This window comes from Alnus glutinosa, chromosome 7, assembly GCF_958979055.1.
Source record: "Alnus glutinosa chromosome 7, dhAlnGlut1.1, whole genome shotgun sequence".
Taxonomy (NCBI): domain Eukaryota; kingdom Viridiplantae; phylum Streptophyta; class Magnoliopsida; order Fagales; family Betulaceae; genus Alnus; species Alnus glutinosa.
In genome coordinates, this window is record NC_084892.1 from 9,788,130 (window position 1) to 9,860,218 (window position 72,089).

Genomic DNA, 72,089 nt, shown 5'->3' on the forward strand with positions numbered 1-72,089 from the left:
GGATTTGCTCAGCCCTAGCCCTTGAGGAGAATTACACGTGGGTTGTTACTGATTTACCTCCTCACAAACAACCCATTGGTTGCAAATGGGTGTATAAAATTAAGTATAGAGCTGATGAGAGCATAGAAAGGTACAAAGCCCGTTTGGTTGCCAAGGGTTATACTCAAAATGAAGGGATCGACTATCATGAAACTTTTTCTCTTGTGGCCAAGATGACCACTGTTCGGACCCTACTAGCTGTTACTGCTGCCAAGCATTGGACTTTACATCAAATAGGATAACAGTTGCCAGGATTCGTCTATTCTTGCCCAGTCCGGATGGCCGTAAAAAACTTGTAAATTTCCAAGAGAAGTCAGACCCTTCCAATGTGATAGTGGCGTTAATGTGCTGTAGCGAGTAGTTTTGAATTTCCACCTTCTTTAATTTGCATCCTTCCAGAAAAAAGACTAAACCCCTACTCCTTCCAATAGGATCCACAACCAACGTGCCTTCGAATCCCAATTTATTATGTAAGAACTGTAATTTAAATTGTTGTATTTTTGTTTTCATAGAAACAAAAATTTGGGCTTCTTATCCTTTACCATCTGGCAAAGATCTCGAACTGTCCGAGGGTTCTTAAGCCGACTGAGTAGACTCATGTTGATTGGCGGGACTGTACAAGCCACTACTTGATCAATTTTTTCCCCCTTCGAGACACCCCACCTACCTTTTTTTCTTGTTTTTTGCTTCCAATTCTTCTTTCGCTAGCCCCTCTAATCCCCTCTTGCAAGATAAGAGCGGAAACCCTTCCTCCACCTGTAGCCCTTCTCTCTCCCCCGTGCTCGTCTCCTCTAGCTCCTTAGTTGTCCAACCCTCTTCGAGCCCAACTATTTTGCCGCTAGTATTGATTGCATGTGGACGTTCCTCCAGAAATTCCACATCGTTATTGACCACTACCTCCATGATTCGTATATGGTATTCCTTATATGAGTGAGAGTATTTTATAAATATATATTTAGTAAAATGAATAAAGTCATGATCAATTGAAGTACGTGAAACCATAGAGAAATTCATGTACCATGTGTAGGGATGGATTTCTTTGGGGTGGGGGGCATGCCACCCTCTCAATTCCTAATTAAAAACGAAAGGTTTTTTAAGTAAAAATAAAATAAAAAAATAGACCATTAGCTCCAATAAACTAACAAATTTTTTTTTGGCCTCTAGCCCATGTCTATAAGAGTTTCTGTCTCTGTCTCTGATCATGTGAGCCAAGTGAAAGAATGTACGTAATATATTATCTTTTGTTTTATTTTTTTAATGTAATATATTCTCTAATATTTAAAAGGTGTAGCATATGCCACATGCAATTTAGTATGTTTTATTTAATCACAAATGTTTAAAGGTGTTTTGCAGTTTATTCTAGTAAGGAAACAAACTCTTAATAAAATTCTATTTGTTATTAAGTTGTATTTTTTTATGGGACGAAGAATTAAAGTAAAATTTTAATCGAAAGTCCCTAATTTATCCTATAAATAAAAAGTTAGTGCACTTCATTCATCCATAAATTATTTTACACGTGTTCATGAAAAAACTTTTGAGTTGACATAGCAGGGAATTTTTCCTTGTTATAAATAATAAAATTAAAACTTACAAATTAAGTAGTTCACAGTAGTCCTCATGAAGAACAGTATTTGGTTGCTTTGAAAATTCAAGCTCGATCTGCACACAAAGAGATTGATTAGAACAACAATTGAAAACGTGTTCCAAGAAGACAAAAGAGCATGGCGTCATGACTTATCTCATAATAATGGGTGCCAGCCATAAAAAATAGTCTCACGTGGTAAACCCACGGAATCCAGTAGTCGACCAGTAGGAATATATAGTATTGCCATCCATATCCACACGGACCCCATGCAACATGTCAAACTCATCATCAACCTACTATTCACGCTTCATGTGATATGTAGGTAATTACCGGTTTTCTAATTAATTATTGTTTTTTTAAAAAACAAATAAATAAATAAGTGATTGATGACATGTCGTCATTCAATTTCCTAAAAATATGATTTTTTTTTTCTAAGAGGTACTATCAATGTTACATTTTTTTTATTTTATTAATCATAAAATTGACGTGACAGTCCACGTAGCATCCACACCAATCTCCCACTTTATGTAAACCACGTGACCCTCCGAATGAATTAACCATCGGAGATAGTCGATCAACCAAATGACCGGTCGTAAATCTATGATCCAATGGTTCTATGGTCGTGGATCTTTGTGAGGGCTACTGTGCGAGTCATCTTGGCTTCTACTAGAGGCCGAAGGAGGATAGGAGGTGGTTGGTGTTGTCGGTGTGGGTGCAGAGGTAACGACAAAAGAGGCAGGCCTAGGTGGCAACAATTATACTGTTGGCGATTGGAAAATGTGATCGAGGCTTTAATTTTTCTAGTGAATGACATAGCCGTGGCCGCTGCCGTGATGATGATCGTGATCGTGATCGTGATCGTGGTCGTGGCAGTGGCAATGCTCCGTAGAACGTCAATTGAGTTCATAATGGGTGTTTAGTAGTGTTCCAAATATTTTTCCGAAAAAGTTTATTTGGGTGAGTCAGTATTTTTCAACTAACAAGTACTTTTGACTAGATAACCATAGATTCTAGACGTTCCAGTGCTTTGGTGTAAAACAGGAGCCAGGCGCCAGGCCCAGGAGCCGGTAACAGCGGTTTTGAGAAAGTCCAAATTAAAGGCTGTTGAGTACTTTTTCAGTTTTTCCTTCTCAAATCTCAACTGGGAAAGTCCAGAACCACCAAACTGATTGGTGGTTTCAGCAATACAGCCTACGTATACGTACGTACAGGCGCCAGAGGAGAGACAAAATTGGGATGGAAAATAAAGATAAGAGAAATTAAAGAAAGTATAATGTCACCGCTCACGCTTTTCGGCCAAATTAATACTGACCCTTAATTTCTTTACAAAATATAATATCTAATTAGAGATTTACAACCTTCATTGGAGTGATCAAGATAAATATGATAACGAGTACAGTAATGATATTATAAACTTTTTTTTTAATAAATTAGTGAAAATTAGAGACAATGATGAAAATTAATCTGGAAAACCCGAAAAAAAAAAATGACATATATACCTTCCATGCACAATATATAGTTTTTTGAAAGAAATATTATCATGACTGGAAAATCATAAAATGGCATGTAATCACTTTAAATTAATGAAAATGGAGAAGAAAGATGCATATCATTCTTCTGCGACCGTTGAAATTAAAGCCATACTTCCAAGCACACCGTAGAAATTGAGGAAGGCTCGATCCCAATATCCCTCCAAATTAAAGAAATAATTAGTACGTTTACAGTTTAATTTACCTAATTATCGTCATGTTCAAGGATTTTTTATAATTTCGAAGAAATTTTAGATTATCAAATTATGTGAATTCAAATATTTTTTTTATATCAAACGACATGAAAAATGCTACATATTAAAAATATGACACATGTTACTGAGGAAAAAGAAAAAAATAAAAATAATTCCAAGCGAAAAATGAAAAATAACACATTTGTGATTTGCAAAGATCTAATATTTCATCATTGTTTTGTGGAACTAAATCAATTATGTACACAGAAAAGGGAAATTAAGTCACAAGCAATTCTCTGCCTCTAACTAGATCTCTTTCTTTCAAGATGGATAGGAAGAGAGAGAGCTTTTCGGTATACAAGGAGAACTCTTCCATGCCCTAGCGTGCAGTTTAAGTATCTCTCTTGCCTTTTCTTTAGCCTTGTTCCCACAGTCCACTTGAAGCATCAAACACAGCTTTGCCACCACACCCAACTGCAACATTTCCTGAACAACAGCCGGAGATGCCGAGAACTTCGAAACCGACAACAGAATTCTCACCGCCATGTCGGTCACCACCGAGGAAACCCTGAGAATTTTCTTGGACACAATGGCCAGCCCCGCCCCATGCTCCAACAGCTCCGCCCGCCCCTCGGCGCATCCGCATAGAATGTCCAACGCCATCAACATCATTTCACAAGCCTTTCGCTCCGAAGAATCCAGAAGAAGTCCTATCAAAACAGTCACTGCGCCTGCGTTGACTGCTTTGATTCTGTTTCTTCCCCACGGACAAAGCTGGATTAGTAATTTTAATGCGGCGTTTGAGGCCTGCTGGGATATCTGATCGTGCAACACCTGGACTAATTCGATGAAAAGTTCGGTTTGCAAGCTGATAAGCTGCATCGGTTCAGCCAATTCCAACATGGATTTCAACAACAAAACGGCATAAGCGCGAGGCTCGTAGTTGCCACGTTGTATGACTCGTATCAAGGATTTGATAAATTCGCCGTTTTTCCCAATAAGAGTCTTTAGAGCGGCTTCAGAAACTTGGAGAGTGTAGAGGATGCTTAAGGCTTCGCCGCTTGAAGCTTCTTCTACTGTTGAACTCACAATAGACGCTAAGAACTCAACGGCACCGGCAGCTTCCATACAACGTTTATTTGCTGCGCTCTCTGAAGCGATTGAGCGGAGCTTTGGGAGACACTTTATCTTCAACTCTGGAGATTTGGCGTCGTTGAGGAGCTTGGCAATCTGGATTTTACTGATCGGAGGCTTCGGTGTCGGAATCCTTTCGATGCCGTTCGAAGCATTCATGGTGCACCATGATTGGATCAATCGCCTGAGAGTGTGGTTTGGCGTTAGATCGCAATCAGCTGCAAGTGCTTGTTTTGTGAGTGGGCAGGTGTTGTTCTTTCCAGAAAACAACCACTTTTCGATGCTTTCGCGGTCGTAGGTTATTCCTGTAGGGAGTGTAACGGGGTCTTTCATGAGTTCAAGAGAAATAGGGCAGAGAAAGAAGCGAGGAACATCGATCTCATCCATTGATTTTTAGAAAGGAGCGGCCGATGAAGAATGGTTAGTAAGCAGTGGTTGAAAGGAGAACTGTGTGAATTGGTTTGAAGATATTGGGAGGAGAGGGGTGGGTTTTATATACGCGTGGAGGCCAGGAGTGAGAAAGTCAAAACACGGAAAATACGAGCGTTGAGAGAGAAAGAGAGAAAGATAACTTTTCCAAGCTATTGAAATTTGAAAGGCCCAAGAAGGAGGAACTTTAATTACGACATGGATTGTACATGTCCATCTGTATTATCCCATGCCTCGTCCTTTGAGTTTATGTTTTTCTATCAAACTCGTGTTTTTTTGAAATAGCAGCGTCCACTTGCCGACAAAACCTAGTGGAGGCTACGAATTAAGATTTTATTTTATTTTTTTTTAAAAAAAGGTGGAAAGAATCTCACATTCTCACTCTTTGCTTTTACTTAGCCAAGCTGCACTTTTTCTTGGCTTTTTCAAATGGGGAATTCGGTTGCATAAATTGAATTTGTCCTCTCGATTTAAATATGATTAGGGTTAAGTGGCAAATGATTCAAAGTTGTATTTATCAACCCCATTGCAAGTTGTAGCCGTATGAAGTATTCCACGCAAAAGGACGGGTATGCTCATAGATTTTGAGATCTAAATAAAACAAAAATTAGGAGAGACATTATTTTTAATATTTTTACTATGTTTAATATATATATATATATATATTATTTATTTAAAAGTAGTTATTCTATTATTTAAAATGCAAAATTACTAATTAAGTTTTCATATTTAAATTCTTTTTTTATCACTAATGTGGGTAATCTTTCTTGTGACATTGTCAATTTTAAATAGGATGTTATCAATTTTTATTTTGAAAAACATATATATATATTTTTTTTAAGTTCTCATTGCATGCCAAAAGGCGTCCCTTCATTATTTTTCCTAAGACCTTTTATATTCTTTTATTTTTTTGGTACAAATTTAGTATAAAAAGCTTCATTTCTTTTAGGTATTTATAAAATAGGAGGCCTTTGGGTGAGGGCGTCGCTTGTTACACCATTGAGCCAGCCGGAGGTAGAGGAAAGAAGTTGAGGGAACAGTCGGTTTTATTCAATATTTTATTTCCAGAATTACGACGGCGTCGTTCAGTCATTTTGTTTCTTAAATAAAAATCAAGAATAAAATAAAAAAATTCAAATGCTTCCACAAATTCAACGTGTCATCTCCCGCGGCCCCCTGGCCTTGGCAAAAACAAATGAAAAACTTGTCATCTATCTAACATAAACAATCAGCTACCTAACAAGCTAGTCATGATCTTGCCCGTTCAAAAAAAAAAAAAAAAAAAAAAAAATCCTATTCATCTTGCATGTCATGCATCTACATCTTCCCATGATAAAAAATAAAAAAATTGTTATAAAATTAATTTTTGCATGCATTCGATCCGCTGGTGAATTATATTCAACTGCATTGTATTCATGATTTAGTAGTTTTTTTTTTCTCAACAAAAAATAATATTATAAACTCCCATCCCTAACCAAAAAAGGGAATATATATATATATTGTGCTATCTTTGAATATATCTGTTGTTAACATGACTAGATCTTGAGTGATCTCGATCATATATGCTCACTACAAAAAAAATTACAATTGGCCGCTTCTCTAACAACCATCTATCGAAGTCTTGTGTATAAGACAAAATGTGATGACTTGTGTCATAAATAGTTGTCGGCCATGAATTGAAGTCATCTCACGTGGTAAAACCCAAGTCGTCCCAGTGGGACAGTAGGGGGATAGTAAGGGATATCCACATGCAGAATGTCAAAGCCGCCATCGCCATTTACCAGCCAACTCTTAAGCCAGGCCCAGGGTGACCTGTCCTTATCTTCGATCTACTTGCAGAGTGTACGAGTCGTTCTTTGTGATTAAGAAGCCGTGTGAGAGCAGCATAGCCGTAGATCGCTGGTCGTCCGCGTATCCGTAGATTGCTCGGCCACCCACGATTTTTCACTTTTTATTATTTTCTTGGTAGTCGTTGGATGTTTTGTTTCTACTTTTGTATGGACTGGCTTTCTCATCTGTATTCTGGGCCCGTTTTTTTTTTTTTTTTTTTTTTTTTTTTTTTTTTCTGATTAATGGAAAGTCAACCACCAAGCCGACCATCACGTTCATGCACCCGTGGCAGTAATTTGTGGAATTTACTTTTATACTTTCACTTTCATAATATATATATATATATATAGTTTTATTAATTTAAGCTATAAACTTTAAAAAGTGACATCGAGACTTCTCTTATGACTATAATGTGTCAAATGAGCAACTTTTGTATTTCTCTCCAAAATACTTTTAAAGTTATTAAAAAAAAAAAAAGAACGTGTCAAATTAGGGCTGGCCTTTTTTTATATGACACGAACCCAACACGAAATTAGCGTGTTAGAGTTGAGGTGTCTGACCCGTTTAATTAAATGAGTCAAATTATAGTTAACCTATATGTATAATCTTATAACCATGTCTCGATATAACTTGAATCCGATATCCAACCATGAATCTTTCACTCCTAATTAAAAATAAATAAATAAATAACCATTTGAAAAAAAAAAAAAATCAAGAGGGCTAATATGAAAAAGAAAAAGAAAAAAAAAAAAAAAACCTCTTTTTGGTATTTTCAGTTTTATTGTTTAATTTTTTTAATAATTTTTTTTTTTTTTAATGGCTTGAAGATTATTTTGAAGAGAAAAATGCAAAAATGTCTAATATGACATATGGTAAAAAAAAACTACAATAGAAGTGTTGTGGTTTTCTTAATAGTTAAGATTTAACTTTACTTTTTCTATTTTTTTAATAAAACACTCAAAATTAAATCTTCAACGTTGAAAAATCTTCAATGTTTTTTACAGCACGGCAAAGCTTACTATGGACTCTATGACCAACGTACTTTTTAAAGTTTAGAGAAATAAATAAAAAGTTGGGTTTTTTTTTGTAAAAAAAAAAAAAAAAGAAAAAAAAAAAGGAAGTAAAGAAATACGGCATGGACTCCAACCTAGCTAGCTAGCTCTGTACATTAAAGGGGCCAAGACGTACGCACGACTCTTAGAATTCAACGCAATCACCACCGACGTGCATCGAAAAACTCGGTATGTGTCTCTAATTTTGGGTCAAAGTTAATTATATATCTTTTTCTTTGTGAAATGTATTTGATTGAGGCGTATGATCAGGGGATGAGAGTGCAATATTTGGATATGACTGCCCATATTACGTGAAACATGTCATTCATTGAATCTGTCATAATTTTTTCTGTAATACATTAGGCATGAAAGAGGGAATATTAGGTTGTTGTGAGTAAGTATTTATGAGATTTACTTGACCGGATAAGCAGTTGGGCAGTCCAACTTTTATTTGGTCAGGTGGGTCTCATAAATGCTCACTCACAATTACCTGCCCGAATTGTATCAAATTCGGACAAAGAATTTGAGGGATCTTAATTCGAATATTAGGTCAAATGAATGAAAGACCATCCCCTTTATGGTTCTAGCTTATTGCATTTTATAAATTTAATAGTGTATTTGTTATTATATTATTTAAAATTTTAAATAATGTCACACAATATATATTTTTACTATAAATGTACTGTTAAATATAATTAAATAATGTCACACAATATATATTTTTTATTCCTTCCAATAAGATCCACAACCAACATGCCTTCGAATTCCAATTTATTCTGTAAGAACTATAATTTAAATTGTTGTATTTTTGTTTTCATAGAAATAAAAATTTGAGCTTCTTATCCTTTACCATCTGACAAAGAGTCTGAAGGTTTTCAAGCCCTCGACAGTTTTAACTCAGTAGACTCATGGTGATTGGCGGGGTTGTACGAGCCACTACTTGATCAATTTGTTCTCCCTCCAAGACACCCCCTGCCTTTTTTCTTGTTTTTTGCTTCCAATTCTTCTTTCGCTAGCCCCTCTAATCCCCTCTTGCCAGATCAGAGCAGAAACCCACCCTTCCTCCATCTGTAGCCCTTCTCTCTCCCCCCGTGCTCGTCTCTTCTAGCTCCTTAGTTGTCCAACCCTCGTCGAGCCCAACTATTTTACTGCTAGTATTGATTGCATGTGGACGTTCCTCCAGAAATTTCACATCGTTGTTGACCACTACCTCCATGATTCGTATATGGCATTCCTTATATGAGTGAGAGCTTTTTATAAATATATATTTAGTAAGATAAATAAAGTCATGATCAATTGAAGTACGCAAAACCATAATGAAATTCATAGAATCATATGCATGTGTAGGGACGGATTTTATTGGGGGGGGGGAAATCAACAATTTTTTTTAGCCCATTGCCATGCCTATAAGAGTTTCTATCTCCGTCCCTAATTATGTGGGCCAAGTGGAAGAATGTATATATTCTCTTTTGTTGTTTTTTTTATTATTATTATTTGAATGTAATATATTCTCTAATATTTAATAGGTGTCCCATATATATGCCACATGCAATTTAGTATGGTTTATTTAATCACAAATATTTAAAGGTGTTTTGTAGTTTATTCCAGTAAGGAAACTCTTAATAGAATTCTAATTGGAATTAAGTTCTATTTTTTTTTTTAATATTAGATGAAGAATTAAAGTAAAATTTTAATTGAAGGTCTCTAATTTATCGTATAAATAAAAAGTTGGTGTTCTTAATTCATCCATAAATTATTTTAAATGTACGTGTTCATGAAAAAACTTTTGAGTTAACATAGCAGGGAATTTTTCCTTGTTATAAATAATAAAATTAAAACTTACAAATCAAGTAGTTCACAGTAGTCCTCGTGAAGAACAGTATTTGGTTGCTTTGAAAATTCAAGCTCCGCACACAAAGAGATTAGAACAACAATTGAAAACGTGCTCCAAGAAGATAAAATTAAATAGCATGGCGTCATGACTTATCTCGTAATAAATGGTGACGTCGGCCATCAAAAATACTCTCACGTTGTAATTAAACCCGCGGAGTCCAGTCGGACGGTAGGAATAGTATTTGCCATCCATATCCACATGGACCACTCATCATCCTACTATTCACGTTTTTCATGTGATATGTAGGTAATTACCGGTTTTCTAATTAACTTTTTTTTTTTTTCTTCTTTTTAATAAATAAAATAAAATAAATAAATAAGTGATTGACGACATGTCGTCATTCAATTTCCTAATATGAAAATTTTTTGCTAAGAGGTACTATAAACTTTGTTACATTTTTTTTACTCTATCATATATAAATTAAAATTGACTTGGTAGTCTACGTAGTATTCACATCAATCTCCCACTTTACACATTGGATAGTCGACGGACCAAATGACAGGTTATAAATCTATGACCCAATGATTCTTTGGTCGTGGATCTCTGTGAAGGTTATTGTGCGAGTCACCTTGGCTTCTGCCGGAGGCCAAAAGAAGAGAGGAGGTGATTGGTATTGTGGGTGTGAGTGTGGAGGTAACGACGAAGGAGTTTGGCTAAGGCAGCAACTGTTATATTGCCGATTGAAAAATATGATCGAGACTTTAATTTTTATAATGAATGACAAGGTCGTGACAGTGCTACGTAGAATGTGACAGTATGTTCCAGCTGTGCATGCCTTTGGTGTAAAACAGGACACAGGAGCCGGTAACCGCGGGTTTTTGAGAAAGTCCAAATTAAAGGCTGTTTTGTGCTTTTTCAGTTTTTCTTTCTTAATTGGGAAAGTCCAGAACCACCAAACTGCAGATTGGTGGTTTCAACAATACAGCCTACGTATACGTACGTACAGGCGCCAGTGGAGAGACAAAATTGGGATGGAAAATGAAGATAAGAGAAATTAAAGAAAGTATAATGTCACCGCTCACGCTTTTCGGCCAAATTAATACTGACCCTTAATTTCTTTACAAAATATAATATCTAATTAGAGATTTACAGCTTTCATTGGAGTGAGATAAATATGATAACGAGTACAGTAATGATATTATAAACTTTTTTTTTAATAAATTAGTGAAAATTAGAGACAATGATGAAAATTAATCTGGAAAACCCGAAAAAAAAAAATGACATATATACCTTCCATGCACAATATATAGTTTTTTGAAAGAAATATTATCATGACTGGAAAATCATAAAATGGCATGTAATCACTTTAAATTAATGAAAATGGAGAAGAAAGATGCATATCATTCTTCTGCGACCGTTGACATTAAAGCCATACTTCCAAGCACACCGTAGAAATTGAGGAAGGCTCGATCCCAATATCCTCCAAATTAAAGAAATAATTAGTACGTTTACAGTTTAATTGAGCTAATTACTGTCATGTACAAGGATTATCCTCTATAATTTCAAAGAAATTTTATATATTCAAATTATGTAAATTTAGACATTTTTTACATCGAACGACGTGAAAAATGCTACATATTAAAGATATGACATGTTATTGAGGCAACAAAAAAAAATTATTTCAAAAGGCTTTTTATTCACTTTTGAAGGGACGCTTCATTTTTTACCAAACTAAAAAACATTTTTTTGCTCAAAGATTTTCTATGACATAAAGTGTAACTACCTGATAAAAATATATTCAATTCTCATTGTTAACATGTCACATTTTTAATAGATAGTATTTTTTATACCGTTCCATGCATCAAACGACATAAATTATCATAATTTGAGAATCTATAATCTTAAAGAAACTGTAGGGGATCCTGATCCCATTATTTAAGTATATATGTTTTTGCCCATGCCATATTTCCTTGTTTCAAACAATTTGTATAAGAACCAATTATCCCTAAAATCAAAATGAGGAAATTGGAAAAAAAAAAAAATAATTCCAAGCGATTAATGAAAAATAACACAGCTTGTGATTTGCAAAGATCTTATATTTCATCAATGTTTTGTGGAACAAAATCAATTATGTACACAGAAAAAGGGAAATTAAGTCACAATTCTCTGCCTCTAGCTAGATCTCTTTCTTTCAAGATGGATAGGAAGAGAGAGAGCTTTTTGGTATACAAGGAGAACTCTTCCATGCCCTAGCGTGCAGTTTAAGTATCTCTCTTGCCTTTTCTTTAGCCTTGTTCTCACAGTCCACTTGAAGCATCAAGCAGAGCTTTGCCACCACACCCAACTGCAACATTTCCTGAACAACAGCCGGAGATGCCGAGAACTTCGAAACCGACAACAGAATTCTCACCGCCTTGTCGGTCGCCACCGAGGAAACCCTGAGAATTTTCTTGGACACAATAGCCAGCCCCGCCCCATGCTCCAACAGCTCCGCCCGCCCCTCGGCGCATCCGCATAGAATGTCCAACGCCATCAACATCATTTCACAAGCCTTTCGCTCCGACGAATCGAGAAGAAGTCCTATCAAAACAGGCACTGCGCCTGCGTTGACTGCTTTGATTCTGTTTCTTCCCCACGGACAAAGCTGGATTAGTAATTTTAATGCGGCGTTTGAGGCCTGCTGGGATATCTGATCGTGCAACACCTGGACTAATTCGATGAAAAGTTCGGTTTGCAAGCTGATCAGCTGCATCGGTTCAGCCAATTCCAACATGGATTTCAACAACAAAACGGCATAAGCGCGAGGTTCGTAGTTGCCACGTTGCATGACTCGTATCAAGGATTTGATAAATTCGCCGTTTTTCCCAATAAGAGTCTTTAGAGCGGCTTCAGAAACTTGGAGAGTGTAGAGGATGCTTAAGGCTTCGCCGCTTGAAGCTTCTTCTACTGTTGAACTCACAATAGACGCTAAGAACTCAACGGCACCGGCAGCTTCCATACAACGTTTATTTGCTGCGCTCTCTGAAGCGATTGAGCGGAGCTTTTGGAGACACTTTATCTTCAACTCTGGAGATTTGGCGTCGTTGAGGAGCTTGGCAATCTGGATTTTACTGATCGGAGGCTTCGGTGTCGGAATCCTTTCGATGCCGTTGGAAGCATTCATGGTGCACCATGATTGGATCAATCGCCTGAGAGTGTGGTTTGGCGTTAGATCGCAATCAGCTGCAAGTGCTTGTTTTGTGAGTGGGCAGGTGTTGTTCTTTCCAGAAAACAACCAGTTTTCGATGCTTTCGCGGTCGTAGGTTATTCCTGTAGGGAGTGTAACGGGGTCTTTCATGAGTTCAAGAGAAATAGGGCAGAGAAAGAAGCGAGGAACATCGATCTCATCCATTGATTTTTAGAAAGGTGCGGTCGATGAAGAATGGTTAGGAAGCAGTGGTTGAAAGGAGAACTGTGTGAATTGGTTTGAAGATGTTGGGAGGAGAGGGGTGGGTTTTATATACGCGTGGAGTCCAGGAGTGAGAAAGTCAAAACACGGAAAATACGAGCGTTGAGAAAGAGAGAGAACGATGACTTTTCCAAGCTATTGAAATTTGAAAGGCCAAAGAAGGAGGAACTTTAATTAGAACATGGATTGTACGTGTACATCTGTATTATCCCATGCCTCGTCCTTTGACTTTTTTTTTTTCTTTTTTTTTTATCTCTATCAAACTCGTGCTTTTTTTTAAAAAGCTCCTTTTATCATGTCATGGTATAAAACCCGAATTTTCTACCTACCAGTAAACACATCATCTCAAAACAAAAAAATAAAGTGTTGTTGAAACACAAAATAGCAGCGTCCACTTGCCGGCAAAACCTAGTAGAGGCTACGAAATATGATTTTTTTTATTTAAAAAAAAAATCATTAGTGGAAAAGATCTCACATTCTCACTCCTTGGCTTTTATTACTTAGCCAATTAAGCTGCACTTTTTCTTGGCTTTTTCAAATGGGGAATTCGGTTGCATAAATTGAATTTGTCTTCTTGATTTAAATATGATTAGGGTTAAGTGGCAATGATTCAACGTTGTATTTGTCAACCCCATTGCAAGTTGTAGCCGTATGAAGTATTCCACTATTTTTTTTTTTATTTTTTGGTACGTACGAAGTATTCCACGCAAATGGACGGCTACGCTCATAGATTTTGAGATCTAAAAATAATAATAATAATAATATTAAGTGAAACATTAATTTATTTCCAGAATTACGTCGGCGCCGACCAGTCATTTTATTTCTTAAATAAAAATCAAGAATAAAAAAAATTCAAAAAAATCAAAATGGTTCTACATATTCAACTTGTCATCTCCCCCTGGCCTTGGCAAAAAGAAATGGAAAACTTGTCATCCAATTAAAATAAACAATCAGATACCTAACAAGCTAGTCATCTTGCATGTCATCGATCTATATCTTCCCATGATTAAAAAAAAAAAAAAAATTGTTATAAAATTAATTTTTGCATGCATTCGATCTGCTGGTAATTTATATTCAACTGCATTGTCACTATAAAAAAAATTACAATTTGCCACATGCACTTCACCACGTGTACGGACACAGTACACATGGCGAACAGTTTGCTACGTATAATTGGACACGTGTGCGGCGCGTGTTAGATCTGGTCGTAACTAAATGTACATTTTGCCGCGTGTATTGAAATACACGCGGCCACTGTGCCATGTGTATTACAGTATACGCGGCTGACAGTTAGCCGCGTATATTTAGTACACACGGCTAACAGTCTGCCACGTGTACTCAATACACGTGGCCACTTGGCCACGTGTATTTAGTACACGTGGCAATTTATTTTTTAAAAAAAAATAAAAAAAATTATTTAATTTAAAAAATTATTTAATTCTTTTTTAAATTATTGATTGTATTTTTAATTTAGTTCTTTTTTTTTAGAGGAAAAAAAATTAATAACTGAAAAAGAAAAAAAATAAAAGGAAAACCACTCGTGTGGTTACCTGAACAAGCAAGTCCAGTAGAGAGTGAGAGAGAGAGAGAGCGAGCGAGAGACGTTGGGAAGGCCGGCCACGCGGTGGTCGAGGAGCTGGCTAGTGGTGCAGTACTGACGGAGAGAGAGAGAGAGAGAGAGCGAGCAAGCGAGAGAGCGAGTGTGAGTCGGGAAGGCCGGCCACGCAGTGGTCGGGGAGCTGGCCGATGGTGCAGTAGTGACAGAGAGAGAGAGAGAGAGAGAGAGAGAACACGTGCAGTATTTAACGAAATTTTTTTTGAAAGTAATGGTTAGGTGGCGCGCGAGACAATTTCCGCTCGCCTACCTACACAAATTCTGGCCACGTGGCCAATTCTCTTATACATATACATATACATATATATATTTTTTTATCAATAGTGTACAAAATCTTAATAAAATTTGTTTTTATTAATATATATTTGATAAAAACAATTGGCCACGTGTATTTAATACATGTGGCCACTTGGACGCATGTAAAAAATACACGCGGCCATATACAAAACCTTAATAAAATTTGTTTTTATTAATATATATTTGATAAAAACAATTGGCCACGTGTATTAAATACACACGGCCAATTGGCCGTGTGTAAAATGGACGCGTGTAAAAAATACACACGGCCAATTGGACGCGTGTAAAAAATACACGCGGCCAATTATACACGTGGCTAATTGGACGCGTGTAAAAAATACACGCGGCCATATACAAAACCTTAATAAAATTTGTTTTTATTAATATATATTTGATAAAAACAATTGGCCATGTGTATTAAATAGACACGGCCAATTGGCCGCGTGTAAATAAATACACGCGGCCACTTGTTTTTCTTATACCACCAGGCACATGTCTCCATTACATGTGGCCAATTGGCCGCGTGTCTACAGTAACCACTATAGTAGACACGCGGTCAGTTGCACATTTTTTTGTAGTGTGTATTCATGATTTAGTAGTTTATATATATATAAAATATTTTGTGCTATCTTTGAATATATCTTTTGTTAACATGACTAGATCTTGAGTGATCTCAATCATATATGCTATTCAAACAAACACTAAATGTCATGAACTTATCTAATAAATTGGCATCATCTACAAAGATTATTCAGCTAGAACTCAATTAGTATTTTTCAGACTTAATTAATTAATGAACGTTGAACTTGTTCAGCAGTTTCACCTTGCTTGTAAATAACTTAACATAACAAATTTTACCCTCACCCAATTTCACAACCTTTAGGGATGTAAATGAAGCAAAGTTACCTGTAAGCTCGCTCGGGCTCCGCTCACGCGCGACTCGGTTATTAAATGAGCTATTCATGAACATGAAACTATACTTAGTTATTAAACGATACATACTTACAAACATACTCGTAAAAAGACTCTGCTCGCTTATTAGCACGGCTCGTATATATATATATATAATGCTATAACTTTAAATTATAGTCATATAATATCACTTAATTCATAAATTCTAACTCATAAGTATACAATTCATAATAATGTAAATTATAAAGATTAGGAACTAGTGTAACTGGATCACTTCAACACAAAAGATCGGTATTTCTTTTTTCGAGCCGAGTTGAGCTTAATTTGTAAAATTCGTCATGGTGATAAATGAGCTCGAGCTCGACTCGAACTCTTGATAAAACAGCTCAAGCCAAAATCTTGGTTCGAGCTTGAACTCGTGATAAATTTAAATGAACTAAACTTAGACACACACTACCCACTCAAACTTAGCTCATTTAAATCCCTACACAAGTTTGATAGAAAAAAATAAACAAACACCATCCATCTAACTATTTTACATCCCTCCATAAACAATTACCATCCATCTAACTTGTGTTATATATATTTATATATAAGACAAAATGTGATGACTTGTGTCATAAATACTTGTCGGCCATGAATTGAAGTCATCTCACGTGATAAAACCCAAGTCGTCCCAGTGGGACAGTAGGGGAATGGTAAGGGATATCCACATGCAGAATATGTCAAAGCCGCCATCGCCATTCGCCAGCCAACTCTTAAGCCAGGGCCAGGCTGACCTGTCCTTATCTTCTACTTGCAGAGTGTGCGAGTCATTCGTTGTGATTAAGAAGCCGTGTGAGAGCAGCTAGCGTAGGCGTAGATCGCTGGTCGTCCGCGCGCCTATCCGTAGATAATAGATTGCTCGGCCACCCATGGTTTTTAACTTTTTATTATTTTCTTGGTAGTTGGATGTTTTGTTTCTACTTTTGTATGAACTAGCTTTCTCATCTATAATCCGTTTAATTAAGGTGTTAGGGTTGAGGTGTCTAACCCGTTTAATTAAATGAGTAAAATTATAATTGACCTATATATATAATCTTATAATCATGCCTCGATATAATCCGAATCCGATATCCAACCACGAATCTTCCACCACTAATTAAAAAAATAAAAATAAATAATCATTTGAAAAAAATAAAAACAAAAGGGCTAATATGAAAAAGAAAAAAAAAAAACCACCTCTTTTTGGTATTTTCAGTTTTATTGTTTAATTTTTTTAATGGCTTAAGGGTTATTTTGAAGAGAAAATACAAAAATGTCTAATATGACCTATGGTATAAAAAACTACGATGCAAGTGTTGTAGACTTGTAGTTTTCTCAATAATTAAGATTTGACATTACTTTTTCTATTTTTTAATAAGACACTCAAAATTAAATCTTCGATGTTGAAAAAACTGTACCACGTACATATGATCCCGTTTAATAACTCCTTTTTTTATTTTTACCTTTTTTAAAAAACATCAACTCAAAATATTCTTAACATTTTTTATTTTTTATATCACATCAATAATTTTTTATTATTATTTAAATAAAAAAAATTTACTACAATACAAAATTTTTATACTTTTTCATATAAATTATTTATACTTTATATCACATCAATCACCTTTTACTTTCATTTCAAAAAGAAATTCTCTTAAAAAAAAAAAAAAAAAGGGAAGGAAAGGAGGAGAGATTACTAAACGGGCATGGTAAAATGTTTTTTACAGCACGCCAAAGCTGACTATGGACTCTATGACCAATGTACTTTTTAAAGTCTAGAGAAATAAATGAAAAGTTGGGTCTTTTCTTTTTTTTTTTTAAAAAAAAAAAAAAAAAAAAGAATAAAAGGAAGAAAAGAAATACGGCATGGACTCCAACCTAGCTAGCTAGCTCTGTGCATTAAAGGGGCCAAGACGTACGCACGACTCTTAGTATTCAAGGCAATCACCACCGACGTGCATCGAAAAACTTGGTATGTGCCTCTAATTTTGGGTCAAAGTTAATTATCTATCTTTTTCTTTGTGAAATGTATTTGATTGAGGCGTACGATCAGGGGATGAGAGTGCAATATTTGGATATGACTGCCCATATTACGTGAAACAACATGTCATTCATTGAATCTGTCGTAATTTTTTCTGTAATACATTATATATGCATGAAAGCCGGAATATTAGGTCAACTGAATGAAAGACCATTCCTTTTATGGTTCTAGCTTATTGCATTTTATAAATTTAATAGTGTATTTGTTATCATATTATTTAAAATTTTAAATAACGTTAAACAATTTATATTTTTACCATAAACATACTGTTTAATATAATTAAATTTTTTTTATAGTAAAATAAATTATAGCAAAACTTCACTTATAATTCTTGATTTTTCTTTACTTCTACAATTAAGTACTCAAACTTTAAAAAAGTGTTAATTTAGAATATTTATTTTTCAATTTTTTTCAATTTGAACTTTTTCGTTAGAATTTTTTGTTATATCCTGACAAAATTTTCAAATTACCCTTACTTTTTTTTTAGAAAAAAAAAATTGCAAGGATTTAAGTGTTGGTCAAAATTTTAACTGAATTTACAAAAATATCTATCCCTGAACCTTTGAATTTATTTTTTTTTTTACAATTTTTTTAAAAAAAACACAAAGTTTTTTTGAGAATTTTGACAGGATTTAATGAAAAACTCTATTAGAATGTTGAAATTGAAAAAAAAAAAAAAAATTAAAAGAGATATCCTAAATTAACAATTTTTAAAATTTAAATACATAATTGTAAAAGTGATGAAAAATCATAATTATGAGTGAAGTTCTCCCATAAATTATCTTTATTTCATTTGAAATGGTCCTATTCTAGAAGAGAGAAGTTTGATTATAAATTTATCAATAAAATAAAACAATCGAGATATGTTAGCTGCACAACAATTTTGTACAACAATTACACAATAATGTTGATGTGTAAAAGTTGTACAAATAACATATCTCAAAACAATCATATATATATATATATATATATATATATATATATATGATTGTTCTTCTGTGTTCTTTTATGCTGATATAATACCTTATATTTTTTAATAAAAAAAAAAGAGATAAATCAAACTGTATAATTTTATTTTTATTTTTTATTTTTTATTTTTTTTTATTAAAAATAGGATAGTATAAAAAGACCCAAAAAGAAACAACGTACAAAAAGTTGTAGCATTTCTCATGTGTATTTGTTCACGTGCTGATTGACTTCATTGACTTGCATGCCCTGATGCAATTGGCCGGTCAAAAGTAAGAAAAGAAAAAGAAAGGAGAATAGGAAAAATAAAATAAAAAAAGGTGGGGCGGAGAAGAAGACTTCTTGTTCTCTTTTTGTTTTCGGTGATAGACAACCGCTTTGTCGTTACAAGCTTTATATATATATATATATATGCAATTTTTCTAACTGTTGAGTCTTCCTTTTATTGGTATTGTTGGGACAGTTATAGTTCCAAATTCATCTTTGACACGTGGTATTAATTGGGAAAGCATTACTATATATCATCATGATCGATCGTGTTTACTAGTTATAGTTACTTTACAACTAATATAATCATTAAAGTTGTTGCCACTTGCCAATGGCATTTGGCCTAATTAATTTAGCAAATAATTAATTCGCCTTTGAAAATTACGTGAGTTTTTTTTTTTTGCATGATATCCACATGGTACAATTAAAACAAGACCATATGGCATAATAAATAAAGTCGTCTGATTGGCTACGTACACAATATTGTTTGGATGCTTTTTTTCCACTAACATCCAATCATCTCTTAAAGATCTGGGACCTCCATTTGATAGGCTCCTTTAATTTGAAAATTAATTAGTATCCTTGTCCAATTCTCAGTGTGAAAAGGTTGTCTCATTCATCATACTCAAATGGGAGGTTTAATCATTACAATTCGTTTAAGGCAGGGATAGTTAATTTAGGATTTAGATGAAATTTTTTATTTTTTATTTAAAAAAAAAAAAGTAAATGAGATGAAATTCAGGAGAACTCATGATTAGTAATTTAGTAATGATATTATAAATAAGCTTAGGGCCTAAAACTTTGAACCCAACCAGTAAAGGAATAATGAAATGGAGAGGAGCATTCTCTATCAATAAAAGGGTCACCCAACAAAAAGGTTCGCTCCATAGAGTCTATAGACTAGAGAGGCCCATAAAAGTCTAAGAGTATATCGTGTGACAAACAATCTGACAATTTCTATTGGTAGCCACCTCAAAAGAAGTTTGACATAAAGAAAATAAAACTCACGAAAAGAGGTAGGTCTTTCACCACCTAACACCGTACCCCCCTTAGGATAACTCAAAGGTTAGACATTTAAGGTAGCCGCCTAAGGCTCTAAAGATATAAGGCCTTATTCATAAATAAAAGCTCTTAGAAAATAAAGTAATGTTTCTCACACAACTTTTGTACAACTTTTACATAACCTTAACAACTTTTTTTTTTTTTTAAAGATCAACCATTGAATATTTAGGGCCCACATGTAAGAAAATAAGTCCAATGATTGATCATACGAAAATGTAGTTAGAGTTGTACAAAAATTGTGTAAGAGTTGTGTAAGAAACATTAGTCAAAAAAATATAGTATTCTAATGCCCTTGACAAATAAACACTCTCTAAAATAGTAATTTTATAATTAAGGGTTAAACACCTTAAATAAGCTTAGGGCCTAAAACTTTGAACCCAACCAGTAAACGAATTAATAATGAAATGGAGAGGATCATTCTCCATCAATAAAAGGGTCACCCAACAAAAAGGTCCACTCCATAGAGTCTATAGACTAAAGAGGCCCATAAAAGTCTAAGAGTATACCGTGTAACAAACAATCTGACAATTTCTATTGACAACCACCTTAAAAGAAGTTTAACATAAGAAAGATAAAACTCACGAAAAAGAGATATGATGGGCCCCATGGTAGGACGAATCTTAAAGATCCCTTACAAGTTCCAGATGGGCCAATCACAAAGTCAAGGGCGAAGAAGATCAAGAAGGCAATGCAATGATTGGTGCAATCCACTTGGGCCGAGTTTGCAAATTTATCGAGCAAGACTCCAACATTCAAGATGGGCTTGAAAGAAGAAGAACCAACTTTAATTCATGTGATACAAGCAACAGATGGGGGCGGCATAGCCTAGTGGTTTCTTGCAAACTCTTTATTTCACTAAGTATAGGCATATGGGCCTATTTTTATGTTTCTATGGTTGTAGGCCTTTAGGCCTATTTGTTTTATTAAGTGGACTTCTTTTATTAGCTATAGAAGTGTAGTTTAGGATATTTTGGGCTTGAAGATGTTCAGCCCATGTCTTTTAATTGATGTAGGCCTTAGTAGGGTTAGGGTTTTATGGAGGGGTTTTAAAAAGACTTATAGCCGCATATGCTAGACAAAAAAGTTGATTGTGAATGAAGTTTTGTTCTTCATAGAAAACTTTTTCAGTTTTCTCTACTTGTTCTTGATTGAACTAAGATCTTATCAAAGGCAAACCCTTTGTGGCGTTCTAACCAAATTTAGGTTCTTGGAACAAGATTTCAACGGGTCTAGATTCTTTGGACTTGATGCTTGGCTTTTTTGGGTAGATTTCAATTTGTTTGTGGGTTCAAAGGGGATTTCATCCTGCGGGTTCACATCATTTGGTATCAGAGCTCAGGCTACAAATCAGGTCTTATTTATCCTTCTTATTTATCCTTTTCCTTTTCCTTTTCTTTTTCTTCTTTTCTTTTTTTTTTAGTTCTTGCATTTGGATCTACAACTCCTTTCTTCATTCTTATTAATTTCGTGTGTTCTGTTCGAAAAAAAAAAAAAAAAAAAAATCGTGTTAGAATTCAGATCTGTGATTTTCACAATTGGTTACTTGTGTAATTGATTCAGGAATTCAGATTTGTGAATTCTTTAATTAATTACACCAGTCTATGCTTTAATTTTTCAAATCTAAAATTGTCAGATTTGAATTCCATTCTTGATTGCTTTTGCAAATCTTTGCTTAAATTTTTCAGATTTGAATCCTTGCTTTAACTTCCATATCTGTAATTTTTCAAATTAAAAAAAAAAAAAAAAAAAAAAAAAAAGAGAGAAAAAAAAAAGAAAAAGAAAAAAAAAAAAGAAAAAGAAAAGCTATTTGATATACTTTGCAATCCGGAAATTGAAGTGATTTGGTGTTGATTGATCTTTATCTTCAAAGGGATCGAGTGTATCATCTTTAGTATCTTGTGTCCTAATTGTTCTTTCCTCGTACAAATTCTTTTAGATCCGTGTCATTTTATTCCTTTCTTGTTTCTGGAATCTGTTGCTGGTTGGAATAATACAAGGTGATGTCTTGATTTAGTTCAACTAGTTCTTAAAAAACTTGAAAGGGAAAACAGGTGAGGTGAAAGACTAAAAGAGTGGAAACACTAGTGGAGTGACAATATTTGAGTGTAAACACGTAAGGGAGTGTGTGAGGTTTTTACCAGTAACATATTTTTTTGTTTTGTGGTGCATTGAAAATGTCTCATAAGAGTAATTCAACACCTAAGGAGGAGGTGGATAATTCATTCTTTGTATTGCGGGCCATGCAACAACAGTTTGAACAGTTGAATTTGGTGTTGGAGGAGGTGAAGAATAGGATGGATCAGCAAGAGGTAGTCATTAGAAATCTGCAAGGTGGGCGAGATAGGAGGAGATGTGCGCCTAGCATTGAAAATGAGTTTGAAAACGAAAGAGATGATGATGATGAGGAAGACATAGCATCTGAAGTTGGAAGGCGCGGAGTTGACAGACCTAGAGGAGGTAGGCGTGGAAGAGGACATGGGAGAAATCCAAGGGGTCGAGATGAGGTAGATAGGAACCTTGGGAGCATCAAAATAAAAATACCATCTTTCCAAGGTAGGATTGACCCTAAAGCCTATTTAGAGTGGGAGAAGAAAATAGAGTTGATTTTTGATTGTTACAATTATTCAGAAGAGAAGAAGGTGAAGTTGGCGGTAATTGAATTCACTGATTATGCAATTATTTGGTGGGATCAATTAATGACCAATAGGAGGTGGAATCATGAGAGACCTATAGAAACATGGGGTGAGTTGAAAGCTCTCATGAGGCGAAGATTTGTACCTAGCCACTACTATAGAGACCTCTACCAAAAATTACAAAACCTTACACAAGGGTCAAGGAGTGTAGAAGATTACCATAAGGAGATGGAGGTGTCTATGATTCGGGCCAATGTAGAGGAGGATCGGGAGGCCACAATGGCCAGATTTTTAAGTGGTTTGAATAGGGACATAGCCAATGTAGTTGAGTTGCAACATTATGTGGAGGTAGGGACTTTAACTCAACTCTTACGCACTGTCATTCAAAAGAATTTGAAAACTTGGGAGGACTGTTTACCATTTATAGAGTTTGCATATAATAGGACTATGCATACTACTACTTCTTATTCTCCCTTTGAAATTGTTTATGGTTTTAATCCACTTACTCCTTTAGATTTGATGCCTTTACCTATTGATGACAAGAGTAGTTTGGATGGACACAGGAAGGCCGAATTGGTGAAGTCAATTCATGAGAGGGTACGACTTCAAATTGCGCAGAAGAATGAAAAGTTTGCTTCCCAAGCCAATAAAGGGCGAAGGCGTGTCATCTTTGAACCAGGCGATTGGGTTTGGGTTCACATGCGCAAAGAACGATTCCCAGCCCATAAAAAGACTTGTAGCCGCATATGCTAGACAAAAAAGTTGATTGTGAATGAAGTTTGTTCTTCATAGAAAACTTTTTCAGTTTTCTCTACTTGTTCTTGATTGAACTAAGAACTTATCAAAGGCAAACCCTTTGTGGCGTTCTAACCAAATTTAGGTTCTTGGAACAAGATTTCAACGGGTCTAGATTCTTTGGACTTGATGCTTGGCTTTTTTGGGTAGATTTCAATTTGTTTGTGGGTTCAAAGGGGATTTCATCCTGCGGGTTCACATCAAGATAAGTCTTTCACCACCTATCACCGTACCCCCCTTAGGATAACTCAAAGGTTAGACAATTAAGGTAGCCGCCTAAGGCTCTAAAGATATAAGGCCTTATTCATAAATAAAAGCTCTTAAAAAATAGAGTAATGTTTCTCACACAACTTTTGTACAACTTTTACATAACTTTAACAACTTTTTTTTTTTTTTTAAGATCAACCATTGAATATTTAGGGCCCACATGTAGGAAAATAAGTCCAATGATTGATCATATGAAAAAGTAGTTAGAGCTGTACAAAAATTGTGTAAGAGTTGTGTAAGAAACATTACTCAAAAAAATATAGTATTCAAAGGCCCTTGACAAATAAACACTCTCTAAAATAGTAATTTTATAATTAAGGGTTAAACACCTTAAATAAGCTTAGGGCCTAAAACTTTGAACCCAACTAGTAAACGAATTAATAATGAAATGGAGAGGATCATTCTCCATCAATAAAAGGGTCACCCAACAAAAAGGTCCGCTCCATAGAGTCTATAGGCTAAAGAGGCCCATAAAAGTCTAAGAGTATACCGTGTAACAAACAATCTGACAATTTCTATTGACAACCACCTTAAAAGAAGTTTGACATAAGAAAGATAAAACTCACGAAAAAGAGATAAGTCTTTCACCACCTATCACCGTACCCCCCTTAGGATAACTCAAAGGTTAGACAATTAAGGTAGCCGCCTAAGGCTCTAAAGATATAAGGCCTTAGTCAGAAATAAAAGCTCTTAAAAAATAGGGTAATGTTTCTTGCACAACTCTAACAATATTTTTTTAAAAAAAAATCAACTATTGAATATTCAGGACCCATATGTAGAAAAACAAATCCAATGGTTGATCACAAGAAAAAGTAGTTAGAATTGTGCAAAAATTGTGTAAGAGTTGTGCAAGAAACATTACTCTAAAAAATATAGTATTCAAAGGCCATTAACAAGTAAACACTCTCTAAAATAGTGATTTTATAATTAATGATAAAAACAACATTAATTGCTTCATAAATTCAAACCTCAATATAACTTAAATGTCTTTTGCTACTTTGCTTTTCAAGACGTACAAATGAAGAAAGATGGATAACAATTCATATTTCATAGCGTAATTTAAATACATGATTATATTATAAAATTAAAATAAATATTATTTAATTAATACTTAAATATAAAAAAACAAGTTCCACTTAAATTTTTCGTCTTTAAGCCTTAAAAATTATTGACCCCTCTTATTTAACCATAAAAGGTATTATATATATATGTGTGTGTGTGTGTGTGTAGTCAAGTTGATCAAACGCACCCTAACGAAAGTTTTGGTGAAAAGGTGCACAGTTGGTTACTAAATATATTGTGTTTGGTGTATTGTTTTTTTATCTTAATTTTCATACTTTTATCAATTCAATATATTGGAAAATGTCCAACGTGTATATTTGGTTTCAGGCCCATTCGTAATATGTAATGTTACAAACAAATTCCCAACAAGTGGTATTAGAGCAAGCTTTAAAGAAAATATGGTGAAGAAACAAGAGTTTATAGATATCTTTTTCTTTTTTTCTTTTTTCTTTTTTTTTTTCTTTTTGTGGATCTCCAAAGACTGTAAAATTGTTCCAGGGCCCGGAAGATGTTATTTAACATGTTAGAATCTATACTGAAAAATTTCAAATCATTTGGATGTCGTTTGCTATTTTAATTGTTTTTTGCATTCAAAACTTCTGTTGTTGTACTAATTTACAGCAAGCCTATGAGGATTATGATTTTTGATAAATGCTTATGCTAAAAATGTTTGAGCACTTGTTTTTGCATAAAAAATTGTGGTTGACGTTATGGTCCAAACGGATTTGAGTTTTGATTTTCATCGAAAGAATTACGGTTCATTCACCATTCATCGATGGGTCTGGAATTCTTAAATCTTGTAGAATGTTTAAAGTTTTAAAATTCTGTTTTTTTATTTTATTTTTTTGTCATAATCAAAGATTTTAAAAGGTTTGATTATTGAATATGTTGAAATTAAGTACAAGTTATTGATAAACACAAAAGGAAGATTTTACAAGAAGATGAATTTCATTAAGTTTTGTTATTCTTGAAAATGTATTTCGAGTTTGGGCATAAAGAGCATGAAATTGTGCAAAGTTTTGAGTTTTCTTTTATTGTTGATAAATAACCTAAAAGTTTATTTTGATAATTAATACAAGAGAAATGTTTATTTTGTGTTGGACACATAATTAAAGTACTTTGGGTATACTAATAATGAATTTGATTCATTGATGGATTGTTGTCTTTGTAAACCATGAACAAAATGTGTTTCTTTATGAGGTTGGTACGAAAGACTACCAAGTTTTAATTGAGAAATTTCAATTGTATTAAAATGATTGAAAATTGATCTTTTAACATAAAGAAAGCATAATTGATGGTAGAGATTCCTAATGAGATTAAGTAGCGTGTTTTCTTTTACAAACACAAAAGGCAAGGTCTCAATTCACTACAAAAAAAAGGTGTTTAGAGCTGTTTTTTTGAAACCATTTTGAGAACGGGTCAACACATCAAGTATTAAAGACCCGAATTGAGCCGTTTTTACCTAAAATTGCTCTAAATTGAGCCGCTTTTATAAAAACGGCTCAAACCGCTTTTTTAGAGAGGCTCAAATCGGTTAGAGTCCCTTTTTTAAAGAATCTCAAAAGGGTTAGAGCCGCTTTTTTAAAGCAGCTCAAAACAGTTATAGCCGCTTTAGAAGAACGGTTAAAAAATTAGAGTCGTTTTAAAGACCCTAAAACGACTCTAAATAAATAATAAAATGTAATATATATATATATATATATATATATATATATAAATCCATTTTTTTTAGTCGTTTTAGGGTTCCTAAAAAGACTCTAAATTAAAAAAATAAAAATAAAAAATAAAAAAAAAAGGATTTGCAGAGCAGCGTTTGGTTACCTAGAAAACTAAAATCCACCATTTATTCTTTTCTTTTTCTTTTCCCCATTTTCCAAACAACCAAATAGACAATAAGCTCTGATTTCCCAATCACAATTCACGGCCTAAAGAAAACAGAAAGAAAGAAATCTCTCTTTTTTCTTTTTTTTTTTCTTTTCTTTCTTTCTTTTTTTTTCTTTTTTTTTTTTTTTTTTTTTTTTTTTTTTTTTTTTTATGAATGTACAAACGGTGTCCCTGTTCTTCCTCTTTTTCTTTTTCTATGCATTCTTTGCCGCATCTTGTTGAGCACCTCTGCTGCAACCATGGCTAGATGAATCACAATCAGGAGGAAAAATATTCTATCACATTACTGCAACAACAAAGCAGTAGACAACACAAACCACCAAAACCTTTACACATAGATCGTACCACAATCGATCACATATATCATACCATGATCGATCACACATGATCGTAGCACGATCGATCACATGATCATGTGTGATTGATCGTGGTACGATCTCTATGATCAATCGTGGTACGATCAATGTAATGGATCGTTGTACGATCTATGCGAATGATCGTGGTACGATCATGTGTGATTGATCGTGGTACGATCTCTATGATCAATCATGGTACGATCAATGTAATGGATCGTTGTACGATCTATGCGATTGATCGTGGTACGATCATGTGTGATTGATCGTGGTACGATCTCTATGATCAATTGTGGTACGATCGTGGTATGATCATGTGATCGATCATGGTACGATTTATGTGATCGATCGCGGTACGATCAATGTGTGATCAATCGTGGTAAGATCTAAGTGTGATCAATCGTGGTAAGATCTAAGTGTGATTGATCGTGGTACGATCTATGTGATCGATCGCAGTACGATCAATGTATAATCGATTGTGGTAGGATCTAAATGTGATCGATCGTGGTACGATCAATGTGATTGATCATGGTACAGTCATGTGTGATTGATCGTGGTAGGATATAAGTGTAATTGATCGTGGTACAATCAATGTGATCAATCGTGGTACGATCTCTGTGATTAATCGTGGTAAGATCAATGTGATAGATAGTGGTATGATCGATGTGATCGATCGTGGTACGAACATGTGTGATCGATCGTGGTATGATCCATGTGATCGATCGCGATACGATCTATGTGATAGGTCGTGGTACAATCTTTGTTATCGATCGTGGTTCGATCAATGGGATGGATCGTGGTACGATCATGTAATCAATCGTTGTACGATTTATGATATCGTTCGTGGTACGATCTATGTGATGGATCATGGTGCGATCACGTGTGATCGATCGTGTTATGATCTCTACGATTGATCGTGGGACGATCATGTGTGATCGATCGTGGTAGGATCTAAGTGTGATCGATCATGGTATGATCAATGTGATTGGTCGTTGATGTGGTCTTTTGTTTACTAAAATATATCAATAATAAAATTACCACTCGCAATAGTACGAATCCTTATAGGATAGGGCTATGTTGAGGGTGTCGAACCTCAAGGACTGCGTAGGTATTATTATCAAGCTTATCGAGATTAAATATAACTTAATTTAAAATATGTTTGATTTTTGTTTTATAAAAATAAATGCATAAAAGTAAAAGACATAAATTTAAAGATAGTAGGGACGAGATAAAGAATAGAGGATTGATTTCACCACTCACCGCATAACAATGGTCAATAATAAATTAATAAGGAAAATTCATACTATGCATGATAAATGGCTAGTCTCACTCGAGTAGTCAAGAAATTACCTTTAAAGAATAAGTATAATCCATCTTCGATTGGCACGAACCGTCCACCTAACCACTAAGATGCGGTACGACTCGTCTTCCCTAAGCATGGACTAGCTACGTCTTTAATAGGATATACACACAATTAATGGAATAGTATAACCCATCTTCGGTTGGCACGGACTGTCTACCTAAATTACACTAAATTAGGGTGTAATACAATCTATCTTCCCTAGGCATGGTCTATCTATTCCTCTTGATCATATATCAATTAAAACCATTATATAACAATCATTCACATAATCACAGAAAATATGAAGGATTGAGTTCAATCAATATAAAAGACTTTCTAAGACAAGACAAGAAATTCATAATGATTGAATATAAACATTAAAATCAATTCTCACAGTTATACAACCATCATGCATAGAGAAAATCCCAAACTAAAATACAATTAAACTATTGTTACTTGGAAAGGGCTACATCAACACCCTATTAGGAATTTAACCGCTCATCGTAGTGCTGGGATGGCCTCCTGCCATGTTCTTTTCCTCTTTAACTTGTCAAGCCTCCAAGAAGAATTTTCTGTCTAAATCTAAGCACAAGCCCAAGCACCAAGCACCCCTTCTCTTGAAGCTTAGGGGTCTATTTATAGGGAGCACACAAGTCCTAGAAGCCCTTGGAATTCTAGAAAAATCGCTCTTGAGTCTTTTTGTCCAAGTAGGAAATTGAAACTTTAATTAAAGTAGGAAAAGGATTCCAAATTCGGCCAGAATTGCGGTATTTTATTGCGGGGCAATTTTAACATAGTAAACATTCGAATTAGAGAAAATCTATTTCTGACATATTTGTTAAATATTTTATTAGATTTCCAACGCCACCAATTTCATTGCAATCCGATATCTGACGCAAAAGTTATGATCCAAACACTGAGACATATGCAGAATCCAAATTTGAATCCAATACAATTTTGACTCTTAGTGGAGAAATTTCGATTTAATCTTTCACTTGATTTGATTAAATTTAACCACATCATATAGGTCTTTTATTATGATTGGTTAAGCTTAAACATATCTTCCAAGTCTTCTCAAAGTGTGCTTTAAGCCCAAAATCAATGAAATTAATTGCATCTTTAGTTAAAACCTGAAAACAATAAAAAACACAAAATCAAACAAATAACAATGCTAAGGAATTAATATATATAAGTTAAGGGGCTTGAATGTGCAACATTCGACGCTTATCACACTCCCAAACTTACATATTGCTAGTCTCTTAGCAATACAAAACAAGAAATAAAACTTAAAAACAAGAAGATAAATCCTTCTTTCGTGGGATATACGATTGCATTTAGCGTATGCAACAAGCCTTTTAAACCCATAGGACTCCCTAGTGGACGAGTGAAGTCTCGTGAGGGTTTGCCAGAATTGATACCCACAAACAATTTTCCTACCATGTTATCCCCAAGAATGCAGCATCATAAAAATAATGGTTCTCATTCATTAGCAAGCTTAACAAAATAAACTCCATCTTCACAATTTTAGGGAACTAAAAATTAAGCTACTAACATGACATTATGAGATATCACAAGATTCAACTAGTGTAAAGTGAACTTAACACATAGTCATGATGTTTCAAAATTAATCTCAATCATGAATGGTTCAATACTCAAAATTCGCTGGACTCCTCATTAGATAAAACAACCAAGGCATATATATTTATTATTATTTTTATATATGCAGGCTGTGCAATGTTTAGCTCCCTTAAGCTTTCTAATTGACCCATGTAACAAGTGTTAGGTCAATGACTCCCAAACCAGATGGTTTTAGGGCACTAGGTGTAAAACACCCTAAAGACTTACTAACTCGAGTCAAAAAGGCTACGAAGCCAAACTTAGCCATTTTATCGATCAAAACAAACTTACACCTTTTGTCGCAAATACTCAATGCTTAATGAGGCAAGAGATCCGGTTACTCAGCGAAAAGCTCAAAGTGATCAATATTATTCTCTCTCTTTTTTTTTTTCTTTTTTTTTTTTCTTTTTTTTTATGACAAGGTTATTCCTCCAACAAGTTACCCAACTGCATCCAAGATATTGATAACAGACATAACCGATTTCAAATTTCATACACCACAAACTACGTGCTAATGTGCTTGTGAAAATCAAATTGAAACAAGTAATATCTCATGCTGCCAAAGAAAATAACAAAACTTCTTAATTCCTTAGTCAAGTGATTATGTGTTCATCATGTTAAGCTCACCAATGAAATACGAATCAGAATTCAAAATCAACAGCATGCTCAAGAATAACATAGCAAAATATTGGACAGTGTTTTGTTCTTCCATACCCCCAAACTTGAATCACAAATTGTCCTTAATGTGTGTATAAAACTGAATATAACAATAAGAGGATAGGAATACTTGAATAAGCAGATGCGGGGCATATCATACCCCCAAACTTGATTATAAAAACACATGTCCTGAAAAAGAGAGTGATACTCCAACCAAATACTAGTAAAGTGCAACACATTGTTGTAAAAATATAAACTAAGAATGAAGCAACAATGGAGAAGATAAACCTGGAAGGAGATCATGTACCCTGGCTTGATAGAGGACTCGAGCGTACAGGGCCTGTGCTCGAACCAATGAAGCTTACTCATTTAGTCAAAATATGTGAGATCTGTCAAGCCAACAGAATCCACATCCTTGATGCGCTCAGTGCTCTCTGACCTTTAAGTTTAAATTTGAAGCACCAATCTTTTCTTCTCTTTGACCAAAGAGAATAATTTTTACCTACATAAAGGTAATTTCGAATGCCCGCATATCGAGGTAGATCCTTCTGAGTATTCTTAAGTAGTTTCTCATCCAGAAGGGAATCATGAACTGGAATAGAATGAGGAGAATACACAAGGAAGTTTTCTACCTTGATGGTCTCTTTTTGCTCTTCTAATATCCCCAACAAACTACTCTCCTGACCTCTTGGTAAATCACAAGCAATAGGGGCTCGGGGTTCATATGGCGTATCGAGAATAAGAGTGGATGATATATGAGCCTCAGTGCTCACTTCCTCGCCTTTTGCCCGATGTAGAGCTTGTGGGGCCTCAATATGCTCCTCCTTCTTCTCTCCCCCTTGAATTTCGACCACTTCACCATTATTCATTGTGGTGATGGTTTGCTCATGATAAGAAGTACTCTCATCCATCACATAGTATCTATCAAGATCAGCCTCTGATTGTCTTTGAAACTCTTCTTCTTCTATTTGCTTTGCCATCTGCTCCATCTGAAGCTCAAACTTGGCAATGGCTTGGGAGTGAGAGTTCAATGTCTGACCCCGAGATTTCAAATTCTGATTGATCTCACCCATAAGTTTCAACATCTGAACTTGAACGTCAGAATCTGACTGAGTAGATGGTGTAGCCTGAGACTGCTGTTGTGGAGGCCAGTAGATGGGAGATGGCTCCTCTTCGTGAGCATCCATCTTGCTCATAAATTTCAACAGCTGATCTTGAGAATCCGAACCCAACCGAGGCGGTGGTTCGGCATGGTACTGCTGTTGTGGAGACCAGTCAATGGGAGATGGCTCCTCTTCGTCAGCATCTATCTTAACAATGGATTCAGAGCGAGAGTTCCATGTCTGACTGACAGAGGTCACTATCTAATCCATCTTGTTCATAAATTTCAACAATTGATCTCGAAAATCCGAATCAAACCGAGGCGGTGGTGTGGCCTGAGAAGAAGGTTGCCAGTTATCCTCAAAGTTAGCACAATATGGAGATGATTGCCATTGCTGGTGGGGAGGATGGAAGTTAGATGGTGGATAGGTCGCTTGATCATTGAACTGCGGATATGTCTGATGGTACAGTTCATGAAATTGTGGAGCATAACTTTCAGGAGCTTGAACTTGCCATGGGTACGAATAGTACGAATCCTTATAGGATAGGGCTATGTTGAGGGTGTCGAACCTTAAGGACTGCGTAGGTATTATTATCAAGCTTATCGAGATTAAATATAACTTAATTTAAAATATGTTTGATTTTTGTTTTATAAAAATAAATGCATAAAAGTAAAAGACATAAATTTAAAGATACTAGGGACGAGATAAAGAATAGAGGATTGATTTCACTACTCACCGCATAACAATGGTCGTTGTAGTATAGTGGTAAGTATTCCCGCCTGTCACGCGGGTGACCCGGGTTCGATCCCCGGCAATAGCACCAAAAATTGATGTGGTCTTTTGTTTATCAAAATATATCAATAATAAAATTACCACTCGCAATAGTACGAATCCTTATAGGATAGGGCTATGTTGAGGGTGTCGAACCTCAAGGACTGCGTAGGTATTATTATCAAGCTTATCGAGATTAAATATAACTTAATTTAAAATATGTTTGATTTTTGTTTTATAAAAATAAATGCATAAAAGTAAAAAACATAAATTTAAAGATAGTAGGGACGAGATAAAGAATAGGGGATTGATTTAACCACTTACCGCATAACAATGGTCAATAATAAATTAATAAGGAAAATTCATACTATGCATGATAAAGGGCTCGTCTCACTCGAGTAGTCAAGAAATTACCTCTAAAGAATAAGTATAATCCATCTTCGGTTGGCACGGACCATCTACCTAACCACTAAGATGCGGTACGACCCGTTTTTCCTAAGCATGGACTAGCTACGTCTTTAATAGGATATACATACAATCAATGGAATAGTATAACCCATCTTCGGTTGGCACGGACTGTCTACCTAAATTACACTAAATTAGGGTGTAGTACAATCCGTCTTCCCTAGGCATGGTCTATCTAATCCTCTTGATCATATATCAATTAAAACCGTTATATAACAATCATTCACATAATCACAGAAAATATGAAGGATTGAGTTCAATCAATATAAAAGACTTTCTAAGACAAGATAAGAAATTCATAATGATTGAATATAAACATTAAAATCAATTCTCACAGTTATACAACTATCATGCATAGAGAAAATCTCAAACTAAAATACAATTAAACCATTGTTACTTGGAAAGGGCTACATCAACACCCTATTAGGAATTTAACTGCTCATCGTAGTGCTGGGATGGCCTCCTGCCATGTTCTTTTCCTCTTTAACTTGTTAGGCCTCCAAGAAGAATTTTCTGTCTAAATCTAAGCACAAGCCCAAGCACCAAGCACCCCTTCTCTTGAAGCTTAGGGGTCTATTTTGTAGGGAGCACACAAGTCCTAGAAGCCTTTGGAATTCCAGAAAAATCGCTCTTGAGTCTTCTTATCCAAGTAAGAAATTGAAACTTTAATTAAAGTAGGAAAAGGATTCCAAATTCGGTCAGAATTGCGGTATTTTATTGCGGGACGAATTTAACATAGTAAACATTTGAATTAGAGAAAAGCTATTTCTGACATATTTGTTAAATATTTTATTATCTTTCCAACGCCATCAATTTCATTGCAATCTGATATCTGACGCAAAAGTTATGATCCAAACACTGAGACATATGCAGAATCCAAATTTGAATCCAATCCGATTTTGACTCTTAGTGGAGAAATTCCGATTTAATCATTCACTTGATTTGATTAAACTTAACCACATCATATAGGTCTTTTATTATGATTGATTAAGCTTAAACATATCTTCCAAGTCTTCTCAAAGTGTGCTTTAAGCCCAAAATCAATGAAATTAATTGCATCTTTATTTAAAACCTGAAAACAATAAAACAACACAAAATCAAACAAATAACAATGCTAAAGAATTAACATATATAAGTTAAGAGGATTGAATGTGCAACATTCGACGCTTATCAGTCGTGGTACAATCAATGTGATCGATCGTGGTACGATCAATGTGATCGATCGTTGTACGATTTATGTGATTGATCGTTGTACGATCTATGTGATGGATATATATATATATATATATATATATATATATATATATATATATATATATATATATTAATGTTATATATAATATATCGGGTTAGAGTTATTATAAATGGAGTCGTTTTTTAATTTTTAAAACGGCTCCAATTGAAAACGTTTTAACAAAAATGGCTCTAATTTGAGACATTTTTTCTTTTTCTTTTTCTTTTTTTGGTTTAAACGGCTCCAATTAGAGCAGTTTTGATCAAAACGGCTCAAACTAATTTGAGCTGTTGTAGTTAAAATGGCTTTTTTTATTTTTTATTTTTTATTTTTTGTAGTGATTGTAATAGGATTACAATTGTTTTATAATCCATATGTTTTTAAAATATCAAGTGAGATAGAGGTTCAAGTTTTTGAATCTTGTAGTCTCAATTATAAGTCTACAGTAATAATAAAGTAAAGGCATCTCGCCTTGGCCATGGGCCCTACTCTTTTCGTAATACTTCGCTGATTACAAGGGTAGGTTTCTTGTAACAGATAGAGGAAATGTGGTTATGTATCGAGAGCGACCATGCTTTCGTTGAGTTAATTGACAATCACATCAAGTCTACTTGATAGTATACACTTGACTAATGTGTGATATTAATCTCCCTTCGGAGCTCTGTTATCTTAAAGATTATAGACTATAGATATAGCGGCAAATTATTAATGTCTTAGTAACATTAAAAATGAGAAAAAATGTTGCCTAATCAAGGTAGTTAAAAGCACCTCACCTTGGTCGTGGGTCTTACTCCCTCCAGAAGGTGTTTTTTTATTACAGGATTAGGTTGTCGTTGCATTTGAAAATATTGTGTGTTTTCAATTGGGTTTCACATATTATATTTAATGCTAAATGATATGCCTAATATATACTCAATTTAATATTTAAGAACTATAATGTCTTCGTTTAGCTATTTCTCAACTATCTTGAATCAGAATAAGCTGATAGGTTCAAATTACATGGATTAGAAACGTAATTTGGACATTGTGCTTACAGCTGAGGGGCACAAATATGTGTTGATCGAAGCTAGTCATGTTGAACCAGTTATTAAAGCATTTGAGGCTGTTAGATAGCGATTTCATCGCTTGAAAAAGTCACATTAAATGGAAAAATGTTATGTTTTGGCCTCTATGTCTAATGTACTCCAACATCAACTTCAAGGTATAGATCATGCCACTAGCATTGTCTTACTAAGTTAGGGATGATGAGATTTTTGTTAAATGCAAAGATGGCTTAATGTACTCCAGTAAAGGAGCATTGTCTGTCTATGATAGCTATGCTCAATTCACTAGAAGTTCTGGGTGTTGAGATTGATGGTGAATCTCAAGTGGACGTAATACTGCGATTCCTACCTATCTCCTTGAATCAGTTAAGATAAAATGTGACAATGAACAAACAAGATTTCACATTGTCTGAACTAATGAATGAGTTAATCACAACAGAAAGCATTCTGAAGACTAAGGTCTATGTAAATATAGCACAAGATTCATCTTTTAAACCGAAAGGCAAGAAGAAGCAGGAGTAGGTTAAACAAGTTGGCAAAGTGTTTGTCAAGAGGTTTAGCAAAGCTGAAAAGGGGACAAAGGGAAAAAGAGGTGGTAATTGTTACCACTGTTATAAGCCAGGACACTGGAAGAGGAGCTGCACTAAGTTTCTTGCATCCACAGGTGAAGGTGAGACATCTTCCTTATTAGTTGAAACATGTTTAGTTGCAAATCCCATTAATTCTTGGTGTGTGGATTCAGGATCAACTAATCATGTCTGCAGTTCGTTGAAGGAGAGATGCACTTGACACTTAGAGATGGGACGATAGTTCAGGCCCACTCCATTGGAATTTTGTAAATTTATTTTGAATCAAGAGTTTTAATTTAACAAACTGTCTATATGCATACCCAACATACGCAAAAAATTGTTTCTGTGACTTTTTTCAATAAGTATAGTTATACCTCTATTTTGAGAGATACAATGATAATAAGGCAGAATTTATTTATCTGTTCTAGTATCATTGTAGATGGTTTGTATATTAGTATTCTTGTAAAGTTTACTTGAATTAGTGCACACTAATGTATGTGGTCCTATGAGTGTCCCAGCACGAGGTGGCTATGAATATTTCATAACGTTTATTGATTATTGTGCAAAGTATGGTTATGTTTACCTAATGCATCAGGAGTTTGAAGCTTTTGAAAAGTTCAAAGAGTTTCAGGTTGAAACTGAGAAACAATTGGGTAAACATAGTAAAACCCTTAGATCAGATCGAGGTGGTGAAGACTTCCTCCGGGACTTCATAGTCCATTTGTTAAAAGCAGGGATTTTATCCTAGTTGATTGCACCATAAACTCCCTAGCAAAATGGTGTAGCAGAGATAAGGAATAGAACTCTTTTAAAAATGGTAAAAGCAATGATGAGTTATGTTACTCTACCTATGTCATTTTGGGGATATGCTTTAGAAAGATCAACACACTTGCTAAATTTAGTTCCATCTAAAACTATTTCCAAGATACTTGCTGAACTATGGACAGGGCGAAAGCCCAGTATGAGATACATACGCATTTTGGGTTGCCCACCACATGTGCTGAAAGGAAAGACTGATAAGTTGGAATGAAAAATAGAAGTGTGTTTGTTTGTTGGATATCTGAAAGGGGCAAGGGGTTATTTGTTTAATAGTAGAAAAAAAATTAAATTATTTGTTACCACAAATGCGATATTTCTTGAGAATGACTATGTAAACAATTATAGACCAAAGAGTAAGGTGGTTCTAGAAGAGATGTTAGATGCAAGAGAAACTACGTCTTCAGAAGTTCCTGAAGATGAGGTGGTTGTATTAGATATACCATAGATTACTATTGATAAGACATCAAGTAACATCATACCACGTCGCAGTGGGAGGATTGTCATGGCACCTGACAGATTATAGGAGTAGCTAATGTAGCTGTTTCTAACGAACTTGAATCTAAGCCAAGTACCTATAATGAAGCGATTAATGATGTGGATGCAGTCCATTGGGTCAAAGCTATGAATGTGAGTTAGAATCTATGTATTCCCACAATGTCGGTCTCTTGTAAAGGCGTGTAATGGCATTAAACCTATTGGTTGTAAATGGGTTCACAAGAGAAAGAGAGGGGTGGATGGGAAGTTTGAAGCCTTCAAGGCAAGATTGATGGCTAAAGGTTTTACTTAGAAAGAAGGGATCAATTATTAGGAAACTTGTTTGCATGTTGCCATGCTTAAATCTATTCGGATACTGTTGGCCATTGACGCCTATTTTGACTACGAGATTTGGCAAATGGATGTCAAGACAACATTTTTAAAAGGGCAACTTGACGAGAACATCTATATGATGCAACTAAACAGGTTCATAGCTAATAATCAAAGAGGATATGATGTGTAAGTTGCAAATGTCTATTTATGGACTTAAGTAATCATACCAATCATGGAACATTAGATTTGACGAGACAATCGAATAGTTTGTGATAAGTCTTGAATTATTCGATTCAAGACCCCTTAATTTGCATTTGTTAGACCTAGTTTGTGTTGTATATATAACGTTTTGTTGTAGTTTTGTTTTATATCTTATTTTCAAGTCTTAGTTGAAATCTAGTTCAAAACACTTGAATTAGACCTGAAAATACATCAAAGGCAATTTGGTCATTTCCAAAGTTTGAGGCTGATCCTGAAAAGATGAAAAATTGACCAAGGCAAATCGATCGATCGATCGATTATTTCTTCAGTAAAGAAATCGATCGATCGCATTATCAGTCGAAGAAAATCGATTGATCCAAAGTAGATCAATCGATTATTTATGTAGCCACGAAGTCGATCAATCGATCGAACCAGGATATTTTCCGAGAAAATCTTCGGATGTGGACATGCTTTGTGTGGATGAAATTAATCCAATTTGGGCGGTTCACAGAGGATGTAGACACTATTTTGTGCGGCGAAAAATCGATCTTTGATGTCACCTTTGTAAATTAAATTTCTATATATATGAGATTAGGATTTAGGGTTTAAACATGCATCTTTTGGGGGTTTCAGATTTTCTCAGGTGTATCAACTTAATTTCTTGTATTTTTAGTTTCCTTTGATGCAACTCTCCGGACCGAAATCCAGAGAGCTTAATTCCTTTGTTGTTCTTCCTTTAAATTTCATGTTCTAGCTTAGTTTTGTATTTTCTTTTCTTATCTTTCTTATATTTCTTGTAATCCGAATTTCTTAAGTTTCAATCTACTGTTTTAGTTCATTTTCTTCTTGTTCTTTTACTGTTTTCATTAATTTTCATGCTTAAATTAGATTCAATTATGTCTAGCTAAATTAGTTCTTAGGGTTTGATCAAAATCCTCTCTAAAAACCATGAAGTGTTCTTGAAGTTCTTAAGATTTTCTATATGTGTTTGATGATTGTGAAAGGCTAGAGGATCTCAAAACCCATGTTAAAAGGTTTTGTTTTCAAGATTCCAATCCACTTATTTATGAAAAATAGTTAAACTTGTCTATGAGTTTTCTTAGATTTCTTGAATAAAATTAACATTCTTGGAAACGAGAACGATGTCTTTTGCAATGGTTCTATTTGACATGATGCGTGTTTACCTATTAGAGTCACCTTATAGGGTATGCTAGGGAACACCGGTCGTTTCATACCTTTAGTAGTGTAAAATGTCTTTCCATTGTAGTTTAATCTTTACATGGAATAGATCGGTGTGAAACTAGATACCTTATCATTGTGGCCTAATTAGGGTTTTCACGTATTATGTACGCTTATTAGGATGTGTTATAGAGTAGTAAGGTAGGGAGCATTAATCACTTCACACCTTTGGTAGTGTAAATATTTTTCAATTGTAGTTTAAATCTTTATGTGGAGTTGTTTAATGTAAAACTAGGTGCTTTATGATTACGTCTTAACTAAAGTAATTTCATGTTGAGGTCGTCGTAATGGTTGACAACCATTACGTGCTCATATAATGCATGTTAGGAAGATCTATATAGACTTTAAGCATTTCATTGGTTGAGGATTAGATGAAATCAATACCTTAAGTTTCTTTTAAGTTTGTTTCATTTTCCGCTTTCATTTATTTACTTTACTTGTTGTAGCTTCAATTCTACAACCTTTACTTTGTTTTTATTTTTAAGTTAAGTTAAATACGCTCTTTAAGTATCCCGTTACGCAAAACAACCCCCAATCTCTGTGGTTTAATAACCCTTACTATACTACAATTGATTCGTACTATTGCAAAGTGGTAAAATATATAAATTTAAAATCCACGTAGTCGAGTTGACTACCAGTTTGGTTTTGAACAAAACCTGGATAAACCATGTGTGTACAAAAAGTATCAAGATAAAATAGTAATATTTTTAGTGTTGTATGTTGATGATATCCTGCTCATTGGAAATGATGTAGGGATATTATCAATAATAAGAATCTGGTTGTCTAATCAGTTTGATATGAAGGGCTTGGGAGAAGGAAGCTATATTCTAGGGATCAAGCTTTTGCGTGATCACCGTAATAGGATGATAGGCTTATCTAAAGCTGCATACATAGATAAGGTCTTAGCAAAGTTTAGCATGGTAGACTCCAAGAAAGGGTTACATAGATAGATAAGTTGCATACATAGATAAGAATCTGGTTGTCTAATCAGTTTGATATGAAGGGCTTGGGAGAAGGGAGCTATATTCTAGGGCTCAAGCTTTTGCGCGATCACCGTAATAGGATGATAGGCTTACCTGAAGCTGCATACATAGATAAGGTCTTAGCAAAGTTTAGCATGGTAGACTCCAAGAAAGGATTTCTTCCCTTTAAACATGGAGTTCCTCTTACACTGGAGCAGTGTCCTAGGACACCTCAAGAAGAAGAGCAGATGAGGATTGTTCCTTTCGCTACAGTTGTAGGAAGCCTTATGTATGCTATGCTATGAACTAGACTTGATCTATCTTTTTCAGTTGGCATGGTCAGCAGATATTAGTCAAATCCTAGACCAACACATTGGGTAGATGTGAAGCATATACTCAAGTATCTTTTAAGAATGAGGGATTATATACTTGTCTACCATGTGAGGATTTGACAGCAAATGGTTATACAGATTCTGATTTTTAGTCAGATTGTGATTTTTAAAATCTACCTCAAGGTATGTTTATACCTCAAGTGGAGGGGCCATTAGTTGGAGAAGTATAAAGCAGTCCTGTATTGCTGACACCACTATGAAAATTGAATATGTTGCAACTTGTGAAGCTGCAAAGGAAGCAGTATGGCTCAAGAAGTTTTTAGCGGATCTTGGTGCCATGAGGATAGAGAAGTTTCCTATCACGTTGTTTTGCGACAATAGTGGAGTAGTTGCACAATCCATGGAACCAAGGAAATATAGGAAGGGGAAACACATCGAGCGCAAATATCATCTCATTAGAGAGATAGTGTCTCAAGGAGATGTCATTGTGGCTAAGATTCCATCGGCTGAGAATTTGGCAGACCCATTCACAAAGACCTTACTTTAGAAGATTTTCGTGGAAATCAAATGTATGCCTAATTAAAATTGAGTGCAAGTGTGAGTTTGTTAGGGTTTATACCCCAAATCCCAATGTACTGTTGACATATAAGTTTGTTATAAATAAAGTTGTTATTCATTGATATATTTTTAAGCATAAGGCATATGATATTTTACATGCTTACTATTGATTATGTATATTTTGCATGTGAAAGGTCCTTGTGTTCCATTGAATATGGTCTATAGTGTGAGTAACAAGGTTATCACACAAGATCTTAGTCTATAAATTATTGTAGTCTTAAACATTGTATAGTTTGCTGTCGGTAATGAAATTGTGCATTCCATTTATGAAGACTGTTACACATCGAATATTTATGATTTATCTTGATCATGGAAAGTTGGAGGCTCCGGGTTGATGTGTAAATGTTATACATTGAATGGACAATGTGAGTTGTTTTTCCACTAAAATATTGTTGGTGGAAAAAACTCAAAACTCCCAATACTACTTATGATATTGATTCTAAATTCAGAAAAGATTGTGTACTCAAACGTGAAGTCTAACCACCCCCATCCGACACCCTTGGGGGTGGTTGGATCTGTAACACCCCAAGTTCGAGAGGGCTCAATTTATGATGCAGAAGAAAATCAAGCATAAGATTTGAAGATTATTTGTTGAATAAGATCAGCCCAAGAATGGAAATAATCAATATTGAAGATTATTTTAGAATAATATCTTTTACTTTCTGTACAAGCATTTTACTTTGTCTCAAAATTTACGGTTATATTTTGTATTTTTATTTCTTTCTTTTTCTCCAAGTATTCTACTTGGAAAATACTTAAACTTTGCCTATATAAATGCATGTATGTATTATTTTGGAATCAAATTTTGAAGTATTAATTAAATTTTAAGTCTTTCCAAGCTCTTTCTTTGTTTTCTTATTTGGGACAGTTATGGATTTTCTCTTCCCTATTTGTTATTTTATCTCTTCTTGAAGTATCTTTACTATCTTCATTTCCTAGTTTATGCTGCTATCATACGCTGTTAGAACAATCTTATTTTTGTTCTACGTTAATTGTTATCAGAACTTAACTTATTCTTGGAGTGAATTTTCATCAGTTTTCATGACTGATGGTCATGGTCGTGGTAGGCGCAGATAGGTTATGAATGAGGAAGTCCCCTACCATGAACGCAGTGTACCAGATGTGATAATTGAACACTTGTAGAGGCATGTTTCGGAGTTAGCATACGCAAGACATGGAGATGTATCACGTTATTGACAGTTGTGATTCAGAATCTAATTTCGAGAACCCGCTTCACAATCCTCACTACAAAAAAACCAGATATTACTAACCTGTAGAAATTAACACTCTACTAAACATACTAACGTTATATAAATTTATACGTTACTAAATACTTCAGTAACCTGCAAAAATTAGGACGATACTATATAGTAACACATAATTATTCCACGTTACAATATAGTAACGTGTAAAACATTATACATTATTATTTAGTAACGTGATACCTTTTGTAGGTTACTAATATATATTTCAAATGTTTTTTTTTATAGTATCTATCAATTCAGAATTATACTAACGCGGTGTATTATGCACGTTACTATTGCAGTAACTTGGAAAACTTACACATTCCAATTATATACACTACAAAAACTAAGCATCTAGTAACGTGCAAAATTTTTCACGTTACTAAATTAGTGACGTGCTAAAAATTTGCGCATTACTAAAGTATTTAGTAACATGCAAATTTTGCATGTTACTAATTTAGTAACGTGGAAAATTTTGAACGTCACCAAATAGTAACGTGCAAAAATTTGCACATTACTAAATATTATGCAACATAATTTTCTTAAAAAAATATAATTTTTAAGAATTAGTAACGTGCAAATTGTTGCATGTTACTAAATTAGGAGAATGAATGGCCAGGAAAGAGATGATGAGGATGTTTCTAAAATCTTCAAACTTTTAGGGGTGGAGGGAAATAAAAAACAAAAAGTTTAATCATCAAACTTTTGAAAGATGAGATTTTTTATTTTTTAAATTGTTTTTATTTTTATTTTTTAAAATATATATATTGGTTTTTTTTTTCTTCTTAATTTATAGTTTTTTTTCGTTTGTTTTTTTTTTTTAAAAAAAATTGTTTCTTTTTCATTTTTTTTTTAATTTAATAGAAAACTGGTTTTACTTTTTTCTTTTTTTGTTTGTGTTTTTTTAAAATTGTTTTCATAATTTTCAGTTACTTTTTTCTATAAAAAAAAATAAGTAACTTTTTCGTTTTTTAATTTTAATTTATTTTTCGTTTTTTTTATAATTTATAATTTTGCTTTTAAAAAATAATTCTTTTATTATTATTATTTTATTTTTTTAGTTTCTTTTCTAAAAATAGGATTTTTTTTTTATATAATTTTCTGTTAATTTTTGTTTTTTTTTTTTTAAAAAAAAAAAATTTCTTTTTCATTTTTTTAATTTAATAGAAAATTGGTTTTTCTTTTTTGTTTTTTTAAAAAAACTTTTTCGTTATTTAATTTCATTTTTTTGTATTTTTCTTTAATGTTTTTAATTTGTTTTTCAAGAATAAATTTTTTATTTTTTTACCGAAAAATTGGTTGGTTGGTTGGTTTTTTTTTTTTTTTTTTTTTTTTTTTTTTTTTTTTTTTTTTTTTTTTTTTTTTTTTTTTTTTTTTTCGACCGGAGAAATGCACTATGATCGATTGGATGATTCTATTGAGTGATCATGTCATGATCGATCGCATGGTAGATTGAACCGATAACTGTGTCAAGTTTGATTAATCAAATGATCTATCGATCCTATGATCATGTCATGATCGATCGCACGTTAGATCGAACCGATAACTGTGTCAAGTTTAATTAATCGGATGATTTATCGATCCTATTAATCTATTACGATCGATCGGATGATCTATCGATCTAATTGATCGATCGGATGATCTATCGATCCTATTGATCGATCACGATCGATCGGATGATCTATTGACCCTATTGATCTATCATGATCGATCGAATGATCCATCGATCCTATTGATCGATCGGATGATCTATCGGATGATCTATCGATCCTATTGATCGATCGGATGATCTATCGATCATATGGATCGATCGGATGATCTATCGATCCTATTGATCGATTACGATCGATTGGATGATCTATCGATTATATTGATCGATCACGATCAATCGGATGATCTATCGATTATATTGATCGATCACGATCGATCGGATGATCTATCAATCCTATTGATTGATCACGATTGATCGGATGATCTATCGATCCTATCGATCGATTGGATGATCTATCGATTATATTGATCGATCGGATGATCTATCGATCCTATTGATCGATCACGATTGATCGGATGATCTATCGATCCTATTGATCGATCACGATCGATCGGATGATCTATCGATCCTATTGAACGATTGAATGATCTATCGATCATATTGATCTATCATGATCGATCGGATGATCTGTCGATCCTATTGATCGATTATGATAGATCGATGATCTATCGATCCTATTGATCGATCACGATCGATCGGATGATCTATCGATCCTATTGAACGATTGAATGATCTATCGATCATATTGATCTATCATGATCGATCGGATGATCTGTCGATCCTATTGATCGATTATGATAGATCGATGATCTATCGATCCTATTTATCTATCAAGATCGATCGGATGATCGATCGATCCTATTGATCGATCACGATCGATTGGATGATCTATCTATCAATCTTATTGATCGATCACGATCGATAAGATGATCTATCGATCCTATTGATCGATCAGATGATCTGCTGATCTATCAAGATCGATCGGATTATCTATTGATCCTATTGATCGATCAATCGAATGATCTATCGTGATCGATCGGATGATCTATCACGATTGATAGAATGATTTATCGATCCTAATGATCTATCACGATCAATCGAATAATCTATCGATCCTATTGATCTATCACGATTGATAGGATGATCTATTGATTCTAGTATAGTACTCTGATCGATCAAGATAAAACAATATGATCGATAGACCATTTGATGGATCATAGTGCATTAACTAGTCTGATCGATAATGATAGAGTTCGATCGATCAAAGTTGACACAGTGAAGGTTTGATCGAAACTCCAATTCATCTTAATTTAGTAGTCTGATCAATCATGATAGAACAATAAGATTGATAGACCATCCAATCGATCATAGTACATTAATTAGTCGGATAGATCGTGATAGAGTTCGATCGACCAGACTTGACATAGTGAAGGTTCGATCGAATGACCGATCGATCCTAGTGACTGTGATGTGTCAAATGTAAAACCTTTAAAAAAACACTACCAAGTTAAATCCTTTTTTTAAAATTAAAAAATAAATAACTGAAAATTAAAAAACTAAAAAACTAAAAAAAACCAATTTTTCGAAAAAAAAAAAGGAAAAAAGTTATTTTTTAAAAACAAATCAAAAAAATTAAATAAAAACGAATTTTAATTAAAAAACAAAATGATTTTTTTTTAAAAAAAAAAAAACAAAAAAAAAAACTGAAAATTATGAAAAGAATTAAAAAAAATACAAAACAAATGGAAAAGACCAGTTTCCTATTAAATTAAAAAAAGAAAAAGAACAATTTTTTTTGGTTTAAAAAAAAAAAACAATGAAAAAAAAGTGTAAATTTTTTTAAAAACCAATATATATATATATATATATATATATATATATATATATATATATTTTTTTTTTTTTCAAAAAAACTAATTAAAAAATAAAAACTCCCATCTTAAAAAAAATAAATAAATAAATAAATTTGGGGGGCGGGAACGTGCACGTGGGACACGAAAATTTTGTGTCCTGCGCACGGCACTCCCCAAAATTTTCGCATCCATTCGTGCGGGACACGAGTTCATGCAATTAATGCACGAAAATCTCTCGCCCTCCGTCACTCTCACTGTCTCACACACCGACTCTCTCTCTCTCTCACTCACTTGCCTTCCTCTTCTATGCTTTCTTCCAGATTCTTCCTTCTCTTTCATTTTTTTTTTTTTTTTTAAAAAAATTTATATACGATTCCTTCTCTTTCATTCTTACTTCTCTTGCACTTGCCTTCCTCTTCTTCTATGCTTTCTTCCAGATTCTTCCTTCTCTTTCATTTTTTTTTTTTTAATTTTTTTATACGTTTCCTTCTCTTTCATTCTTATTTCCTCCCGTCTTCTTTCTTGGCTCTTCAAACAGTGACAGAGAGAGTGAGAGATTGACGGAAGGAAAGGGAGATCGGTTGAGGGAGATAAATTGAGAGTTTGAGAGGGAGAAATTCATTGGAGAAAAGAGATGCAGAGACTGAGTGGAGGCCCGATCCTCTATGGGTCTCCGGTGGTTGTCGTCGACAAAGCTGTGGTGCGAACTCCGGTGGGCCCGTGGACCAGATATGACACGAGATTCATGAGACCCGAAAGCCAGAGAACGGTCGGTGCATGTCGACGATCGAATTTCGGTGATTAGAAGTGATTTCCGGCGACTGGGCAATGGGTTGCCGATCGTGATGTTTTCGGCTATTTCTGAGGAACTTTTGATAGTGTAATTTTAAATACTTTCTTCAATTTACTTGTGGTTAAGATTGCTAATTGATGTTAGATTATTATTGATGATATTTTGATTATTGGTTATGTAGATTGATTTTTGCTGGACCGTGTGTGGGTATTAGTCGGCCATGTCCTCTGTTGTGGATATTCTGGGGGTGATGTTGTATTTTGGTCAGTTATGGGTATGCTATCTTGTTTGGGTGTTTAGCCGATCAGATGTGTTGAGTTGTTGATGATTCTTGGCTGTATTGTTAAAATTTGGAGAGCTCGACGACCTTGAAAGATGACCATCTAAGCGAGGAGGATCTGGTCTCGTCGACGAGATCGACCTCCAGAGTATTGCCGAGCGGATGGTGTCTCCCGCCGGTTACCTCCAGAGTATCTAAAACCCTTTTTTCTTTTTCTTTTTTTCTTTTTTAATTTTTTTACATAATTTTAGTAACGTGTGAATACACGTTACTAAAAATAATAATATTTTGTTTTATTTTTATTTTTATTTTTATTAATTAATTTTAGTAACGTGTAAAAGTGTTGAACGTTACTAAAATTAGTAACGTGATAAATATCACGTTATTGAACTCAGTAACGTGCAACGTGAATTATCACTTTACTATGTTTACTGTCGTCTCATTTGCACGTTACTATATATTTACTAACGTGCAATTTTTCTGTAATGTGATGTTCATTTAGACGTTACTAAAATGATATTACTAACTGAGGGATTAGGAATGTGAAAATCACACCACTGATTTCAGGGACGAAACTAGACATTTAGTTGGGAGGGGGCCAAACAAAAAATAAATTAAAATATGTAGTTAACGTATAAATACAAAATATACTGGGTAGGTTTGGTATCTCTTCATCTCCAAGTTTTTTCAACGCCTTATTGAGTCTCTTATGTGCTTGAAAAAAATCTTCAACACATTTCCTTTTTTTTTTTTTTTTTGGTCTCAACTCTACACTACATCATCTACGACACAAAACAATATTTTATTTCATTCAACAGGTAATATCAGTCACAATATGGTGGAGTGATGCTTTTCACGGCGTGGCTGAACCGCCAATTATTTCAAAATTTCTTCATAAGATTCTAACTCCTACAAAGATTAATATTCTCAAGTTTTTTTTTTTTTTTTTTTTTTAATCTTCATCTTCCCAAGTTAATTCTCAGCAGTCAAGAACGAACCTCCAAAAAAACATGTTGAGAAATTTGCTCATCTGTTTTCAGCATGTACCCATACTTTAATTCATTTTTATTTCTCCATAAATTATAAACCGTTTCACAAAGAACCAATCGACAAAAAGAAGTTCTAAAAGATTTATTCCTTCACACTTTAACAACAAAAGTAGGCCAAAATTTCTATACAGCAAAAATGGGCCAAAATTTCTATACCATATCACTGCTATACATGCCTCCAAAGTTAGCACAATAATCCTGATCATAATTCACCTTTATCGGATTAAAATCCAACGGCAGCAAAGAGTAATCTAGTGGCTTCACGCAAAATATAGGCTGCAGCTAATTAATTCCCTCTAGTTCCATATTCTTCTGAAGTATCATCGCCTAAGTACCCATTATTCTTGATGTTGTATCCTTCATGATCACCATATAAACATTGTTTTTTTTTTTTTTTCAAATGAGCTGGGGGGGGGGGGGGGGGGGGCATGGCCACTACTGGCCACCCCCCCAGCTCCGTCCCTGACTAATTTCACGTTACTATAGTTTACTAGCGTGTAAAAGGCTTTTACACATTAGTAAACCTAGGTTACTAAAATTGAGAATTTTTGTAGTGCCTGCTCTGGTTCAGGGACAACGTAATTGAGATGAAGAGTTTGTTGATGAAGAGTTTCAACATGAAGAAGACGTTGAAGATCATTCTCAATGTTTTGTAGATTGTAATTCTCCACCAACTTATGTTACATATATCAATTATAAAGATCTTATAGAAATAAGTTTTTGTCATATGGTCAAGAGGCTGAACAAATAGTGGATAATCATGTGTTTAATGAAAGTCCAAAGAGTGAAATATCTCAATTCTTCAGACAATTAATTATGTTGATTTTTTTTGGGATTGAAAATTTTCTATCAATTTTTCCTAAAGAAAATCTTGACGTTTGTTTCGCATGTTGGAAGAAATTTTGATTTTTTGTGGTCAAGAAAGAATTGAAAATTTTTGAAAAAAAAATTATGTAGAGTGAATTTATGACAGTCAATCAAGAGCTTGTGAAGATTATTTCATCTCAAGTTGGTGTGAGTAACTTCAGATCTAATATTCAGAGTTATGTTGTGATGGGTTGAAAGTTTTCTTTCTTTAGATATCAAGTTGCTTTGGTGTTGAGAAGCATAGAATGGAGTGAATTGATTGTACATTTAAAAGATCGAGGCAAACATGATTCAAATTCGAGGATGAATTCTTTTCATCCTGGTGAGACTGATGTAAGAGAAAATTAGGCATAAGATTTGAAGATTATTTATTGAATATGATTAGCCCAAGAATAGAAAGAATCATAAAAAATATTTGAAGATTATTTTTAGAATAATATATTTTACTTTCTGTACAAGAATTTTAATTTGTCTCCAAGTTTACTGTTATGTTTTATATTTTTATTTATTTCTTTTTCTCAAAGTATTTTGATTGGAAAATATTCAAACTTTGCCTATATAGTTTCTTCTTGAATTCACTTTTCTGTTAGAACAATCTTAGTTCTTTCCCACGTCAATTTATTAAGCTTAAGGCTTCAGAAGTGCAAAAGTTACATATTAGGAACTCAAAGCATTTATAAACCAGTACCATGTTTGCCACGGAAAAATATTTTATGGAAGCATAATTATGCGTAAGGCATAATTAAACTTTCAAAGTAATATAAGGTCAAAGTAAGTAAAATTGTAACAAAAGAATATGTGAATGCAAATTTCTCCCTTATAAAGTGCCTAATGGCATGTTTGGATGCAAGTTAAAAAAAAAAAATCCACTTGCTACAGTGTTTGAGTTTAATACGACCCGAATTCAAACCGTTTTTCCATGCCCCGAATTCACTCCAAATTAAAAAAAAAAAAAAGAACAGGTTATCATTCTAGATGTGTGAATGACTGAAAATAATAATTATATATATTAAATAATAATTATTCATATTTATTTATATTAAATAATAATTATTTAAATCATTAGTTCACACTCATTTTCATAACTTTAATCATTTTACACTTTTTATACCTCCAATCATTTCCTATTATGGTTATTCGTGAAAAAATACTCACATACAACTATCACCCAAACATGATTTCAAATACAATTTAAATTCTATCAATCATCCAAACATCTTTTTTGCGTCAAAATTTGTGGAATAAATAATAGTTGAATTTTGATTTCAAAAAATTGAACACCCAAACCGGCCAAACGTACTATAAACATCTTGGCCTCCTAAAAAAAAAAAAGAAAGAGAGAAAGGCACAAGTAACATTGCCAACCGATTTAAAACGATTGGTTTTGAAAAGATTTTAAGCAACGAATTATAAATCCTAATAAGATATGACATATAACAACTTTCTTACTGAACTAAAATCATTTTTTCTAGTCTTTCTTAATAGAACTTATATTTCATAAAAGAATTCATAAACTAACTTCTTTCATCAAACTTGACATAAAACCATGATTTTTGAATGATTAGAAGCTTCTATTTTCACTTGTTACTATGGTCTCACATACAAAAATTAGGCCCCATATGCATAGGGTTGTGCGATCCAACCTTCGAAGATATAACAATGACACTCGTGGCCACTGATTTACCCTGAGTAACTGATTAACTTTTAGGTGCACTCAGTATGCAAACTTAGTGATCATGACCACACATTAACGTAATCGGAACTTTAGTTTGACGCACTCCATCATATCTCGGTATCATGCTTCTTTAATTTTTAAGCCAAACATTTTAAAACTTTCCTTAAAATATAATTCCACCTCACACGTGTTCATTTTTTACTTCCTGAGCTTTCAATAATCATATAAGCTTAGTATGTGTTAAAGGGTTACCCTTTCTTTACCTAAAAATTTCTTTTCTTGGGATGTTTCCATCAATAAAAAATTACTTAAATGGCCACGTTCTTTACATAGAAACTTCTTTTTTTAAAAAAAAAAAAAAATTTAAATTTTTTTATTTTTATAAATAGAAACCTCCTTTAAATAAAAACTTTCTTTAAATAAGGCACAATGACTCAAAAGCTTGCAAATCATGCATAGATAATAGAATAATGATTCAATGCCACCCAAATATACAACTTTTCACCACCTTGCCTCATAGGCAAGGTGGTCCCCCACTATTTTTTGAGTTTTTTTTTATTTTTTAAAAATAAATTAAGGTGAGGGACCACCTTGCCACATAAACAAAGTGGTAAAAAGTTGTATATTTAGGTGGTAGTGAATCATTATGAGCATTTGATTTCATAACTAAACATTGAAACTTGGAATATATATCAATCTAAAGCATTTATGGAATTTTAGGACTTGTATTGAAAGAATTTAATGGAAACAATACTTGCTGGTGTAGACATGAAGGACACAGATCATCTCCATTTCAAATGAAATAGATAGTATCCATTTAATGATCAATATTGACACATCTTTTAAAATTTTTAAATAATATGAAATCATGTAGACCGTTAAATGCACTAGCTCTAAATCCTGACCATGAATGGATACTATTCATTTCTTTTGAAATGAAGAGGATCCTATTCTAGACATAAAGAGTAGTAAGTCAAAACAATTGAAAGGGGTAAGCAATACTACTTACTTTATATAAAACAATAAGTTGTTGCATAGTTAAATGTTCAAAGTAATTTATCATAAAATGCGTAATTGGGAAGGAGTAGTCACATAATTTAAAACTTTATTTGGAAGGGGTCATGAATACTACTTACCTCGATATTGCATTTAAGAATGTAGGCAGTAATTGCTACAACTTGAACAATAAGGTTTAACTATGTCAGTCCTATGTAAGCATGAGTTCGGGTCGAGTTGGGGTGGGGCGGGTTTTGCGCTTTTCTTAGACTAGACCCAAAGTCATTGGGTTGGGAAATTCAAGCTTGTTACCCATAACATCCATTTGCCTTTGTTGGGTTTCGGGTTTCATGGGGCGGGGTCAAGTTCTGGTAAAAACCCACACCAAAATCAAATCAAATTTTGTCTCAAACTGAGACTAAAAATCTGAGATATAGGTTGATTTTGAGGCGGCTGGTTGAAACCTTGGTCGATCATCACAGAATTGTGTCCATCAAGAAAACTTGTACTTACTAGCTTGCTTGCAAAATTCACTGTCAATTTTGTAGAAACGCATTTACTGCTCTAGTGTTGTGTAGATACTCCATAGGTCCTAGAGATACCTGTACCATTTGATCGACCAAGGTTGATTTAATTTAGCAGAAACCTCACTAAGAGCCACAAAGAGAGAGAGAGAGAGAGAGAGAGAGATATCTGAGTTCAAAGCTAAGCTGCGTCTATGTTTAGGGAAAAATATTAGTGTTTCTGCCTCTGACGGAAAAATGTGCTATATATATGATTGCTTTGCTAATGTGAGGCAGGGTGGTACCCGCAGTTTTGTAAAATTATTATTGAAATTCGACTTGGGCCTGTCAAATTTCCAAAATAACAATCTGTAGCCAATTTTTAAACATGTGAATCCGCCTTTTTTGGGCAGGATCAGTGCAGGGCAAGCAAGTTATGTGGGTTGGGGCGAATTTTACCCTCCCCTATTGCTATGCTAAGTACATAAACCATAATTCGAGGTCAATCCTAACTTGCATTGGCCTTTTTGACCTTTCCCTTTTCTTAAAGAAATTTATTTCTTACAAATAGGCCTAGGCTTAGGGCTTAACCTAGGGTTTCTTTGTTTTTTTTTTTTTTGACATTGGTTTGAAAATAAGGTTTCATTTTTCTTAAAATTTATTTTATTCTAGTCTAACTTATTCTGTTATAAATTTCATAATTTTTTTGAATAAAGTAATTAAAGTAAGGTTAGTCTTGGAATTTCACTTAAAAATTATTTAGTTTTTCTTTCTAAAATCTAAAAAATGTTTTTATGGGGACTTGGGTAAAAAATGATCCATTGGGAGTTCTCATAACTAGGTTAACCACATCTAAAGGCCACAACTCACTAAGTGGGCCTAAACTAGTATACTACACTTAGCTAACTTTGCCCAATATTGGGTCCAAAACTCATTTAAGACTTATCACTTGACAAAATTTGGATCAAACAGCTCCTAAACATGTGAACAAAATTTCTTCAATTTGATTCAAAACTTGTTCTTGATGCAATTTGTGAGAAGTCTCTTAATGTATTTAAATAGTTTTAATACCACCTAAAAGGCTATTGATTATAAATGCTTTAATACTCAAGAGAACCATGGTAGTCTAACATATATATACTAAGAAGTGATTTTTAAGAAGATGATGCATATGCATTACATAGGTATAGCTACCACATGTTTTTTTCATGAAACGTATTGGCATATAGCCTCATGGATATCTATAAATTTAACACTGTATGGACTTAGCCACTTAATAAAAGTAACAAAATTATTCTTCCTTTGGTTCAAACTGGTTTTGAAATATTTAGGTGAAGCTTTCATAAAACACATTTATGCATAACATAAAAATGTTACATTGAAAGAGGAAAGAAATTAACTATTTACAATGGTGTGATTATGACCATGAGGTCTTGATGATCTTACTCTTTGCCAAATGTTATAGTGCTTTAAATATTTTTATGTATTCCTTATTTTTTTTCTTTGTGTATTAAACTACTATAGTATCATATATTTTATTACGTTATACTTTAATTTTTTTTAATATTGTATTTTATTGTATTTAATTAAATAAGAAAAACTGTAAATGAAAGTATCTTTCTCACATCCAGGCTACTCTTCTCCTAGGAATCCTAACTTGGTATGCAAGCTCAAGAAAGCAATTTACGTTACAGCCTCAGACAAGATAAAGCAGGCCCCCTTCTTAGTTCTTGGTGCCTGCTTTCAGAAATTTAGATGCCTATGCCTCTTCTTTATCGATATGATTCCCATCATTTGCAGTCGAAGGTAAAGGAGACAAGGGCGAGGCACCGAACATGTTCTATCCTCAACCTCTAGGGTTGGTGAGGTGTTGAAGTTGACTTGAGCTCTTAGGAATTGAAGAGATCGAACAGGTGGAGAGAAAACTTATGAGAAATGAGGGAAATGTGGTAGAAAGAAGAAATAGTTGAGTGTTATGTGAGGGTTGAGTATAACTGTGCAAGATACCAAAAAGTTGGGTTTTCGAAACCCAATAAAGTCTGTCTCCTAAAGTTGATGGTCATCACCTATTGCTTAGGTTTATCAAAGTAAAGCAACTTTTTCTAAAAAACTAGTTTGTCTTTTGTATGAAAAGGTTTATGATTCTAAGGTGAGAAATTAGCAAGGGTTGACTTTGTTAACTAAGGATAGGGGTAAGGGTAGGGGTAGGGATAAGGGTGTGAAACCGATGGCGATTGCGGTTATTTCCTCATAACCGCAACTGCAATCAAGGTAGACGGTTATTTACTTTTAAATGATGTAGTTATAAGCAATTGACAATTATGCTGTTATTAAAAACTGATTATTAAATGGTAATCACTTTTCATAAATTATTGATTTTTTTTTTAATTGGATAAAAATAAGCCAAGAGGATAAAATATCAAAACCACCAAAAAAATAAAAAAGAAAAAAAATATTTGATTACTTGGTAAATTACATTATTTTGCAAACTTTTTGGAATAACCTCACTCAAGGTACTGAACTATCGCCATATTTGACTTAAGGGTACTGAACTTCAAAACGTCTCAAATTAGGGTATTCAATTTTTAAAACTTTTCAATTACAGGTACTTCGTTAGGATTTGCCGTTAAATCCTGCCAAAATTTTCAAAATATCATTGTGTTTATTTTTTTAAAAAAATTTCAAAGACTCAGGCATGCATATTTTTGCAAATTTTGTTAAATTCTGATCAACGCTTAAATCCTAGTAATTGTTTTTTTTCCTAAAAAAAAAGGGTATTTTGAGAATTTTGGAAGGATTTAACAGCAAATTCTAATAGAGTACTTATAATTGAAACGTTTGAAAAATTAGATACCCTAGTGTGAGATGTTTGAAGTTCAGTACCTTTAAGTCAAATAGGGCGAGAATTCGGTACCCTTAAATAAAATTATCCCAAAATTTTTTATTGGAAGATACATGAAGACACTTTTCTATGTATCACTAATAGCCCTAGAACTAATGCACTGTTTTTTTTTTTTCGCAAAAATAATAATAAATACATTTACAACAATGAAGCACATTGAGAAAGAATTGATAATAATAATAAAAAAAATATTAATGTAATTAACTTTATTTTGACTATAAATAGGACACTTTCGTATTATTAATAAGAATATACTTTACAAGCTTTCTTTTGTTTCCTCCTCTTAATTAGGCTAAAAAAATCCCAAAGGACAGAGATTTGGGGGGGGGGGGGGGGGGGGGGGGGGGGGTTAGGGCCATGCCCCCCCCAATTTCTTAAAAAAAAAAAAAAAAAAAAAAAAAAAAAAAATTTCATACCCTCGGCCCCGGTAGATTTTTCTCAGATATCTTGGATGCCCACGCTCAACCAATCCCCAGGGACATCGAAACTAACATCAGCAATAAGTTGCAAACGTTGTTTCACAGTTATACTTTCTGTTTCAGCCTGTTTCACTTTCAGAGATTCAGAAATTAGGTTAGTCTTCATCAAGAAGATGATAGAAACTGAAACGATGCCGTTCACACACTTAGCATTTTTTTTATTTGACGAAAACGCTCCGTTTCAATTATAAAGCTTGACGAAAACGTGGCACTCGAGTCGCCAACCAAAACGTACGTAGCACTCTTAAGTCCGACCTTGAGACTTGAGCCTGTGAGCGTGAGACCATGATAGTGATTAATAAGTGAGTTGTGTGATATTTTAAAGGCCATTATCTTTTATCTTTTAAAAGGTAAATGCAAAAATTGTATGCTTTTATATTTATATCATTCAATATAAATTAATTGTTTATAATTATAAAAATCAAAAATAAATTGTCCGTTGCATTTATATGTATTAAATAATTATTATTTTTTTAAAAAAATTGTCTCTATATTTTGTTAATTATATTCTTCAATATTTTTAATAAATTTTTGTTCAACTTTATTTTTTAATTTTGACTCATATGAACTAAAATCCTAACTCTACTATTATCTGACATAATGTGGTGCTGTAAATTTGGAAATTTTTGCATTCATATCTTTGATTTGGACGAAAAGTTCAGCTCTATTCAAGTTTGAGTTTGTGATTTGGCATTTGAGTAGATATGATTCATTATATTTCACGTTTGTTGTCAGCTTTAGATTACTATAACAAAAAAAGAAAAAAAGAAAAAAAAAAAAAAAAAAAAAAAAAGAGAAAAAAGAAGAGAAAAGCCAATGACGAATTTGGGGGGGCGGTATAGGTCATGCTACCCAAATCCTAAGAAGCAACAAAATTTTTTAACCCCTGGCCCTGCCCATTATATCTTTTGGCTTCCCTGCCAAACGAGGTTTCACAATCCACATAGCTAGGCATGTAGGACTCACATTTGTATGTCAGTTTCATAAGATATATGCATCAAAAAGTGTAGGAAGATATTGTGGTGTGTCCATTCAACAATCCACCGTATGTCGTACGCTCCTGTGGGGTTGGAAGAAAAAGTAGGAGGTTGCAGGCTACACAGGTTGGGACTGGGAGTGGGAGCATTGAGCAGTGGCCAATGAGCACTGCAGCAAGAAAGAAGAAAAGAAGAGAAAGTGAGGGAGGCAAAGGCAAGATGCACGAAATGAAAAAGAAGAGGGAAAAAAAAAACCCTAGTGGAATTAGGTTTTAATTATATATATAACTGGTTACCGATTACCCGGTTATTAACCGAATTTCTACATCCCTATAACCGGTTATCGGTTACCCGATTATCAACTGAATTTCTAAATCCCTATAACTGGTAACTGTAATCGACCTAAGTAGTTTTCCAGTTATCTAGCTGCCATGATTTTCGATTACGCAGTTATGCGATTATTTGGCTATGCGGTTAGTGGTTGTTGGAGGTTATTAGCGGTTAATAACTGCCCCGCTTATACACCTTTAGTTATAAATATGTAAATGAGCACTTCATTAATAAAAAAATGGGAAAAATAGATTCTATCCCGCAAAGTTTCAAAATTTTTTCAATTTTTCTAACAATGTTTAAAAATTGGCAATGTCCACCTACTAAGTTTCTAAAATTACCACTGTAAACCATCAGTTAGTCAAGTTTGTCTTCTTTAACAAAAATCAACTCGTGTGTCACAAGTTGGTTTTTAGGGATAAACGTCCCTAAAATACCCTTAAAAACAGTTTATTTTTTATTTCTTTTAAAAAAGGAATTAAAAAACCAAAAAAAAAAAAAAAAAAGATGCTTGGGTGGTAGAAACTACCCCTAAGTGGCCAAATGGCTCAGGCCATCCCCAACGTTTCTTCTTCTTCTTCTTCTTCTTCTTCTTCTTCTTATTTTTATTTTTTATTTTTTATTTTTTATTTTCATTTTTTCAACTATTTTTTTCTTAGTTCTTAGGGTTATTTTGGAGACATTTGTCCTTAAAAACTCACGTGCGGTGTATGTAGGTTGATTTTCGTTAGAGAAGACGGACTTGAGTAATAGATGAGTAACATTAACAATTTCAAAAACTTAGTGGATGGACATTGTAAAATATGAAAGATTAGAGGTAAAAGTGAAAAAGTTGTGAAAATTTGGGAAGGGGTAAAATGTATTTTTTCCATAAAAAATTATATTAAGTTTAAATCATAAAATTTTAATCCTATTGCCCAAGATGTCATGTGTCATGAATTGAACAATTAACTTTTGCATATCATTAGGGTTTAAATTAGACCATCAAATGATGCATATCATTACTTTTTATGGTCTCTTAGAAGGCTTCCAAGTTTTACTAAGCTAATTTGGCCCAACATCAAAGGCCTGCCCATCTAATCTCAATACTTTGGATCAAGGTGAAGGTGTTGCAAGACCACACTCTAAGGGCTTTCCGCGTGATTGGACCATCCTAAAAAATGATAGTTAGCTTCTTTTTGGGGGTTGGCATGACTCTCTCTCCGATCCCCCCCTCCCCCTCCTTTTTTTTTTTTGGTATTTTTTTTTCTTTTTTTTGCTTTCATCAGTTTTCTTTATAATCTTTTTAAGAGTATAGATGATATTTTATGTTCCTACTATTAGAAAAGTGACGAAAATATCTGATTGAAAAATGGCTAAACTGAATTCTATTATTGCCAAATTTAAAATACTAATGCTATATGCAAGACTCTTATATCTTATCCTCCTACATGCGACATGACTTTTAAAATCAGCATTGAATTTGTGATGAATCATTATTGAATTTTGATTCAATAATAATTTTAAAAGATATGTCACATATGGGGGTATTACTCAATTTTAAAACCTAGAGAACTTTTTGAAAATGACCTAAAACTTAGGGGTAATTTATTTTATTTTTTCCGCATAGTATAGCCATAACAACTCATTATATTGATTTTCCAATCCCTACGCCCCAACCCCACCCAATACAATCTGGCAGCAGGCTATTCCCATCTTTATCCTATGAAGAAGCCTTTCCTAGCAAATAAGTAAATAGATAGATAAAAATATAAAGATCATTTCCAGTTCAAATGAAATGGATATATAATATAAATCTTATTGTCAAAATTTAAAGTTTGTGTTAACGGTTTATATGAAGTCAATATTAGCACATCTTTTATAAAGTTTAAATAATGTGAAATCGTATATGTTGACCATGAAACGGAGGGGATTCTATTCCATTTTTCCATTTCCCCGTACATAATTAAAGCCAGCTTAGAACAAGTCTGTTACAATAAAGATGCACGCATGCTAAAGAGTTATTGGAATGCGCGCCAAATTTAGAATAACAAGTTTAATCAATGCAAGAGTAGACTGAAATACTTGCCAAAAGTACCACTGCATCTTTAAGTTGGTATTGGAGTCTTAACTGAGTAATGTTAGAAGTCTCTCTTGGATAATTTTTATATCATTCCAATAATAATGTGGTTTTTAAAATCAGCATCGAGCTTGTAATTGATCAATATTGAGTTTTGAACAAATGATGATTTTAAAAGCCACCTCATTTTTAGAGGGACATAATAGTGACACAAGAGGGACTTCTAAAATTACTCGTTCTAATTATAAACAATTCGCTTTTAGTTTTCTTTGTTCTACCCATTTAATTAATAGATGAAGATTTAATATCTTCTCTTTGATTCTTATGATAAACTTGTTGGAATGCACAAATTAAAGACACTTATAATTTAGATTGTTTCCAAATTCCACCAATATAATATAAGATTTATACACATGCAAAAGGGTGTCAAATAAGGATTGAATCCACACCATGCAATTAAGTATTAACTGTTAAAATTGCTATCTATTATATTAATTAAATTGGATAAATTAATTAATCATTTCTTATCACCTTGAGTTTGGATAAGTGGTGATTTAATATGGTATCATAAGTAGATGTCATGAGTTTGAACATCGACTCCACAATTCACTCTCAATTTCAGTTAAATATTTCACGTGTTGAGCCTTACTTATACCTCACATGTGAGCTAGGAGGGAGTATTATAATATTTCAATTAAAATGAATAAATCAACCATCTCTTATTAGCTTAAGTTTTTGCGATAAGTGATGATTCATTACTAGCAAATATGATTGGAATCCATGTATAATTATAAGTTGTTTTGCTTACATGGGCTCAAGATAATTGCATTTCACCTTAGATATGGAGATCTTGAGAAACACCATAGCACGGAGAATCCTTCCACTCCTTAGAATAAGATCTAAGGATTTCCCTTGCTTTGTCTTTCAAGTATGCGGCGCAGTCAAGTTGGAGCAGTGACCAAAGCTTTTTCACCGCCCCAACCTTTAACATCTCCTCAAGCACCGGAGATGTCCCTGAGGAGTACTTACAAATCATTGAAAGGATCAGAATCGCTCGATCGTCGGCTGCCGCTGAAACTCTGAAGATCCTGTTTGAGACCACAGCAATGCCTCCTACATGGCTTAGAAACTGTGCTCTCCCATCGGCGCAAGAACATAGATGAAGTAGTATCCCTAAAATCAGCTCCGTAGTTCTCCTTTCAGGCAGCCCCAGTTCAAGCTCAATGAGCTCAAAAACTGCGCCCACTTCAGCCATCATTATTCGATTTCTTCCCCAAGGAGAAGCTTCTAACAACACATGCAAAGCAGCGTTAATTCCTTCTTGAGTGATCCCACTCCTTAAGCCTCGTACAATCGCCTTAAAGAATTCGGGTTTCAATGTTTCTAACAATACACTTGAGCTCCCGGGCTTGACGATTGCTTTCAACACTATCATCGCATGGGATTTCACTGTCGGGTGATTTTCCATCTCACAACACAAAACCCAGGTCAGCGAATCGATAATATGATCATTCTCCGCAAGAAGTTGCTTTAGCTCGGCTGAAGGGATCGGGATAAAGTTAAGCACGCTGAGAGCTTCTTCAATGCCATTTATTTGACCGTTCTTGAAACATGTCGCAATAAACAACAACATGGCTTTCGGCACGCCGGCTTCCACCATGGGATTCCTATTCCTTTCACTCCCAGCCGCGAGGAACTCCAACTGTCTGACAGTTTTCAGTTGGAGCTGATGAGGTTGCGAAAGGTGTTTGATGAGTTTGAGGACTTGAAACCTGTCGAGAGGCGGCTTAGGCGTGGGAATCCGGTCGATGCCATGCGAGGCATTTTGGGTGCACCAAGCCTGGATTAGCCGGCGTAATGTGTGATTAGGGGTTAAGCCGGATTCTTTTGGCAAAGGCTGTTTGCTGACCGGACATGTGGTGTTCTTGCTTGTGAACAGCCAGTGTTCGATGCTTTCCCTGTCGTAAGTAATGCCTGTTATGGCTGTCACGGGGTCTTTCATGATTTGGAGGGATATAGGGCAGATAAAATACTGAGGAACTTCAATGTCATCCATGGAATAGTACGCAGATAAATCGATATAGGATAGTATGTAATATATACAAATATATATCTTCACGTTAGAATTAATCGCTTTGGGATCGAGGATAAGAGGTTGGAGATGATGATGGGTGGGTGGCGGCCGGTGGTAAGAGAAAGCGGCTATAGTTTATCAACAAGTATATTGAGAATTGAGAGAATTATATGAGATATTGGTCGTGTTTTCTGCTTAGTCATATAGTCTAAATGGAACCATTCTTACACCAATAATTCATTGTTCTAAGAGAGACCGTTCTGTGGTCAAAGGAGGAACTTGCGGAGGAAGGCCACACGGAATTGTAAGAATAGATCAGGCATCAAAGCCTATTTAAGTTCATTGTGCGTTTGGCCCACCGCATAAAAAACATTACATTTTCCTATAGTATTAATTAGGTTGATTCCGGGTTCTCTCTATTTAAATAAACTTGTCAAAACATTGCCTTTGACATTGGTCTATTTTTTTTTTTAAAAAAAAATTAATACTTGTAGTTTGATTCGAAATTAAATGGACTTTGTGGTTTCAAAGTGTTGTGTGCGCAAGTAAAAAAAATGTCGTAGACGGTACCTGTAGTACTAATTTGATAAACGCAGATGGTACTTTTGTTCTGTTCAATATTTTAACGGCGTACCACGTTAAATCAATCAACAATTGTCACGTGTTCCGTATATCTCACTAATATTATTTAAAATTTTAAAACCTTTTTTACCACCCCTGACAAAAAAAATAAAAAACTTAAGGGATTGGATGGGCATGGCACACCATTAAAACATTGGACGAAAGTACCATACATATATATATATATATGCGTTTATCAGATTACTCCAAGTACCATCTACTATACTTTCTGAAACCAAAGTGTCCGTTTGATTTCGAGTAAAATTACGTGTACTTAAAAAAACATTGACCCTTTAAAATATGAGGCCGGGGAGAAATGAGAGTACAAATAGGTTTTGTGTATTTTTTATTTTTATTTTTGTTCAAGTTTTGTGTGATGTTATAGGTGAAACAAAATAGAGATTAATTAAGGCTCCGATGAGTTTGATGTAAAATATTTTTTATCGGAAAATATTTTCAAGTGAAAATGATTTCTCTAAAAATGATTTTTTGGCATTTGGTTCGTACGAAAAAATGAGCGACTGCAGAAAAAGGCCAGCGACTTCCAGCAACCTTCGACAGAGGTCTAGCAGCTTCCCGCTACGGTTCGGCAAACTTCGATGATTTGAGATTGAGAAGCTCAAATGTGAGGAAATGATTTGCAGGATTTTTGTTTTAGTGAAAAATTTATTTATAATTTTTTAGGGGGGTAGGAAAATACAGTTACCCTGTACGTGAACTGTATTTTCTACTTCCTGTGTTTCTCATCGAGCCAAAGCTAGCTCATCTCCCCACATAAAAGGTGGCCTTTTATTTTCATGGGTTGCCCACCAAATTATATACCTAGACTTATATATACATGGACATAAACAGTTCTCCATCGGTCATTATGCATGGGAATATAGAATTAAAAGGTTCCTCTTTTTTCCTTTTTCATTTTTTTTTTTTGTTAAGATAAGAGAGTGACATAAATTTGTAAGATTTGTTACTAATAATCTTCCTTATTTCATCTTACGTACATTTTATCATCTGGGTCAAAATATATATAAGTGGATATTTATTGTTTTATTGTAATAATACATGTAGGAATAAACTTACTCCTTTTTTACTGCTCAGAATTAATCAATTTAGGAAATTTAACTGCTGAAAACCAAATCCCAAGCCCATTTACTTGTTGGTTTAGAAAAAATGATAATTGTACTATTGGTTTATAGGGTTGACATAAATTACAAATGTGGTACAAAAAATTCATGAAGGGTCCTTGTGATAAACTATAATTACGAATCACTTCCTTAAACCTATTTTATATCCATTAAATTAACAGATTTCATCAATTTACTACGTCATACTCAATAAAAAAATCGACACGTATCAAATCGTACGATTATCCCTGAAAAAGAAAAAAAGTTATTCAAAATCGAATAAAGAAATGAGAAGTATATATTGAAAGAACAAGCTCGATCGACTAACGGGATTCGCGCCTGACTGAAAACCTAAACCAACTATAATTGTGTCCAACATACGCAATGTGACCAAGCCAACGAGTCAATAAAGATAAGTCATTTTGACCGTTATTTACTTTATTGTAAATTATTAAGGACCAGATCAGAAATTTCGAGATCTTGTTTTTGAAAGGAATGTCGAGAAATTTCAAGAAATTTCAGATTCCAGAACACAAAATATATTTCTTAGCTTCTTTCTAGAGCCACATCAATAAATTTATGATGTTACATAATTTCCTCCTTATCGGAAATATTAGCTGATAATATATGATGTTGCATAATTTCCTTCTTCTTTCTAGAGCCACATGCAAAACGAAAATTCGGATCATCAAGATTGCCTAGGATATAGCAACAGCGACTAATACCTCAATTAATCCTGGCCGTTTGTTTGTAATGAATGGTTAGGATTGTGCTATATCATCAAAATCTTGAAGAAGAAAAAACCTAAAAATGTTTTAAGAGCATTTCTAGTGGTAATGGTTATTTAATTTTAGCTACTCAAAATATCATTTTTATTTTATTTTATTTTTTGTTTTTATTTTTACTTTTACTTTAGTAACTTTTCGATATAAACTCCAACAGATTATTTATCTTATTCTCTACTTTCGTTAAATGTTATTTTTCAATATAGTTTTTATTGTGAAAGTTGAGGGAGAGGGAGAGAGAGATTGAGAGAGAGGGAGGGGGAAAAGAGGGGAGAGAAAAGAATAAATAAAAAAAAAAAAGACTAAAATATGCTACAGTGAATAGAGATGCTCTATTTTGAAGATCTATTGGAGGGATAAAGTGGCTCATAATATTTAGTTATCATGAGCCATATGAATGGTCTGCTAAAAATGCTCTATAAAATTAAAACAAGGATGGTTGTCAAACCCGAGATGATTGACAATCCCCATCAACTATTTAAGAGTGGCCAAACTTTTTTGAGGTAGTCAACCGTTTTCATTAGCTACTTTGTGGGTGGCCGACCATGTATGCCTAAAACTATTTTAGGGTAGTTCGGTTGCCCCATCAGTTGTTTTAGGTGTAGTGGGTGGCTTGCTTTGTGAGTGATTCGCCACTCGATCCATAATTGATTTTGGGATGACGGTATCTCTAAAAATTTAAAGTAGATACATCTAATGGTGTACGAAATGACACATTATTTAAATTTTTAAAATAATGTATCGTATTGACATCAAGATTGGGGTGGAGTACACGCTTAATTATTAGGAGTGTCAATTCGGCCGGTTATAATCGGTAGCCGATTATCAGTTTTAGCCTTTTAAAAAATCCAGTTATAACCGAAAAATCGGGCATATATATATAACAAAAACCCGGTTAAGTGGTTAACAGTTTTTCTTCATGTTGTTTGGACCAGGCCCCGTTAAGACTCGACTATCTTTCACCTACAACATTTGGACCAACACGCATGGCTAGTATTAGCACAACTCTAAAGTTGACATTTACTCTCATCCCTTGATTCCTTATCTGCTCTCACACTCACGTTGCACGCTCGGCTTCCACAAATTCTTTATCTTCTCTCATACGTCGTTTCATCTGCTCTCATACAGTCACAAGTCGAACGCCTGGTTTCATCTCATTTCATCTGCTTCCACACGTCGCATGACGAGGCATTGGGCAAACAACATGGCCCTTCAAATCAGAGATCGAGACGGAGCTCCTCAGCTCCTCACATGGCTCAAGTTTGGTATCGAAAGCATCTCCGTCTCCATCGACGTCAATGATACTAGCATTCCACCACTCCCCTGCAATCACAATTTATATTAGGAACAAAGACGCGTCTCTGTCTCCATTAATTTGGGTTTTTTTAGATCTTTTCATGTGTTTTTTTTTTTTTTTGGTGTATTTTCTATGTATAGATCTACAGTATATGTTTTGTTTCATTTTGTTTTAAATCTCCATCTATCTGATTGTATTTTTATTTTTTTTGGTTTCGTTTGGTTGCTTAGAAAATTCTCAATCTGATTGTATTCTCAATCTAAATCATCTGATTGTAATTTCTGGTTTTGTTTGGTTGCTTAAAAAATTCTCGATCTGAATCATCTGATTGCAATTTTTTTTTTTTTTTTGTTTTTGTTTTTGTTTTTGTTTCAGTACCCGATCCGAATAACCAAGTACCAACTAGGATAGCTGGTTAACCGCCAGTTAACTGGCTACCTAGTTCCGGAGCCGGTTGGTATTTTTTAATAACCAGAGACTCTGGAGCCGGTTATTGGTTTTGGCCAAAAATCGAGAATTAGCTCCGAGTTTACATCCCTATTAATTATTTCTTTATTTGTATTGCGAAAAAGACTTGGAATGTTTACCAGCAGCAGTGCACTAGGATCGAATCTACTTTTTTTTTATCACAAGATTGTTAGGTTTCTTTGACCAACCAGACGTACGTAGTTTAATTAGCAAGATTTTAATTTCGTGAATTACAAACAAGACATTCAGTAGATCGAAAGTATATATTTCGTTCCGTTTTGTTTTAAATTTCCATTGATCTGATTGTATTTTCTTTTTTAAATTTTTATTTTTCGTTTGGTTGCTTAGAAAATTCTGGATCTGAATCATTTCTAATTATTTTATTTTATTTTATTTTTTTAAATACCCGGTCCAAATTACCGGGTACCAACTGAGATAGCCGGTTAATCAGCTACTTGGTTTCGGAGTCGGTTGGCATATTTTAATAACTAGAGACCCCAGAGCCGGTTACCAATTTTGGCTAATAACCAAGAATCGGCTCTGAATTTATATCTTTATATATAATAATTATTGCTTTATTTGTTTTGCAAAAAAGACTTGGAATGTTTACCAGCGGCAGTGCACTACGAGAATCAACTTTTTTTTTTTTTTTTATCACAAGATTGTCAGGTTTCTTTGACCAACCAGACGTACGCACTCTAATTAGCAAGATTTAATTTCGTGAATTAATTACAAACAAGACATTCAGTGGAACACATGACCCTCGTAAGTCGTACGTAGGGCATGAAGAAAAGCCAGGTTGAACGCGTTTGATATTCTTTCACTAATTTGGTGCAAAGATGACACGACAAAGTAACATCCTGCCTACGTCTGAAGGAATATTAATAGAAAGAGTCAAAGTAGAACTATTGACTCAGTTCACAAAGAGACAATTTATTTGCTTGCTTTTCTACTTGGCAGCCTCTTAAGTCCAAGTCAAAAGTTGCATGTTTACGTAAAGAGTTACTTGAGTCAATGCAAACATATATACAAATTAAGTTTTTTGCTGCTTTGTGCTCTATGATTTGTGAAGATCCTTTCGTAATTTTGAGAATTTATTTGAGAGTTTACGTCACTAGCTGTTCTACCTTTTCTAATACTCCAAATATAGTCGTCCGCTTGGTTGAATTCTCAGGCGCTTTCCATGGCCCAAATTTTCGGCTGGTCGTAGCATATTGGTTTCCTTTGAATTTCAATTAATGTTTCAAAGTCCATCTGCTTTCTGTAATCTGTTTCTGGATGCGGTTAACCTTCTCTTAATTTGGACACCTATAATTTACTGCAAATTCATGCATATATTCTCCAGTACTCCACGTTCCCTTTGAACACTCAAGTTTCTATTAAGGTGTACGTAGTTACTAGCCAGAAACATGCATCTTGGTGCAGAATAGAAAAGTAAATGGCGTGGATCATACGTACTCTAGTTGATATTCATTGAATTTACAAGCAAGATGAAAAAAGAAAATGGGAATTGTCCCATATATAAGGCCAAGGGCTTGAATTTTACCCTGGTCACAAATAACAGATTTGAGTTTTCAATTTTGACAATTAAAGACTTTGGTTTTTTACTTTAACAATCAGTTTCTTAAGAGATCGAAGACCAACAACAATCATTTTGTTCACATTGTAGCAATAAAAGCATACTACTTAAATCTAGATATCACTACAAAAATCGCTGCAGTTTGACACGTGTCTACAGTACCCGTTACTGTAGACACGCGTCAAATTTGACACGTGTCACAAGTGACACGTGTCAAATTGTGCAAGCGTCAAAAATGGACACGCGTATGAAATACACGTGTCCAATTGGACACGTGTATTTTATACGCGTGTGCAAGTGGACACGAGTATAAAATACTCGTGTCAAACTGGACACGTGTCTTAATACACGTGTGCAAGTGGACACGAGTATAAAATACTCGTGTCGAACTGGACACGTGTAATAAGACACGTGTCCAGTTTGACACGAGTATTTTATACTCGTGTCCACTTGCACACGTGTATTAAGACACGTGTCCAGTTTGACACGAGTATTTTATACTCGTGTCCACTTGCACACGTGTATTTTTACACGTGGCAAATTGGTATTTTTTTGCCAAAATAAACATTAAAAAAAAAATCAGTGTTGTATTAATTTTTTAAAATTAAAAAAAAAAATTAAACTCATTATCTTATTAATCATACAAATCTTTGAAAATACGGTGTACATAACTTATACACATAAAATTAAGTTTGAAAAGTATATGCTATATGTAAATTTTATATTTGAAATTTATACTTTTTAGGTTCTTTATTTATATGTATATAGTATACTATATTGTACTATATACATAATTAACCAAATTTGGTGCTATATATCTAATTAAACCAAATAGTTCAAATTAGGGTTCAGTTTTGTACACCATCTACGTTTAGAAACAAAAAAAAAAAATTTAAACATAACAAAGTTAAAAAACCTATAATTAATACTATATATATAGATATGCATGCATGTAAACGGTTTAGAAATTATATATAGTAACCTTTTTATTTATGGCTATATATAGTAATTGCAATTATTTTTAGAATTCTGCGCTACATAATGAATTAAATACTTATAGTTTAGTCCCTCATATAGTACATATATACATTTAGGGTTTATGGCTATATATAGTACATACCCTTAGGGTTAGGGTTTATAGCTATATATAGTATATACACTTAGGGCTAGGGTTTATACCTATATATAGTATATATACTTAGGATTATGGTTTATCGATATATATAGTATATACACTTACGGTTTGGGTTTTAGGGTTTATAGGTATATATAATATATACACTTAGGGCTATGAATTATAATTTAATTGATTTTACGTTTAATGAATAATAATGTCAATATATTTTTCACGTTTCATTATTGTACACTTTTAAATATATATATATATATTAAATCATGAGCAGTTCAAAATTAAATAAAACCGATATATATAGTATATACACTTAAACTTATGATTTATAGCTATATATAGTATACATACTTAGGGTTAGGGTTTATCGCTATATATAGTATATACACTTAGGGTTAGGGTTTATAGCTATATATAGTATATACTTAGGGTTAAGGTTTATCGCTATATATAGTATATACACTTAGGGTTAGGGTTTTATGTTGTATAGGTATATATAATATATACACTTAAAGCTATGGGTTATGATTTAATTGATTTTACATTTTATGAATAATAATGTCAATATATTTTTCATGTGTTATTATTGTATACTTTTAAATATATATATTAAATCACGAGGATTAGGGTTAGGGTTTATGACTATATACAATACGTACCATTAATTAGGATTGTAGTTTATAGCTATATATAGTCTATGCACTTAGGGTTAGAGTTTAATTTTATGGTTAGGTTTTAGTTTTTATTTTTTATTTAGCTATATGTACGGTATATACATTTCAGGCTGCATGGGTTTATATTTTTTTTTTATGTGGTTAATTAAATTATATATATATATATATATATATATATATATATATATATATATATATATATATATATATATATATATATATATTTTTTTTTTTTTTTATGCATGCAAATACATTTCGGGACGTGTATTTAAATACAAAATAATATATAGTACATATACTTAGGGTTATGGTAGTATAGTATATATACTTATACTTAGTGTCATGATTTAAATTTAGGGTTTATATTTAGTTTTAATTTATAGTTTATGTTTTAGTTTTAGGTCTTAGGGTTTAGCAATGTGTACATGCAGTACATGCAGTGCATACACGTTATGGGTTGCATGGGTTTATATAAAATATATATAATATATTAAATATATTATATAATATATTAAAAAAAAATAAAAAAAATGACATTTGGAGACGTGTATTTACATACACGTCCCCAATTGGGCACGTGTACTACGTACACGTGTCCAATTGATTGGCCAGGTACTGCGCGGGAGTTCTCCCGCGCGCCACCTGGCCAATCTTAGGATATAAATTATATTTAAATTATATATTATTCAAATTATATACTTTTTAAATATATTTTAAATTCAAAATTTTATATTTAATTTATATAAAAGAAATGGGTAGCTTCCAGAGGAAGCTACCCATTTCTTACGTAATTCTCTCTCTCTCTCACTCTATCTCTCTCTCTCTCTCTCTCTCTCTCTCTCTCTCTCTCTCTCTCCGTCGAGCTCTGGCCGGCGACGACAGCCCATTCCGGCGACCCTCCCTCTCTCTCGCTCTCCCTAGCTCTCTCACCTCCCGTTCCGGCCGGCCAGTACTGTCCGGTACCGGCCCTCTCTCTCTCTCTCTCTCTCTCTAGCTCTCTCTCTCTCTCAGCTCTCGCCACTGTCCCCCGCCACTGCACAGCCCTCGCGTTCGTTCAAGGTATTCCCTCCACTTCCGGCCTCTCACTCTCACTCATCTTCTCAATCTCTCTCTCTCTCTCTCTCTCTCTCTCTCTCTCTCTCTCTCTCTCTCTCTCTCTCTCTCTCTCTCTCTCTCGGTTTACAATGCATATCTAACATTTTGAGCTTTAATTTTTTTTTTTTTTTTTTTTTTTTTTTTTCTGTCAAAAATTCCAGGTACACGTACAAGCTTGCACTACAAAAATCACTGTGAGTTATTTTTATTTTTGTTTTCAATTTTTTGCTATAAGTTTGTATATTTTATTAATTTTTTTTGTGATATTTGTATAATTTTTTTCATTGTCTAGTTTGTGGAAATATGGAATATATACTTGCAGATTTTTTATTACTGATTTTTTATTACTGAATCATTGTCTAGTTGGTGGAAATATGGAAAATATGGAATATGGAAATATGGAATTTATTGGTGATTATATTTAATTTTTTTAAAAAAAAAAACTCTTGATGTGAGGATATTTGAGATATATTTTAGTGTGCTACTATGGATTTAATGTGCTATTGTGAATTTTGGTATTTTTATGAAGTGGCAAAAAGAAAAAATATCCGCTATCATCTTAATTTTATAAAAATATGATCGTGAGCAATAATGGCAAAGTAAAATTAAAATACAAAATTATAATCAACATATTGTGCTATGAATATATATAAATTGTGGGGAAAATAAATTGTGCTACTAATATATATAAATTGTGGTATTTTCGGGAAAAAAAAAACAAAAAAACAAATATTCCACTGTCCACCATTTACAATCATATTCGTAAAAAAAACCTTAAAACAAACGTCATAAATCATCAATTGCGACGAATTTGTTTTTTATCTTCCATTTTTAACGTTAACTATTCATGTGAAGAGACTACATATTTATAAGAAGAATTTGGTATCTTCGGATAAAAAAACTCAAAAAAAAAATACTAAAATTTCTCTCATATGCATATATAAACTTTATATCCTAAAATCATAACCATAAAACCAACACAATAATAAACCCTTAAATAAACTTTGAATCCTATACGTTCTAAAAAAAAACCCTTACCCTAAACCCTAAACCCTAAGCCCTACAAAAAAATCCTACACTTTCTAAAAAAAACCTAAACTGCTAAACCCTAAACCCTAACAAACCCTAAACTCTTATAAAAAGAATAAAATAAAACCCTAAACCCTTTAAAAAAAATAAAAACTTACTACACTTTCGAAAAAAACAACGAAAACCCTAAACCCTAATCCTAAATCCTTACAAAAAAAGATTCCTACACTTTCTTAAAAAAAACTCTTAACCCTAAACCCTAAACCGTAACAAACCCTAAACCCTAAAACCCTAAACCCTAAACCCTAATCGCTTTAAACCAAAATAAAACCCTAAATCGTAAACCCTAAACCCTTAAAAAAAAAAAATTTACCTAAAACCCTAAACCCTAAACCCTTAAAAAATAAAAACCTAAAACCCTAAACCCTAACCCTAGACCCTAGACCCTAACAAACCCTAAAAAAAAAAAAAACCTAAAACCCTAAACCCTAGACCCTAACAAACCCTAAACCCTAAACCATAAATCCTAAAACCCTAAACCCTAAACCCTAATCGCTTAAAAAAAAAAAACCCTAAATCCTAAACCCTAAACCCTTGAAAAAATTTTTTTTACCTACAACCCTAAACCCTAATCGCTTAAAAAAAAAAAAAACCTAAAACCCTAAACCCTAACCCTAGACCCTAGACCCTAACAAACCCTAACCGTAAACTCTAAACCCTAAACCCTAAACCCTAACAAACCCTAAATCCTAAACCCTAAACCGTAACAAACCCTAAACCCTAAAACCCTAAACCCTAAACCCTAATCGCTTTAAACCAAAATAAAACCCTAAATCGTAAACCCTAAACCCTTAAAAAAAAAAAAATTTACCTAAAACCCTAAACCCTAAACCCTTAAAAAATAAAAACCTAAAACCCTAAACCCTAACCCTAGACCCTAGACCCTAACAAACCCTAAACCCTAAACCCTAAAAAAAAAAAAAACCTAAAACCCTAAACCCTAACAAACCCTAAACCCTAAACCATAAACCCTAAAACCCTAAACCCTAAACCCTAATCGCTTAAAAAAAAAAAACCCTAAATCCTAAACCCTAAACCCTTGAAAAAATTTTTTTTACCTACAACCCTAAACCCTAATCGCTTAAAAAAAAAAAAACCTAAAACCCTAAACCCTAACCCTAGACCCTAGACCCTAACAAACCCTAACCGTAAACTCTAAACCCTAAATCCTAAACCCTAAACCATAACAAACCCTAAACCCTAAAACCCTAAACCCTAAACCCTAATCGCTTTAAACCAAAATAAAACCCTAAATCGTAAACCCTAAACCCTTAAAAAAAAAAAATTTACCTAAAACCCTAAACCCTAAACCCTTAAAAAAAAAAAACCTAAAACCCTAAACCCTAACCCTAGACCCTAGACCCTAACAAACCCTAAACCCTAAACCCTAAAAAAAAAAAAAAACCTAAAACCCTAAACCCTAGACCCTAACAAACCCTAAACCCTAAACCATAAACCCTAAAACCCTAAACCCTAAACCCTAATCGCTTAAAAAAAAAAAACCCTAAATCCTAAACCCTAAACCCTTGAAAAAAAATTTTTTACCTACAACCCTAAACCCTAATCG

At 33.8% G+C, this 72,089-nt stretch overlaps 3 protein-coding genes across 3 annotated transcripts; all 3 read right to left on the bottom strand.

Moving 5' to 3' along the window:
- Window positions 1-3,555: 3,555 nt before the first annotated feature.
- LOC133872921 (E3 ubiquitin-protein ligase PUB23-like) lies at window positions 3,556-4,954 on the bottom strand. The gene has a single exon (XM_062310582.1). It carries the CDS (start codon window positions 4,866-4,868, stop codon window positions 3,669-3,671), a length of 1,200 nt encoding a protein of 399 aa, XP_062166566.1. The 5' UTR covers window positions 4,869-4,954; the 3' UTR covers window positions 3,556-3,668.
- A 6,747-nt stretch (window positions 4,955-11,701) lies between these two features.
- On the bottom strand, window positions 11,702-13,102 carry LOC133872998 (E3 ubiquitin-protein ligase PUB23-like). The gene has a single exon (XM_062310699.1). The coding sequence runs from the start codon at window positions 13,015-13,017 to the stop codon at window positions 11,818-11,820; it is 1,200 nt and encodes a 399-aa protein (XP_062166683.1). The 5' UTR covers window positions 13,018-13,102; the 3' UTR covers window positions 11,702-11,817.
- Window positions 13,103-59,312: 46,210 nt separating this feature from the next.
- LOC133874135 (E3 ubiquitin-protein ligase PUB24-like) lies at window positions 59,313-60,684 on the bottom strand. Its single transcript, XM_062311970.1, has one exon. The coding sequence runs from the start codon at window positions 60,644-60,646 to the stop codon at window positions 59,426-59,428; it is 1,221 nt and encodes a 406-aa protein (XP_062167954.1). The 5' UTR covers window positions 60,647-60,684; the 3' UTR covers window positions 59,313-59,425.
- Window positions 60,685-72,089: the final 11,405 nt, after the last annotated feature.

Bases quoted from the DNA above. Each gene is read 5' to 3' on its own strand.
- LOC133872921 (XM_062310582.1), bottom strand. From the start codon at position 4,868: ATGGATGAGATCGATGTTCCTCGCTTCTTTCTCTGCCCTATTTCTCTT.
- LOC133872998 (XM_062310699.1), bottom strand. From the start codon at position 13,017: ATGGATGAGATCGATGTTCCTCGCTTCTTTCTCTGCCCTATTTCTCTT.
- LOC133874135 (XM_062311970.1), bottom strand. From the start codon at position 60,646: ATGGATGACATTGAAGTTCCTCAGTATTTTATCTGCCCTATATCCCTC.